Raw genomic sequence first — 72,089 nt, 5'->3', positions numbered from 1 at the left:
ACTGTCATGTCTTACACTGGACGGGCCTTGGTTGGCCTGCCCGAGTAAAATGGCGGTGTGGAGCCGATCACGGGCAGGAATCGGCTTCTTGACCGTCCCTGCCCGCTCCTGCTCAGCCCACATGCCGACTGTAAAATTCTGGCCCAAGTTTCATTGAAATCTGTCCACTAGTTTTACAGACAAACAGACTAATGGGTGAAAACATTACCTCCACCCACCTTCAGTGGCAGAGGTAATAATATATTAAAACTATTGCTGCAGCACCATCATTGCTGGAAGGATATAATTACAGCATGCCAAGCAATTTCTATTATAAAGGTGGATGTAGGAATTTATAAAATTTAAGGAAAGAGTGTGTGGCTTTAAAATGGAGACCGAGTTACCTTTGGCCCAATTATTCCTATGTCTTCCAACCCTGTTTTCTCTGAAGACTGTGCATGGCAGTGACTCCCTATGTCCAAAGCCAAAGAAGACCAAATATTACTATTTAAATATTGGCCTGTCCGCAAGAACAGACTGACCTAACAAATATTTACAATATCAATTCATGAGATATAGAATTCAAAGTCAACATCATTATAATCATCAAAAACAATCTACTTTTTATTTCTTCCTTTGAGTTGGGTGAGTGTTTATGGAGTGTCAAGGGTCAAATGAGGGTCAGACTCTTTCCCGGAGACCAATTCAATCATTGGCTCCATGATATTTGAGCTGAATTGGAGCCTGTATTTAATTGGTCGGCACAGTCACAATGGGCTAGAAGGGCCTCCAATTGTGTCATATCATTCTATATTCCTTGATTTATATCCATGGTACACATTAGGTGTCGTACTTTGCCACCTTGAAGATGGGGTGAGGGCAGGCAACCTCTTCTGAGGGTGCCACTGACAATGGTCTCAACTGGCAATTATCTGATCCCTGGGAGAGAACCAGGGTGACTCACCCAACAAATTTCACTTCCTGTGTCCGAGACTCTTCTTTCCCACTGCAACAGATCAGAAGCTCGTCGTGTGAGAAAATTCAGCCGCAAACCTACTCCTTACCAAGCCTTGCGTGCTAGAATTATGAAATTTCCTATTGACTAACAACTTTCTGTTGATGCTTTTTCCAATGATGCATTATTGCTTTTCAATGCACCGACATGCTTTTCCATCCTGACATCCCCATTGTCATTTTTATTTCACTGAATTTAATGGATGTACATTAGATGGGTCTTGTAAATGGTTCATAATCTGCCCTGCTTCATTACTGTCCAGGCAGTGAAGATTAAAATATATGGCACTGCCCTAAAGTCAGGTAGAATTCTATAGCAATCTTAAAGGATTTGGATCAGACCCCACAAAGTTCTTATGTTACCAACCTTACAGAATCTAACGAAATCCTCTACAAGAAATCAATGGCAAGAATACAAAACAACAATATATGAGAGTACAATAGTTTTCCATTAGAAGTCACCTATGGGACACCAAAATAATAACCCACCAATTAATTCAGCCACATTTTTACTATATACATTTCAATATACAGCAGAATTATGGGCTTGGGTGAGTTAGTGCACAAGATGGATAAGTTTAATTAGACCAAAAGGGCTTTTTGCCGCCTTTGACAAATGTCCAAAATAGAGAGTTGAACAAGGTGTGGGTTTAAATCATAAAATGTTCTCTGGATTCATATATTTCAGTAATTACTATACCCTGTTTTGCAAAAGCTGCCTTTTTGTGTATTAATATAACATTTGACAGCCATGTTAGAGTTTGTGAATGAAACAGGAGACAACATCAGACAAAAGCAATAGCAAACTCCGTTTCACTGACAGCTTCTGTATTGTCAGTAAGGGTTGCAGTAAATTCCTATCCTACATTACTTGCAGATGTTTTAAATTCCAGCAAGCAGTGGATGATTTACTGAATGCAATTCCCGCATCTCATCATTGTCAGATCTGCCTCCAAGAAGCTTGGTTTTGGCTTTCATGCTAAGCCTTGACTCTTTACACAGCCCATGTCAATTCCAGACTTGCGTGCAGCTCTCATACCCAGCGTGACCCTTCCAGCCTCTCTCTCACATTCCTTGACAGGACACAAGATAAACTTAGCATTGGACACTCATTCTCTCACTTCCAGCATTTAACCCTTTTTGTGTTGTAATCTATCTTGTCTTTCTCTATTTTAGCCACAATAAAATGGTTGCTGTCTTTTAAGCACACCAGTTCCGCCAGAGCTCTAAATATACCACCAGCATGTTCTTCCTCTTTTCTACATCTTCACTGTGTTGAAATAAAGACTCACCACACTGGCCCCTGTTCTAACTCATTCTTTCCCAGAACCATGAAACTCCCTTTCTCTCTCAATCTTTCCTTCATCTTACAACGATTGTCATTTAAAATTCAACGTTCATTTTGTCTAACCATTAATGCTTATTTGCACAGAATCATGGAAATTGCTATGCAGAAGGAGGCCATTCAACCCATCATCCCTGCTCCAATACCAGCTCTGCTCATTCTGATTCCAATCTCCAGTATTTAGCTCATCTTCTCTTCTAATATTTTCAATGGATCATGTCTCTCCAGCTGATTTTCAATCTGAATTTTTCAATAACAATGCGATTAATTTATTATCGTACTGTAGACATAGCTAATTAATATTGTGTTGTAAGAGGTGATGGTGCAAAAGTGTCACGAGGGAAAATTTTTTCTTGCAGTGAGTGCTTGGGGGTCTGGAATGCACTGCCTGAGAGTGTGGTGGAGGCAGGTTCAATCGAGGCATTAAAAAAGGAGTTTAGATTGTTATCTGAAAAGGAAGAATGAGCAGGGTTATGAGGAGAAGGCGGGAGAATGGCACGAGGTAAATTGCTCATTTGGAGAGCTGGTGCAGACATGATAGGCTGAATGGTCTCCTTCTGCACCATATCAGTTGTGTGATTCTGTGATTATGTGACATAGATTTGGCACAAAAATCCAAGTATAAGTACATTAGAAGACGTAAAGATGTGGACCAAATAGGATCAGCTGTTCTTTTCCAATTAGTTTCATAAAATTCTTTAAAAGCTGTGTCCTGACATTTTGCTCACAGGGTATGAAACTATGATTGTTTGCCAAGCATACAGCACTTTCTACAATTGCTGACTTTTCTTTGCATTTGAAATTTCTTCGCTCCTTTTTTTCTCTAAATGAGACGTCCTTAATAGAGTTTGTTGAAATGATCAAGCTGTGTGATTGGGTAAATGGGGATGGTTTTTCCATTTTGGAGGAATCTAATAGCACATGGATGAGGTGCTTGCACTTTATCCGTGCTGAATCGATATCAAGAGATTTCGGAAGCACAATTTTTGTTTCTTGGAGCTGCTGGTGATCGTTTGTCTCGGTGCTCCGCAAAAAAAAAAACTTGAGGTCATAGATATTAGATGGTCACTAATAAATCCAATAAGGAATTCAGAAGAAATTTATTGCCCAGACAGTGGTGAGAACGTGAAACTTGCTACTACATGGAGTAGTCAAGACGCATAGTATAGATGTATTTGATAAAGTGCCACACCAAAGTTCATTGCAGAAAATATAAGCTCATGGTGTTGGGGGTAACATATTGGCATGGATAGAAGGTTGGCTAGCTAACAGGAAGCAGAGAATTGGCATAAGTGGGTCTTTTTCTGGTTGGCAGGGTGTGATAAGTGGTCTGCCACAGGGATCGGTACTAGGGCCTCGGCTTTTTATAATTTATATAAATTACTTGGATGAAGGGACCGAAGGAATGGTTGCTAAATTTGCTGATGACACAAAGATAGGTAGGAAAGTAAATTGTGAAGAAGACATAAAGAGGCTACACAAAGATATAGATAGGTTAAGTGAGTAGGTAAAGACCTGGCAAATGGAGTATAATGTGGGATAATGTGAAATTGTCCATTTTGGCAGGAAGAATAAAAGAGAAGCATATTATCTAAATGGTGAGAGATTGCAGAGCTCTGAGGTTCAGAGGGATCTGGGTGTCCTAGTGCATGAATCACAAAAAGTTATTATGCAGGTATAGCAGGTAATTAGGAAAGCTAATAGAATGTTATCAGTTATTGTGAGGGGAATTGAGTACAAAAGTAGGGAGGTTATGTTTCAGTTGTACAGGGCATTGGTGAGACCACATCTGGATTATTGTGTACAGTATTGGTCCCTTATTTAAAGAAAGATGTAAATGTGTTAGAAGCAGTTCAGAGAGGTTTACTAGACTAATATCAGGAATGGGTGGGTTGTCTCATGAGGTAAGGCTGACAGGTTAGGCTTGTATCTAATGGACTTTAGAAGAGTAAGAGGTGACTTAATTGAAACCTTTAAGATCCTGAGGGGTCTTGGCAGAGTGGATGTGGAGAGGCTTTTTCCTTTTGTGGGAGAATCTAGAACTAGGGGTCACTGTTTAAAAATAACGGGTTATTCATTTAAGACAGAGATGAGGAGAAATTTTTTCTCTGAGGGTTGCGAGTCTTTGAAACTCTCTTCCTCAAAAGGCAATGGAAGCAGAGTCTTTGAATGTTTTAAAGGCAGAGCTAGATAGGTTCTTGATTAACAAGGGGGTGAAAGGTTATCGGGGGTAGGCAGGAATGGGGGGTTGGGGCTACATTCAGACCAACCATGATCTTATTGAATGGCGGAGCAAGCTGGAGGGGCTGAGTGGCCTACTCTTGCTCCTAATTCGTACATGAGGGAGAAAGGATTAGAATGATATGATGATACATTTAGATGAAGCAGGGTGGGAGGAGGCTCATATGTAGCCTAAGCATGACATAGGCCACTCCCTGTGTCGCCTGTTCCTATGTTCTAAATTCAGTAGCCGGAGTTTTCCAGCACCCTCGCAGTGGGTTCTGCCGGGAAGGGCCTATGAGCCATTGAAATCTCCATTCACGTCGACGGGACCGGGAGATCCTGCTGGCATGAGGGGCTGGAAAATCCTGGCCAGTGTAATTAAAAGTAACATACACAGCATCAATTCAGTGAATATAACATTTTATTGTTTGAAGGGTTTTCCCTCTGGTGTTCATGGCTTTGTGTATAATAAACTGAGGTCGGTGAACTATTGAAAACTGTTACCTATTCAAGGGAAGCTAACTGTAGTCAGACCACTATCCACTAGTCAATCCATTATCTTTCCCTGTGTCTTTTAGTTCTTCCACTAGGCAATGGCTAATGTCCCATTTTATGATAGGTCTCACTGCTACAGCACTGCTATTGCAAACCATTACTGTCCACCATTTCTTACTGTGCTTGTGGTCACCTTTGTCAGAGTCTCACTCACTTTTCTTTTATCACTTTTATATTTCCTGTGCCCCTTCCTTCTTTGAATCCATTTATCCAGGTTATAATTCTCTATTGATCACTAAAAAAAATGGATGTGAACGACTTTCATCTTATTAATTTTAGATAGCGTAGGTAAATTAGCACCCTAGAAGATATGAATAGATGTCGGGATCGGGGGTGAGGTGGGGAAGAAGAACAGTCATTTTGATTGATCTGCAGAGAAGTTTCATCCAGCATTCAGGTTAAAGTGTGAAGTATGCTCATTGGCCTTATGCATCTTAATTCCAACCATAAACAATTAAATTAGGATTGCCACCAACATTGTGACAGCGATCAAGAGGCTCAGTGATAGCCCTCTTGCCATGGGATCTGATGGTTATGGGTTCAAGGCCAATTCCAAAGACTTGAGTACATAATCTAATGCTCCCTCTTTGTTGCATACTGAGGAAATGCTGCATTATTGGAGATTCTGATGCAAGTCAACTCGGGGGGGGGAAAAAACTCTTAAACAAAAGCTTGGGGGGTATCTGTTCCCAGGTGCATTCTTCCATGGCAATGCCTCGGCCAATCAGGGTATACTTTTCAACCAATCATTGCCCTTTTCTCATGCGGTATAAATTTTTGTTCCCTTTGAAATTGGGTATTCTTGTGATTCTATCCTGATGATTGCCAGACAAAAAGCTTTGACAACATGTCTCCTTTTTTTAGTGGTTCTGCAGTTCTGTATTACCAAAGCGTTTATTTCATGACTCTTGATGTCCTAAAGCATTTTCAATATCCTGGGGGGGGCGGTTACCATTGACCAGAAACTGAACTGGACTAGCCATATAAATACTGTGGCTACAAGAGCAGGACAGAAGCTAGGAATCCTACGACAAGTAACTCACCTTCTGACTCCCCAAAGCCTGTCCACCATCTACAAGGCACAAGTCAGGAGTGTGATGGAATACTGCCCATTTGCCTGGATGAGTATAGTCCCAACAACACTCAAGAAGTTTGACACCATTCAGGACAAAGCACCCCATCCACAAACATTTTCTCCCTCTATCACTGATGCACAGTAGCAGCAGTGTGTACCGTCGACAAGATGCACTGCAGGAATTCACGAAGGCTCCTTGGACAGCACCTTCCAAACTCATGACCACTGCCATTTAGAAGGACAAGGGCAGCAGGTAGATGGGAACACCACCACCTGGAAGTTCTCCTCCAAGCCCCTCACCATCCTGACTTGGAAATATATCGCCGTTCCTTCACAGCCACTGGGTCAAAATCCTGGGACTCCCTCCAAAACAGCGCTGTGGGTATACCTACACCACATGGACTGCAGTGGTTCACGAAGGCAGCTCACCACCATCTTCTCAAATGCAACCAGGGACAGGCAATAAATGCTGGCCTAGCCAACAATGCCCACATCCCATGAGTGAATAAAAAATATTTCTCGCCAATGAAAAGTTGTGGATGGTTCTGAAAGGTTTTACAAAATGCAAGGACTTTCTTTCTTTTCAACAATTATATAGAATCATCCATTTATTCCTAAAAGAAGTAGCTAATAATTTTTGAAAATACATGAACATAACCATGAAAATATGGAGCCAAAAATGAACAACCGTTCCTTAAGGTGAGCATCCTCTAAAAGGGTCAGAAACCAAGTCAAGACTCAGATATTCTCAGTGCCAGCTCTATGCTCCAATAGCTGGAATATCCTTTTGGGGAACATGGTTCCATTTTCCCCAGGCATTGCCATCAATGTAAAGGGGGGCATGTGGATGTGCTATGTTGAGGGTTCTTGCATCCCACACCCTCAATGGGGCCTGAGCTATACTCGCTGACCAGAGATGGATAAAGAAAAAGCCTAGAGGTTCCAGGCTTTCATTCCTGCCTTGACCTTTGGGAGAGATTTTTTAAAAATGTGGCCCCTTTGCAAATGTGGTTTCTTTAATTCCCGCCTGCCGGTTATTTACAACATTTTTCTGTGTTTTTGCCAGACTTCTGCCAAAGTTATATATGGATTCCGGGAAAATGTTGTGGAATTTTAGGGCCAGAACTTACTATTTTTGTCATAGTAAAACAATTGAGGAATTTTTTAATTGAGCATGCATTTAATGGCCATTTGACTAATGTCATTTTATTTTGCAAATCTTTGAAATCTGTTGTATATTAAAAATGACTCTAAATAGATGGAAGGGTGCCAATTTAGAAAATAATATTGTATATCATGATCGGTGGCACCTCAAGCTTGCAATCTCCATGTCCATCACAAATTCCTTAGTTGTCCCTATTTTCACCAAATTACGATGATCAGTAGCAAAAACAGAAAGTGCTGGAAAAGCTCAGCAGGCCTGGCAGCATCTGTGGAGAGAGAAACAGACTTGACGTTTCGAGCCCAGGGAAGAGCTATGTAGCTTTGAAGAAGATTCGAAACGGACTCAAAACGTTAAATCTGTCACTCTCTCTCCACTGATGCTGTCAGACCTGCTGAGTTTTTCCAGCATTTTCTGTTTTTTGTTTTAGATTTCTAGCATCCGCAGTATTTTTCTTTTATACAATGATCAGTGCTCATCTGAAGCTCCTTCTCATACCCCTCCTAAGGTTAAACAGCCTCCCCTACATATACTCTTCCTCTCTTTATTCTTATTGTGTTGAAACATCCACTGCACTATCTTCCATCGAATCCATCCTTTTCACAAGCTTAGATATTGTAGAACTTCTTACGTCTCTCAGGAATCCTTTCCAGCTACACTCTGCAGTCCCACTTGCTATCTTCAAGCCATGGCTTCATGATTTATTTCATCTTGTCCTGTCATCTTAATCCCTATGCCAAAGACCTTAGTTGCTCACTTAAGTTTCTCAAAAAGAGAACTCTTAACATATAGCACGGTCCCAATGCAGTAATAGTACAACAGGAGAACCCTACAATACAGTGCCAATAATTAAAGAGGTTTATGAAAAAACCATGAACAGGAAGGAAAACTCCTAAACATCACTAGCAGGAAGTAATTACTGTCATGTGATGGCAGGAGATTACTTTTATTATATAGTGTCACAGTATTTCTAAGATAAGAAAGCAGTCATGTAAACCACTAACCCAAGTTGACTAGAAGTAGTTTCATTTGCATGTCAAAGGATGGACCTGCGCCAGAGATGCTGTAACAGATGAACTACTGAATATATTTATGCTGTCTCTATGTATCGGTTATATTCTGCAATCAATTGCCTATTATTTATAATTTATTCTTGGCAGAATTATAATTTTATTTTGCTGTGAGAACTTCTTGCACCCAACTGAGGAACAGAAATTCCTCCGGGTCTGAAATTCCGGGATCCTGATCAGCCTCCAGATTTCTGTTGGCCACTGAAGCTGACACCATTCAACTATTGGGGATAACGTTATTAAAGTGGTTGAGGTGGGTAGAGGCAAAATAGAGACACATGACTGCCCTGCCCATCCAGCTGAATGTTGGAGCAGCAGTCCAGTAGGGGAGTCAATGATTTTTATTGGCTGAAGTGGACAGCAAAACGTTCCAAACACCTGGGCCAGGACTTTCTCCTTGGCGATTTGGGGGCGGGGCCCGCTTGCTGAGGGGAAAATGACATGGGATGACATCGGGAGGAACCTCCGACATCATCCCGGTCCATTTAAATCTTCAGAAAGGCGGGTGGACAGCAGAATCAGCTGTCCGCCCGCTGACCTGTCAATGGCCAATTAAGGCCATTGACAGGCTCATTAACCTTGTTAAAGACACTGCCCGTCCAAGCTTAAGGCTGGCAGGCAGGCCAGGAGCCCCATGAGGGAGAAATGTTAATAATTTTAATATTTCTCTATTTTTTGACTTTTCTTACTTGTCAGTAAACTCCCTGAGACAGCACTTTGCCTCAGGGAGCAGTGTGCTCTTTCACGTGCATGTGCGAAAGGGCACACTTTGACAGATGGGGAATCCCTCCACCCCCGCTGGGCGGGCCTTAATTGGCCCGCCCACTCAAAATGGTGGCCGGCCCCATTTCAGCCGCGGAGTTCGGCTGCCTGCCCGCTGCCGAGCTGGTGGGTCCCGCCCGCCATCCAAGGGCAAAATTCTGCCCATGATCTCTACAACCTAGAAGGACAAGGTCAGCAGATGCATGAGAACATCACCACCTGCAAGTTCCCCTCCAAGTCACACACCATCCTGACTTGGAAATATATTGCCATTCCTCCATTGTCGCAGGGCCAAATTCCTGGAACTCTCTCCCTAACAGCACATGGACTGCAGCGGTTCAAGAAAATAGCTCACCACCGCCTTCTCAAGGACAATTAGGGATGGGCAATAAATACTGGCCTAGCCAGCGAAGCCCACATCCCATGAATGAACAAATGAAAATAAACCCCTTGCCCAAAAAGGAAACAAAGGCCTGCCACCTAATACAAATTAATTATCAGAATTCCACCCATTCCTCCTTCTTAGGCCTGAGGAAACCTGAGATCTGCGATCATCGTGTTTTGCTATTTTGGGGACCTTTTGCTGGCCCAGAATGCAACCCCTGACAGCTTATTGCTGGCATGGCTTTCACTGTGCCCAAGAAGGAATGTGTGGAATACCTTGGCTGTCCTGGACATGCCTTACTGACTGAACCGAAAGCTGTCTGTACACTTCAGTTGGGGGGTGGAAAGGTAAAAGACTGTCTGTGACACCCAAATGGAATTTGGGATGCAATTTTCATGTAGAAGACTCCCTGGTGGATCCAAGTCCAGGAGTTCGACCTTTATGATTTTACATCCACTGTCAGCATCAAGTGCTCCCAAGTCAGATGTGAATACTTTAGATGCAAAGCGGGCATATCTAAAGTGTGCCAGAGAGAGGAACTTTAAACCTAACAGGTTGACCTGACCTGGAAACAAGGTCCAAAGAAATTAGGTTAACTCTTACAGCCTCCACTTACACATTATTTGATATAATGGTGCGCAAATCAAAGGGCGCAATTCACTTCTCCATTACTAGATGAAACTATTAAGAGCTTTTCAATTTATCTGTAAAATGTTATTCTTCAAGAATTTAGGAAGTTTGTATTTATCAAACCAAGAACAGAGGAAGTTCCTTCAAGTTTACTACATGAAATTGGATCAGTATTGCCAGACAGGAACCTTTGCCTCATCACTTTCGCTGGTCAGTTATCTAATGCCTCCTTTATACACAGTGCTGAATGCTAAAGGGCTGAATTCTGGAAGACAGCTTGCATAAACTTTCTGTATACTGACTTTAGTTTAGAAGGTTGAAGGGTGATCTAACTAAGATCCTTAAAGTGGTTCAGTAGGGTAGATACAGAGAAACTATTCCTCTGGTGGGGGAAATCCAGAACAAGAGGGCTTAATCTTAAAATTTAGGAGTGAAATCAGGAAGCACTTTTTCACACAAAGGGTGCTGGAAATGTGGAACTCTCTCCCTTAAAATGCTCAGTCAATTGAAACGTAATCTCTTGTTAAGTGAGAGTATTAAGATATATGGAGCAAAAGTGTGTAAATGGAGTTAAGGCAGAGATAAGTTATGATCTAATTGAATGGTGCACATGCTCGAGGAGCTGGATGGCTCCTCTGTTCCTATGTTCTTATGATAGTTATAATGTCAGCAACTGTCAAATTGTGAAACTTACTCTTCTGTGGGCGATATTCATTGACAAATGCTTACATTGTTCAGATCATACTTCTTTTGAAGCATTCTTCCAAACTCGCAACCTCTGCTGCCTTAAAGGACAAGGGCAACAGATGCATGGGAACACCACCACTTGCAAGTTCCCCTCCAAGTCACATGCCATCATGACTTGGAACTATATTGTCGTCCCTTTTCTGTGACTGGGGCAAAATCTTGGAACTCCCTTCCTAACAGCACTGCAGGTATTCCTGCAACACATGGACTGCAGTGGTTCAAGAAGGCAGCACAACACTACCTTCTCCAGGGCAATTAGGGATGGCCAATAAATTCTGGCCTAGCCCGCAACACCCACATCCCATGAATGAATAAAAAAAATTGTTTGCTAACATTAACAGTAACAATTTCTATTCTATGGAAACCTAAGGGCTGCAAATAAAGCTACCCAGCCCTCTCTGACATCAATTAAGTTAGACTGGGAGCTTTCTTGGATCTTTCTAAGGGTCTCAGCTGGTGAGCTTTCTATAGCCTTATAAGGGACGATCTGGGTGGAATTTCTGGAAACTCCCGGACATGCCACCTGCATTTGGGTGGAGTGCAATTACTTCACCCCAACCAAAATTTGTAACAGCTTTCGGTATAAGGTGAAATGTTGGAAGAATTGTCTTCTGCCCCGATACCTGGACTCTGTCAGGTGACCTGCCCAGTCTTGTCCCCTGATAAGAATTTCAGAGTATCTGTTTCTCATACCAAGTTCCTGCTTCTTCTTAAATTGCTGACTATATTTTCTTTAATTTCCTTCAGTTAATGATCACAGTCAATAGCCTCGAATTTTCTCGAAATGATGGGCTTTTGAACCCTCTGTTTTAGTTAAACAATTGCATCCGCCAGTGGTTTCCGGAGCGAATTACAGACAAGCTTTACTCTGCACGTCTCTCACTGGCACCAGCTCAGATGCCTCCACCTTTTGGGATGAACACTTTAGCGGTGAGGATGTGGTGCTGGATGTTTCACAGATCATGAAGGAACTAGAAGAGTAGATTGTGGGTTTCCTTTACTTTTCTCTTTCTTTTTTGTGTTCACACACTTTGGCCCTTGCACTGAAACATGCCTCCAGGATCACATGCTAACCAAGAACAGACCATTTCAGAGTTTTGATACTTTGGACCTGTCAAGGACCCAGTGCCCTCCAGCCATTTTTCAGTAACAAGAGATTCCAAACCTGTAGCCTATCTTTCTTAGTCTTTCTTAACCCTATTTACTTGAAAAATAAAAAAAAACTAGCAAATCTAAATTTTTATTTCAGTGGGAAAATATGTCCCAGGGAGCTCCACCATTGTCTATATTGAAAAGCAAAACTTTGTTAAAAAAGTGTGCCTTAAGGTTATTCCACCAATGTTTCCCTTTGTACATACTTTCCTGGAATTGGGTAGCTCTGAATTGGCTTCCAGATCTGTCAATGGCTAAATTCCCATTAAAAAGAACAGAGTTGTTCCAGGACAAAGTTGGGCCCCGCTTCATTAGGGGTGACATGTTTCATGGATGAGTAGATAATGGTGGAATATCAGAAGATACGTTTCCCCTTTGTCCATTCTATTTGAGCCTTGGCTCAGTAGTTACATCAGTAGGAAAAAATTGTGAGGTTAACACTAGTGTATGATACAGGAACATGTGGGATTTGCACCAACCTCTTTTGCATTGTGGGTTTCAATTCTCCTTCAGTTCCATATCATTGGTTTTTGTCACTTTTTTTTAGCATTATGTTGTTGCTGGTTCTTCACATGCTTAGAGGTATCCCATTTAGGACTGAGATGAGAAGGAATTTCTTCTCTCAGGAGGTCACTAGCCTGTGGAATTCTCTTCAGAGAGCAGTGGAGGCTGGGTCATTGAATATATTCAAGTGAGTTAGACAGATTATTGATTGACAAGGGAGCCCAGGGTAATGGGGGATGGAGTTGAGGTCACAATCAGATCAGCCATGATCTTATCAAATGGTGGGACAGGTTAGAGGGACAGAATGGCCTACTCTTGCTCCTAATTCTTGTGTTCTTATTTTCAGTAAATTATCAGTTGTAAAGTTGAATGATTAAAGTTTAACAATTCAGACATATAACGGTATTTTAGGAATGAGAAGATAACCATGGGTTCAAGGTCCAAAAGCCCTCCATTTTTTTCTATTGAGAAATCTAGGTGCAGGACTAATAGGTCCACAGAACAGGACAAAGACAAACTGTAGTAATTTGGTGACATCAGCTTGGGCTTTAAACACCTGTAGCTTATAGGAAGCAAGAAAAATTGAGGGGATAAGGAATTCTAGTTTTGAGATCCCAGGCAGGAAATGGTGAAAAGATTTCAAGACAATGAGAAGGCAAAAAGGAGGAAAAGCACGAAGACAGGAATAAAACTCCATATAAAGAATCAGGACAGAACATCATGAGGTTTTCTTTTGGAGTAGGTTGAAGAGAGGGGCATATCTACATCCCATAATTTGGGGAGATCGTCCCTTCTTCCTTCTCCCCTTCAGTGGTTGCAGCTATGGATGGTTGTGAGCAATAAAACAACAATACTAAGAATTTTACTGTACCTTCCTCAGCAGGATTTTGCATACATTTCATTTGCATACCTTGCCCAAATTAGGTCAGACTGCACAGGTAGAAGTCTAGAAGAGGTTCACCAAATGCCTATCATGATGACAAACGATTAGCATCATTTTCCCAATGTAGGCAGCTGTCTAAGTGCAGCTGGTGGGATTGTATTACGTTTACTGCTGCTTCCTGATTTATCTCATGTTGCCTTTTTAATCGTGGCGCAATAGATCTTGACTTTTCTCAGATAATAAAACAAAAAGAATTCATGGGCTGATCATGAGAAATAGCTGAATGAACAGTAATTCATTGAAGACAACTGCTATGGGATCTCTTGACAGGTATGGTAAGGTGCTGTATAAGTAAAAGTACTTGCTGTCTTTCTTTCAGGTGGTGTACAATACAACATTTTACTTGATGTTTCCTTTCTGCAAATTACAAGTCCCCCATTTTGCTTTATTTGCATGAAACAGTGATTTGTTGCTATTATGTGACTGCTGAACCAAATCAATACCCCAACTGATACCAATGGCAGAAACTAGATAACCTCGTGTTTCAAAATGACACATAATTGGGGTGCTTTATCTTCAGTTTTTATTCTTGAAACATTTAAGGGAATTTTCCTAGTTTTCATTAAAAAAAATTTAAATGCAGGTGAAAATCACTTTTAAAAAACGATCACGTTTTTGGTAAGAATAGGAAATTCAATATTTAATAATTTCAGGGCATTTTTCACTCCATGTATTAATTTGATTAAAGCTGTAGATGTCAGCAATAAGCATTGCTCCCCAGTAATTATTCATGTCTATTTTAAAATATAGTCCTTACCCTGTTTTTCTGGTCATGTATCTGTGTCAGTGATCTTACACACAAACATACATAAGGAATCAGCAAAAGCAAACAGCTCAGTTGTGCTTACAGTATCCTTCAGAGTGTGAAACATTATAAACCATTGTTCACAATTACTAGTAATGCTGAAGGTTAAAAAACACAGAGTAAATCCTGATTGCAATTTTTGGAATAAGGAAATTCCTTCCCAACTTAGGTTTACAAGAATGGTTCCAGGGATGAGAAACTTCAGTTATGAAGATAGATTGGAGAGGCTGGGAGATAAGAAGGCTAAGAGGAGATTTGATCGAGATGTTAAAAATCATGAGGGGGTTGGACAGAGCAGCAGATAGGGAGAAGCTGTTCCTGTTCTTAAAAGGATCAAGAACAAGAGGGAACAGGTTTAAAGTGATTTGCAAAAGAAGCAAATGTGATGTGATAAAAACTTTTTCACACAATGAGTGGTTCGGGTCTGGAATGCACTGCCTGGAAGTGTGGTGGAGGCAGGTTCAATTGAGGCATTCGACAGGGAATTAGGTGATTATTTGAATAGAAACAATGTGCAGTGGTACAGGAAAAAGGCAGGGCAATGGCACTAGGTCATAATGCTCATTTGGCGAGCTGGTGTAGATATGATAGGCCGAATAGCCTCCTTCTGTGCCATTAAAATTCTGTGATTCTGTGAACTCCCTAAGGTAACCTCATAAACTTCAGGAGACCATGTGGGAGCTATCTATGATTCGTTATTAGAGAGACTAAATTAACTCTCATCCTTTAAAGCTCTGATATGGGCCAAAGTCCTTGGGAACATATGCCAGTCCTTTTGTTCAGGCTCCTCTCAATTGACTTTGGTGGAAGATGAGAAGAAACCCTAGACAGATGGGTACACAGAGACTACCAGCAATCTTCTTCCAATGTACATGATAATAAGAGACCACTAAAGACAACTTTTATCCATTGGACTCCAACTGATCTCAGCAGCAATAGCTTTGAATTAAACTGAACTAGTGCTTAAAATATCTTTGGGCACAGCAGCTATTGAATGCAGCTGAGACACAAGGACGTTGTAGGACAGAGGAGTTAGGGAGATATAAATCAGAGACCAGGACAAATGGAGAGAAACTGGGGAAAAGAGGGGTGGGAACAGTAAGAGTGGGAATTTTAAAATTGCCAATGGTACATCACACAGGAAACAGATATTTTGTAATAATGATGACTATTATATACAATTATTATGCATATAACTTACCTGTTGATATTTTATTGGAGAGAAGACAAAGTGGGAAAATCCACAAACCTGCTCTCTATGTAGTCCATGTGTAAGACAAATAATGAAATAATTCTATAGGTGTTTGGATGAAAGAAAAGAAAACGGATTTAAACTATCAAAGAAAGATTCAAATGAAATTATAAGGCTTTTAGCAACAATGAACTCTAGGCAGCTTCTTCCATAAATATTCTCTTGTTTGATAGACCCTATCAAAACATAATTGATTGTATCATCATATAACTCTTCTCTACAATCCTTAATTGCCAGCCACACAAAAAGTGGTGAGGAGCAGACAGCAGAGAGAATCAGTGTAGCGAATTCCACATTTTTCTATATTAACGTAGAATGAATTCTGCAATGTGCCTCAAGCATTAAAATATCTTGGGTAATAATTCTGGTTTAGTTTAGTGCCCAACTTTTTTGACCATCCATATTAATAATCTACTGCCTTCTCCACATCCAAAAATCTTTTGCCATTGTGATCTATTTATCTGTCTATTTTTTTTTCCATCTTTATATTTGTGTGGAGTGCTACCTGATGTTTGAACTACATGATCAGAGGATATGATAGTTGAGTTTCTTCACTATCCATGTAGGGAACGAGTTGGCATAATGGACTGGCACATTGCCCTTTAACCCTGTGAAGGTATTTCTAATCTCTGAGCGCCCATTACCAGGATACTGTAAGAATTTGGTCAGCTGTTCTGAATTGTTAGAGCACACAGTCCAAAACTACCACAAACATGACATTGATTAGCTCAAAATTGAAATTTTGATTTGCACTAAATTGACAATGGTTTGGGTAGAATTCTGAATATTACGTATTGTAGATGGGGAAAGAGCAGACTTGATGGGCCGGATTTTTTTTTTCTCTTGCCATGCTTTCATGTGGATATCAGTGAGAGGGTGCAGAACTTCTTGACAGGGGAGGAGGAACAGCCAAAACCCATGGTCCATGGGAATACCAATGACAGAGGAAGAAAAAGATTCTGCAGTCAGTGTTTCGGGAGTTGGGAAAAAAGTCAAAAAGCAAGGCCTCCAAAGTAGCAATCTTTGGATACTCCCAGTAACTCACAGGAATAGTAAGATAATACAGGTTATTACAAGGCTGGAGAAATGGTGCAGTAGGGAGGACTTCAGATCCCTGGGGCTTTGGGACTGATTTGGGACAAGAGGGAACTGGACAGTGACACCTCAGCAGAACTGGAACTAATACCTTTGCAGGGATGTTGCCTAGTGCTCTTGGGGGAGGTTTAAACTAATTTGGCAGGAAGGCGGGCACCAGAATGAAGCATTTGACCAGCCAAACAAGCTGCATGGAGCATTGGAAGAAATAAATTGCCACAAAGTAAAGAACAGCTCAGAAGAGGGATCAGACAGGGACTCAATGTGGGGCCGTCGAAGATGGTAATGGAGAATATATCGGTAAATTCATGGAGTGTGGTAAAAGAGGATGGTGATTTGCAGGCACAGGTTGTCACATGGGACTATCATATACTAGCAATAACAGAGACCTGGCTCAAAAAAGACTAGGATTAGAATTTAATACTCCTGGCTACAAGTGTTTGGAAAAGATAAGGACATAAAAAAGAGGACAGTGATGATGTTGGTCAAAGAAGCTATTGCTGGCAGCCTTCCATCTTATAAGATAATGGTTTTCACTGGTCAGCTCTGTGTTAAGCATTGCCTGATGCGGCTCAGGAGTCTCACTCTGGAAGACAGTGGGCTGAGAAAATGCATAATTTGCTGGCCTCTTGTTTTCACTGGGCCCTTCTTTCTGTTTTTTTTTTGTTTTATTTGTTTGCTTGATGCAACAGATTCCATCCAATTGTTGAGCAGAACCTCTAAGTTCCAAATACCCATTGAAGCTGATAGATCGTGGTGGGTCAGCAACTTATTAGTTAGGGGCTACCTGACTTGAGGTGGGTGGTGGCTGACCAGTGGGACATGATGATCCTTCCTACCATTGGAGACAGCCCATAGCACCCGTTCGCTACACCAGTCAAGTTGGGCTTATTACTCACAACTGATGTACCCTATGTTGTGTTAATGTTCTGCAGTGAAATCGGGGTGTCCTTTCCAAGGCACAATTTAGGGAGACCCTGGGTTGCCCTCCTGACCTCCCTGGTTAAGTCCTAAGGAATGCAAAGCACCATGTTTGGCATCAATTTGTTTGCAGGAGTTGCTGGGGAGAAGGCATATTTAGACATCAGTCTGCCTATGAGCTCTACTGCTGATTGTTTGTCAGGGTTCACTCCCTCAGCTTTCAACTCTCCTGAAGTATCCACAAGGCAGTGCAGCTATTGCCCATAGCTGGGAGTTTGGTTCATGAGTCCCAGGGTGTCTCCACATGCTGTTGGGCCTGCATATTGCATATCTGGCGGCCAAACCTCTTCTGACTTCCTCTGAAGCTTGAGACTGGGGTCAGAATCGAGGAACTCAGTTTCCGTGTGTCGCTGTGAGGAGGCACAGCTGAGGACTTGCTGATGGAGAGGCTGTGCACTGACAGGGAGAATCTCTCTCTTTCAAGTTGCTGCTGGCCCGCAATGTAGGCAGAAAATGAGAAGCAAACTCAGACACAAAAATGGAAAGCATGCTAACCCTCTTTACCCACACACTAGACACATCACTTCGACCTGTTGGACACACAAGAAGCTATTATAGTATTGGAAAGGGTAATGCACTTGAGGGGTCAAAGTACCCTATTTGGTTAGAATTAATGAGCATTAGAGTAGCTATTAGACTACTGAGTGTATACTGTGGATCACCAAATAGTGGGAAGGAGATGCAGGACCAAATCATCGGGGAAAGATGTAAGAGCTAAAGGGTAGTGAAAGTGGAGGACTTCAATCATTCCTAGTGTAGACTTTGGTAGTAACAGTGTGAAGGGAAAAGAGGGTGTCGAATTTCTTGAAATGCATGCAAATGAACTTTCTTGATCAATGTGTCCCTGCCGCCGCACCCCCCACCCCCCCGCCCCCCAACAAGGAAACAAGCAATGCTGGATCTAGTTGTGGGGAATGAAGTGGAGTAAATGGAGCCTGCTTCAGTGGGGAGCTGTTGGGGAACAGGAATCACAGTATTATGATGGTTAGAATAGTTATATTCAAGGACAAGGAAAAATTAAGCGTAAAAATATTTAACTGAAAGAGGGTTAACTTCAGTGAGGTAAATGCCAATCTGACCCGGTGGCGTTTAATCAAAAATTGGGAGGCAAAAGTGTAATTGAACAATGGGAGGCCTTCCAATAGGAAACACTTCAGGTACAGGGTAGGTACATTCCCATAGGGGGAAATGGAAGGCCATCCAAAGCTAGAGCTCTCTGGAGGACTAAATATATAGGGATACGATAAAATAGAAAAAAAATAAACTTATAACAAATGTAATGTTGATAATAAAGAAACAGAGATCTAAAAATAAGAGGAGCAAAGAGAGAGTATAAAAATAGATTAGAGGCTAACAGAAAAGGAAAGCTATAAGTCTTTTATAAACATATAAATAGTAAAGTGATAGTTAAAGGAAGGGCGGGGTCAATAGGGACCAAAAAGGCAATCGTCATGTGGAGACAGAGGGCATAGCTGAGGTACTAAATGAATACTTTTCAATTGTTTTCATTAGAGAGGAGGATGCTACCAATGTAGCAGTAATGGAGGAGATAGTAGTGATATTGGATAGGATAAAAATAGATAAAGAGTAGGTTGGCAGTACCCAAATTAGAAAAATCACCTGGTCTGCAAGGGATGCCTCCTATGTTACTAGGGGAGGTGAGAGTGGAAATTGCGGAGGATCTGGCCTCAATCTTCCAATCTTCCATGGATATGGGTGGTAGTGTAAGAGGACTGAAAAACTGAAAATTTTACACCCCTGATTAAAAAAGGGGAGCGGGATAAACTTGGCAATTATAGACTATTTGGCCAAATATCAGTTAGAAACATTGGGTAGTTGGGGGAGTGCGGGGTGTGGGGTGCGGGGGGCAGTGGTCGGGGGTTGGGGGAGTAGACAGGGGCTCGGGGTGGTAGTTGGGGGGGTGGGAGTGCAGTTGGGGTAGTGAGAGTGCAATTGAGGTGGTAGGTGTGTAATTGGGTTCCTGTGGGTGGTCAAGGGAGATCACTAGTATTGTTACCCAGGAGTTAGGAGCAGTTTTAATTCTTCTAACCTTTCCTGGGTAACTATTCTGGTAAGGCAGTCGGAACCATCCAAATTCTCTGATTTAAATTGGAGTATCGGATGGTTATCAGTACAAGGTAATTGCCCAACAGGAGTTTGAACTTCCCAAACCATACCCGCTAAGGTATTTGCATGGGGACGTCTGAGGTGAGGTGGGGTGGGGGTGTCTCTCTGCACATTGTCTGGGGTGCCTCCTGGCTGTGACCCCTGGAGATCAGAAGCTATTGGCTACAATTTCAAGAAAAAAAAATTCTCATTTGGAAAAATATTTGCTAATAAATGAAAGCCGGCATGGATTTGTTAAAAACAAACTGTTTCACTAATTTGATTGTATTCTTTAACAAGTTAATGGAGAGGTGGACAATGCAAGTACAGTTGATGTTGTGTATGTGACTTCCAATTGGTGTTTCATAAAGAACCACATAATATCCTTGTTAGCAAAATTGAAGCTTATTGGATGAAAGGATACAGAATTGACTAAGGGATAGAGAGAAGAGAGCACCTAAGTGAACAATTTTCTTTCAGACTGGACAATGAGTGGTGTCCCTCAACGGCCAGTATTAGGGCCACTGCTCTCTTTGATATATGTTAATGACGTGGACTTGGTTACATGGAATCTTGGATTACAGCACAAAGGAGACCAAGTGGCAGGTGGTATTTGTGCTGACTTACTGTAAGAGCTACTCAGCCAGTCCCACTCTCCTGCCTTTTCCCTGTAGCCCTGAATTTCTTTTCTCTTCAGATGCTTATCCAATTTCCTTTTGAAAGCCATGATTGAATCTGCCTCCACCACACTCTCAGGCAGTGCATTCCAGATCCTAACCACTCACTGCATTTGCAGGTTTCTCCTCACGTTGCCTCTGGTTCTTTTCCCAACCACCTTAAATCTCTGTCTTCTCATTCCTGGCCGTTTCGCCAATGGGAACAGTTTCCCTCTATCTACTTTGTCAAGGCTCCTCACGATTTTGAACACTTCTATTAAATCTCTGCTCAACCTTCTCTTCTCTAATAAGAACAGTCCCGTTTTACAAATGTATGAACATAAGAACAAGGAGCAGGATTAGGCCATTCAGCCACTTGAGCCTGCTCCACCATTCAATAAGATCACGGCTGATCTGATAGTAACCTCAAATCTGCAGCCTGTCTGCCCCGATATCCTATCACCCCCTTGCTTACCAAGAATCTATCCACATCTGCCTTAAAAATATCCAAAGATTCTGCTTCCATCGCCATTTCAGGAAGAGAGTTCCGAAGACTCACGACCCTCTGAGAGAAAAAGATTCACCTAATCTCCGTTCTAAATGGTCAACCCCTTATTTTTAAACAGTGGCCCCTAGTTCTAGATTCTCCCACAAGAGGAAACATCCTCTCCACATCCACCCTGTCAAGTCCCCTCAGGATCTTACATGTTTCAATCAAGCCACCTCTTAGTCTTCTAAACTCCAGCAGATACAAGCCCAGCCTGTCCAACCTTCCCTCATAAGCCAACCTGCCCATTCCAGATATTAGCCTGTTAAATTTTCTCTGAACTGCTTCCAACGTATTAGCATCCTTCCTTAAATAAGGTAACTAATACAGTACACAGTACTCCAGATGTGGTCTCACTAGTGCTCTGTATAACTGAAGCATAACCTCCCCAATTTTGTATTCAATTTTCCTCGCAATAAATGATAACATTCTATTAGCTTTCCTAATTACTTGCTGTACCTGCACACTAGCCTTTTGTGATTCATGCACTAAGATACCCAGATCCTTCTGCATCTCAGAGCTCTGCAATCTCTCACCATTTAGATAATATGCTTCTCTTTTATTCTTCCTGCCAAAATGGACAATTTCATATTTTCCCACACTATACTCCATTTTCCAGATCTTTGCCTACTCATTTAACCTATCTATATCTTGTTGTAAAACAAAAACAAAAATACCTGGAATAACTCAGCAGGTCTGGCAGCATCAGCAGAGAGGAACACAGTTAACGTTTCCAGTCTGTATGACTCTTCAACAGAACTAAGATTAAGCTTAGTTCTGTTGAAGAGTCATACGGACTCGAAATGTTAACTGTATTCCTCTCCGCAGATGCTGCCAGACCTGCTGAGTTTTTCCAGGTACTTTTGTTTTTGTTTTGGATTTCCAGCATCTGCAGTTTTTTGCTTTTATATCTTTTTGTAGCCCCTTTATGTCTTCTTCACAACTTACTTTCCTACCTATCTTTGTGTCATCAACAAATTTGGCAACCATCCCATCCAACCCTTCATCCAAGTCATTTATATAAATTATAAACAGTTAAGGTCCCAGCACCGATCCCTGTGGCACATCACTAGATACATCTTGCCAACCTGAGAAAAACCCATTTATGCCTACTCTCTGGCTGGCTAACAGGAAGCAATCTGCTATCCATGCCAATATGTTATCCCCTATACCATGAGCTTTTATTTTCCGCAATAACCTTTGATGTGCATTTTATCAAATGCCTTCTGGAAATCTAAGTACAGTACATCCATCCACCTTTATCCACCGCACATGTTACCTTCTCAAAGAACTCCAATAAGTTGGTTAAACAGGATTTTCCTTTCACAAGATCATGTTGACTCTGTCTGATTACCTTCAACTTATCAAGTGCCCTACTATAGCTTTTTTAATAATAGCTCCTAATGTTTTCACCAGCCTATCCACATAACTGAACTCTCCCGTCCCTGGAACCATTCTTGTAAACCTTTTCTGCACCATCTCTAAAGCCTTCTTGTCCTTCCTAAAGTGTGATTCCCAGAACTGGACACAATACTCTGGTTGATGCTGAACTGGTGTTTTGTAAAGGTTCACCATAACTTCCTTGCCTTTGTACTCTGTGCCTCTATTTATAAAGCCTATGATTCTGAATCCCTTATTAACCACTTTCTCAACCTATCTTGCCAGCTTCAACAATTTGTTCACATATAGCACCAGCTCCCTTTGCCCTCACACCCTCTTTAAGATTGTATCCTTTACTTCATAGAATTTCATGTAAAGCAACACTTTTTAAAATTTATTCATTCATGAGATGAGAGTGTCGCTGGCTAGGCCAGCATTTATTACCCATGCATAATTGCCCTTCAGAAGGTGGTGGTGAGCCATCTTCTTGAAACTTGGCAGTCTGTATGGTGTAGGTACACCCATATCTGTGTGGTGTAGATACATCTATATCTGTGTGGTGTAGATACACCCATAGTGCTGTTAGGGAGGGAGTTCCAGGATCTTTACCCAGTAGGAAGAATGAGGATAGGCAATGTAAACTAAATGATACAGTTATAAAAGGGGTTCAGGAACAGAGAGAGCTGGGAGTGTAGGTACATAAATCTTGGATGAGGCAGGATATTACTGCAGATATACAGCACGGATGCAGGCCATTTGAGCCAGCCACTCCATGTTGGCATTTATGCTCCACTTGAGCCTCTTCCCATCTTTCCTCATCTATCAGCGTACCCTCAATTCCCTTCTCCATCATTTGTTAATCTAGCTTCATCTTAAATCCATCTTTACTATTCATTTCAACCACTCCCTGTGATAGTGAGCTCCACATTCTCACCACTCTCTGGGTAAAAAGAAAAGCTGCTTGTGAATTCCCTATTCAATTTCTTTGTGCCTTATCTTTTGTTGGCAGCCTGTAGTTTTACTCTTCCCCACAAGTGGCAGGCTCAATATCATAACAGAGCATATGCATGCAAATTAGCAAAAAAAAACATATCAAGAAGAAAACTTCTTTGGAATGATAAAAAGTAAAATACTGCAGATGCTGGAAATCTGAAATAAAAACAGGAAATACTGGAAAAACTCATCAGGTCTGGCAGCATCTCTGGAGAGAGAAACAGCTAACATTTTGAGTCCATATGACTCTTCTTCAGAGCTCTTTGGAATGATCTATCTAAAAGGCAATAGAGACAAAAAAAAACTATATTTAATTTAATTTTATTTAAAGTACAAAATAGAAACAGAAAATGTTGGAAATATGTAGCATCAACGGAGAGAAAAACAGAGTTAATGCTTCAGGTCTGTGACATTTCATCAGAACTGAGAAAAATTAGAGATGTAATAGGCTTTGAGCAAGTGAAAGGGGGATGGGGTAGGGGTGAGGTGAAGAGGAGCAAAAGGGTAGGACTGTGATTGAGGAGAGGGCAGCTGAGATAAAATGACAAAAGGTTTCATGGTACAAAAGCCAAAGGGAGTGGTGATGGGTAAAATCAAGAAACAAAAGACATGTCTAGATGAGATGTGAATGGCTGGATGTATCCAAATGCGAAGTATAGGAATAAAGGAAGAAACAAGAGAAAAAAAATCAACCAATAAAAAAAAAACACACAAAAATTCTTATGGAACACTGTGGCAGGCCATGAACAGAAATGTCAGAGTGGGATCAAGGTGAAGAATTGAAATAACTAGCAACCAGAAACTCAGGATAATACTTGTGGACTGAACAGAAATGTTCCGCAAAGCAGTCACCCAGACTGTATTTGGTCTCCCCAGTGTAGAGGAGACCACAGCATGAGCAACAAATACAGTATACTACACTGATGGAAGAACAAGTAAATCATTATCTCACTTGGAAGGAGTGTTTGGGCAGGCTTTGATGATAAGGGAGGAGGTCAAAGTGCGGGTGTTACATCTCCTGCGTTGCATGGAAAAGTGCTGTAGAAATGGGAGGTGACATTGGGGCTGACTGAAGAGAGGACCAGGGTGTTGCAGAGGGAACCAGCCCCATTGGCGTGCTGCAAGTGGAGGACAGGGGAAGATGTGTTTGGTGTTGGAATCATACTGGAGGTGATGGAAATGCCAGAGGACAATCTATTGAATGCAGAGGCTTTGGGCGGAAGGTGAGGACCAGGGAAACCCTATCATTGTTTTGGGAGGGAGGGGAAGCAGTGAGGGATGGAGTGTGTGGAACAGAAGGCACATGGTGGAGGACTCTGTCAGCTATGGTTGCGGTGGGGAGGGGTAGAGGGGCAAGGGAATTATTAGTTGAGGAAGTAGGAAGACAAATTGGAAGCACTAGTACGAAAGGTTGCAACATCTGAACAGATGTGAAAGAGATGGAGAATCACAGAATTTTTAATAGCACAGAAGGAGGCCATTCGGCCCATTGTGGTTACACCGGTTCTCCAAATGAGCATTATGACCTAGTGCCATTGCCCTGCCTTTTCCCCGTACCCCTGCACATTGTTTTTATTCAAATAATCATCTAATGCACTCCTGAATGCATCAATTGAACCTGCCTCCACCACACTTCCAGGCAGTGCATTCCAGACCCCACCCACTCATTGTGTGGAAAAGATTTTTTTCTCATGTCACATTGGGATAAATTGAGAAATTGGGATAAGCAGGGTGTGAGGAAGTGTAGTGGTCACTGTGGGAGTCAGTAGGCTTGTGGGGAATATTCGTTGATAGCCTTTCCCCAGGAGTCAAGGAATGGAAGGGAAGAGTCACAGATGAAGGTGGGAGAACGGTCGAAATTGGGAATAATTATATGAATGGGATGTTATAGTACAGGGCAAAAGCAGGAAGCAGCACCTATAGCCATCAGTGTAACAGAGAGGTGAGGGAGAGGGCTTGAGAAAAGGTCTAGAGCAAAGTCCAATTGGATATTATGATGGTAATGGCACTTTCACCAAAGGACCGATCTTACTGTGTGGTGGTGCATTGACCACTGCTGAACACTTCAGAAAAAAGATCCCACCCTGGTGTGTGGGAACTATGCAGTGCTTTATATGAAAGCAAATACTGCACAATGTGGGGGGAACGGGACATTTTATTGGGTTTTCATGAAACATCTTGCCATGTGTCTGCAGGAATTGAGAAAGAAAAACTCTTGTCCTCCCCGATACTGTTACCACCATGGGACAGGAGGAGGCGTACGGGTCCCGGGAAATTCCCCAATTAAATAGCATGACATCTCAGTAAATCCCCCTTCACTCTAACGGGTTGTAACCATTTCATTTAAGAGTATAATGGACGAATACCAAGTCACAGAGAGTGCATTTGTTTCACGAGATTTATGGTCATCGAGTTTTAAACAGTATCCGGACACTTCAGAGAGCTGGAGAGGGCCATGTAAACGGCGACAGCCCGTCACTGGAGCTATTTCCAACCCATCTGATTTCTTGTAAAAGGGTTGCACTTGGAGGAAATCCCGCCCGCCTTCTCGTCCCATTGGTCCGGCGGGCCGAACCCCGCTGAGGGGTTTGGCCGGTTTCACTGTCAGTCACCGGAGGGACGCCAAGCACAGCCACACCTTCCTGCGAGTAAATAAACGCAGCGAGTTCGAGTCCAGCCCAGATAAAACGGTATTGGATTGCCAAGCATTTTGAAGTGGACGGACAATTAAAAGAATAGTAACAGGGGGAGATACGAAACCAGAAGAGAAAACGACGCCAATATTGCAGTTAGGCAGTTGTCCCCAGTTATTGATAACCTGGCACAGAGCTGCTGTGGAATGATGCAAGGGTGAGCAGTCTTGGAAGCAACTTTCACACAGATCGACAAGCATTTTCACATATATAATTTACTCGTTTTAAGATTATTATTTTTTTTGTTTCTAAATAATGTACAGGTGAACCTTTCCTGTTATCTAGGGCTGATTAAATAGTTTGCCCACTTTTGCTATCTTCCGATGTGACTGATGGGTTAAAATGTTGCGATTGCAGGATCGGTATGGTCGATAAAAACAGCACCGGCATGCGCCGTCTCAAGCAGTGGTTAATCGATCAGATTGACAGCAATCAATACCCAGGCTTGGTGTGGGATGATGAGCAGAAAATCACCTTTCGGATTCCCTGGAAACACGCCGGGAAACAGGACTACAACCAGGAGGTGGACGCATCGATCTTCAAAGTACGAGGAGTGTTTTGGCTCAGTTTGTAATGCTACAAGTTCATTGTGCCTGCTGACCTCCCCCACCTTTCCTTTCCTCCTTTTTAATAAATGTAGCAGCCCTACTTTCAAGTATAGGGTCTCAGTACTTGGGTACATTGTAGCGAAGAGTAAAGCACCTTGGTTAGACTTGGAGACACTCTGGAGCTTTGCAGCGCCGATTCCAAGTTGTGTTCGCTGAGTTGGTCAAATTTCATAAGCAGAGTTGACCCCCCTGTATGCCTCTCGGTGAAAGCCGCCTTGCTTCATTAACTTTGAAGCCGGTTTGCACCAAAGGACATGGAGTTCACAGTGAAGCTGCTGTCAGATGTTTTTCGATGAATGAAAGGTGAACTGAGGTATAGATTCGAAGGAAAGTAATTTGCACAATGAACTTGTAAAATGCAAATTACGAGGTATTTTTACTCTGAAAGCCGAGAGAGTTAACTTTTTTTTAGATGTATTAACGAGGGAGACTCATCATTATTAATTAAACTTAACTTCTAAGTCGCATAGAAAATAAAGGTAATTTTTGCTCCACCTACTCTGCTCTGACCAACACACTCCGACGCAAGGTGTATTGTCATTTAGGTGGTTTGCTGGTTAAATTGCTAAAATATATAGTAGATTCTGAAGTTGCAGTCAGTCTAGATATTTAGTTGTTGCAATGAAAGAGCAATTTTTGGGGGAAAAAAGGAGTAAGAAGCTGTGTTTAATATATATTCATCACTGAAGATCTACATTCAGCCTTTAATGAAATCATTTCTGAAAATATAAGATATGTATAAAGTATGTATTTGGTTTGTAGGAAGGAATTATTTGTACAAGTCAAGCATGTTCCTGATGACAGTATCATTATGCCTGAGGGGCCGACCTGCTTTAGACCTGTTCCTCGGCATCTTGAAACAGAACTGTAGGGGGGGTGGGGGGGGGGGGGTGGTGTTGGGAAATTTCTCCCAGCGACTACAGCAGATAACCTGACACACTCCAGTACAATGCTGAACTTTGCCTTAAATGCTATTTAATAAAGTAGCTGAACAAAGGTTTATGACTAAAGTTCAGGTGTCAATCTAAGTTCATCGAGGCAGTATCTCTAGAGCAAGGGTACCACAACCCTTTAAACACTGAATTTCTATATGATTACATATTTATTTTGCTTCTGTTTGTTTTTACTTTACAAAATGTTTCGACTCGGTGTAGTTGTTAAGTCAAATATTTAAAGTTGTGAAACATATATTTAAAAAGTGGATACAGTGTGCTGAGAGTATATCCTGCTTGTATTGAAAAATTTCAGTTGGAATGTTTATGTAACAAGATCCAACGTCCCTTTTGCCTTTGACTGCCAGGCTGTCACTTGGACCATAGTGCAACTAAAGAACACTTGGACAAAATTGTTGATTGCTATTCAAACTCACTAATAATAAAGGCAATAAATTTAGATGATTGTTGTCTTCCAAATGCAGGTGCAGATGGGAAGGCACCTTATCATTTTAACAGACTAGATTAGAACAGCTTAAGCCAAGCATGCATCATCAGCTGCGAGCTGAAAAGAGAATCACATGTGTATCACGTGGAGATCAATTGTTGGCTCCAGCAAAGGCATAAAACAGAGATGTCAGAGATCACAACTTTAAGAAAAGATCATACTATACCAGTTAGCTTATTGAGTCCATCGACTAACTCATGGTTTATATGCTGCATGGCATTTATAGGCTTGGGCTGTCTTCAAAGGAAAATACAAAGAAGGTGAGAAGGCAGAGCCTGCCACATGGAAGACAAGGTTGCGCTGTGCACTCAACAAAAGTCCAGATTTTGAAGAAGTGACCGATCGTTCTCAGCTCGATATCTCAGAACCATATAAGGTTTATCGAATTGTTCCTGAAGGACAGCAAAAATGTAAGCGTAAGTTATACAGCAAGTTGGGCACATCATATAAGATGAAGGTTTGCTGTGTCCCCTAGTCTGATTCATACATGTCCTCTTGTAAACTTAGATTAAAAGATAACATGACTGAAACTATTCAGCATCTGAAAGAGAAAGCGGATGGAGTACTCCATCCTTGAGTTTTCCTCTCTTTCAGATACTGGTTGACCTACTAACCTGCAGGGCATTTCTAGCATTGTCTGTTTTTTCTTTATTTTAGTCCCGTGTTTTAAGATTTAATTAACAGAACATTGGGGGCTGGGTCCAGGATGTAAAAGTAAAGTTGTTTAGAAGTCATTCTGTCCAATATGATATGAAATTTATGAGAAAGATAAATTTATAAATTTCATCACCTGGAACTAACTTGGTGCCTTTCTTGAGTAAAAGGGGATTGATCTCTATCAATTCCTATCTATCCACTGGGGATAAAGCCGTATATAAACATTTTTGCCCTAAATAGCAGTTTGGATATGGTGTGAAAATAATTTGCTTTTGGTTTCATTTAGGTTTATTTTATTTTTAGTATGTTCATTATATGAATATTTGCCACAAGTATAAAATTTCTCTTATTGGAAGCATTTCAGTAGAGAATTTTGATATGAGTTCATTATGCAAACATATGAAAGTACAAGTAAGATATTACTTGTGGAAATTGTGCAGCTTTTTAGGAATTATGGTAATGACTTCAGGCAGGAGGACAGTATTGGTCTATCCAGCCTCCCCATTCAACTTTACACAATCTTAAGCTGATAAAATTAAGCAGCTTTGATTGAGCAGATTTGAAGGAAGCATTTAACCTTTGGTTCAAAAAATTCTGATCTTCTGAATAATGGAGAAAAAAAAAGAAAATTTGGATTAACCATCCTTGTATAAAGGCGTATGCAATAAAAAAATCTCTTCATAAAACAGAAGCAAATTTGGTATAATATTTGGTCTTCTCTTCCTACCGTGTTTGTTTTGTTGCAGGGGAGAGTGGAGATAATGTTTTGTTACAAGGGGGAGGTTGAGGATAATTAGATCCTCTTTAGGATCTCTTTGGCCCCATGGTAACATCTGAGCCAATTATCTGAAGCAGGTTCTGTGATCTGATATCTAAACCAATGAGATCTACAGTTTTCCAGGGTACAGTTGATGATTGAGCAGCCAGCCAATGATGAAACCTGGAAGGTACCAATATTACTGGTGGCTGGGATTCATTCCAGGCAGCTTTGCAAGCCAAAAGTTTGCAGTTCTAAAAGGCTTGGACAGATAGGCAAGAAGGAGATGATTTGTATCCCATTAAACTTGTCCTGTAAGCCCTGGATATGAAATAAGAAAACTTTTTCTTTACAATCCCTTTTTGGTATTTGTACTGATACTACTACTTTCACTAAATATTTCCATTGATTAACATATTTTTACTGCAGTGACTGAATCCTGTGTCCTATTCATTCCTCTGACTTAATGGATTTTAACCATTCTGGAACAGGTAAATTTGGCAGCCACCCCAATGACCAAGGCGATGTCACTGACATGGATTGCAGTCCACCTGGCTCAAATGAACTTATGAAGGAGGTAAGTGACGGCATTCCTTTTACCCCTTTCTACAGTTTAAGGCTTCAGTCAGAATGAAGGGCACTTGATGAACTGGATAACATTACTTGGCTCCTTGGCTGTGGGTCTGATTAAATTGCAAGCCAAATATGTACAGTCAAATGAACAGTTCAATTCCTTCCTTTAGTGGATCATTCTGTGTATTAAGAGAAAACTTGAACTTATGTTGGGCCTTATCATGGCTCTCAGGATGTCCCAAGTCACTTCGCTCGCCAATGAATAACTTTTCAAACTGCAGTCACAAATGCTATGTGAGTAAATTTAACAATCAGTTTGCAAATGATGAGCTCATGTGAACAGCAGAGGAGATGAATAATTAATTAGCCTGTTTTTACTAGTATTGACTGAGGAAGAATGTTAGCCAACATCCTGGGAGACCTCACTGTTCTTCAAATGTGCTTACCTAAACCAACAGGCAGATAACCTAACATTGCGCTTGAAGGATAGATAGGTACTCAATTCATACACCAGTATTGGAAAGTATCATCTGGTATAAAATAAATGTTGAATGGTGAATGACAACATAGCACCATTTATATAAAACATTTTAGTTTTCTGATCAAAGGTCTTTATTACCCAGTCCAATTTTCTCTCCTCATCCCTTGAAGGTAGCAATTCATGCTTGGGTATCACCGCCACAAACTATGGCCAATCTGTGGTCCTTTGTCTATGTAGCTATCCTTCATGTGCGAACCCATACAGTGATTGTGGGAGAGCATCACAACCCAGTCCAATCCTGATCCTACCCTGATGACTTTCCAAAAAGAATCACATGTTCAGGAAAGTTGGCTCAAATTTTCTTTTCTTCTTCTAAACCAGGACCAATTGTGGCATCCTGACTGAAATCCCAGCTAAGAACAGCTAACACAGCATAGATCTAGAAGCCAGCCCTGGCCCTCCTCATTGTTCTGGCTTGGTTCTTGACTAAACAATCAGCAATGAGCCACTGGAGCAACCTCTGGTATGACTTGTATGTAAATAATGGAGCCAGTTAAAACTGAATTTACGTTTGTGCTGCATCATTATGTAGAGCAATGCAAGTTTGCATTAGGAGTAGTCAGCATTTGAAACTGAAACTCAGTAAATATAGACCATTCATAAAGCCCTTTTGCTAGTGCTTCTTGTTGAACTGTGCAAAGTCATAATTTCCACCAACATTCACTGTGGCAGCAAATCTTAAGCACATTACTTCTGTGAAAAAGGACTTGGAAAATTGTTTGTAGAAGGACAATGGCCTGCTACTATTAAGGAATGACACAACCATTGATTCCAACGCTGAGAGAAAGGCTTGACAGGACATTTTTCATAAAGGTGAACCCTGCTCCTTTAACTTGACTGCTGTCACCCTTCCCAAATCCTGCTTCTATCCATCAATAACAGTCAAACAGGTTTAATTAACTTTTCTTTCCCTTTTTTTGGTATATTTCAAATAAGCAACGAAGAAAAATCTCATGTACCAGCATGAAACTTCTGTATTTTTGTCCTTTTAATCTTGCCCTTTGTTACGCCCCCTACTCAAGATGTGGCAAAGTGTAGGTGCCATTGAAAGGCAGATAGAACAGAAGTGAATAGGTAGGATGCTGGCAGGCATGCAGCAAGGACTATTATTTTGATAAAGTCAGTGTGTGTTTTTCCTCTCTTGGCGACATGGCACTTAAATATAAAATAGAGAAACTCTAAGAGTCTTTTTCCACTGTTACTCTGCATTATAAATAGGGAAGAAGGCTTCAGCCTCAAAATTGCAGTGTCAGTGTCCTTGAGTTGTTGTTCATTTGATTTTTCTGGTTATTTACTTACACTTCCAGTTTTCTGATCATCATGTTCATTCAAGCAGTATTGTACATTCAGAGTAAAGTCCCAGTTTTGGACCTTGCGTCTAATTTGAAGCATTTTAATAATTATTGCTCACAATGTATATTGTAGTCTAAAGGGGTGGTGGTGGTGATGTAGTGGTATTGTCACTGGACTAATACTCCAGAGTCTCTGGGGATCTGCATTCAAATCACACTATGGCAGATGGTGAAATTTGAATTAAATAAAACCTGGAGTTAAAAGTCTAATGATGACCATGAAACGATTGTTGTAAAAACCCATCTGGTTCACTAAGGAAATCTGTTGTCCATACCTGGACTGGCCTACATGTGAATTCAGACCCACAGCAATGTGATTCACTCTTAAATGACCTCTGAAAAGGCTTAGCAAGCCACTCAGTTCTCAAGGGCAGTTAGGGATGGGCAATAAATGCTTGCCCAACCAGCAACGCCCACATTCCATGAACGAATAAAATATACAGCTGTGATATCAAGCTCAGATTATTCATGTGCAGCGCAAGATTAATGTTTTAAAATCAGACTTCACTCTGAGGTTTTCTGATTATAAGGTAAAAATACACTGTGGCCAGGATTTTATGGCCCCTCCCACCTGGGGGCATATTATGGTCCTGCTGAACTGATTGGAGGTTTAAATGGCTCACCGCATCCACTGGGGGGAGACACACCGCGGTTGGGCCTTGGATCCCTGGCCTATGTAAAATAAAGCGTTATGGAAGCACGTTTGCAGGGAATGTTGGATTAGGATTCCAGATATGTATTAGTTTGACTCAGGCTGTAGTACTCTCAGTCATGCGTTTTGAGGATTCCAGGTCGAGTTTAAGGATTTGAGTATATAATCTAGCCTGATGCTGAGGGAATGCACCATTGTTAGAATTGTTGTCCTTTGGATGTCATGTTAAACTGAGGTACTGTCTACCTGTTGAGGTGGACACTAAAGATTCCATGATAATAATCGAAGAAGAGCAAGTAGTTCCCCAATCTCCTTCTTCCAACATTATTCCCTGAATCAAAGGTTCCGAAAAAGTCAATGACGATTTTATTGCACAGATTGCTTTAGCAGCCCTTAAAGTCGTTAATTGCATATTTAATATTTGAAACTGGGATAGATAAGTTTTTAAATCTTTCGTCGGATGTGGTCCTCATTGGCAAGACCAGCATTTGTTGCCCATCCTAAATTGCCCGTGGGAAGGTGCTGGTGAGCCACTTTCTTGAACCGCTGCAGTCCATGTTATGTAGTGATGTTAGGAAGAGAGGTGTAGGATTGTGATCCAGTGATAATGAAAGAACAGTGATTTGTTGTGTGCGGCTTGGAGGGAAACTTGCAGATGGTAGTGTTCACATGCGCCTGCTGCCCTTGTCCTTCTAGGTGGTTAAGGCCACGGGTTTGGAGGATGCTGTTGAAGGAGCCTTGGTGAATTGCTGCAGTGCATCTTGTATACAGTACTCACCACTGCCACTGTGCATCAGTGGTGAAGGGACTGAATGTTGAAAGTGGCGGATGGGGTAACGATCAACCAGGCTGCTTTGTCCTGGATGGTGTCAAGCTTCTTGAGTGTTGTTGTTGGAGCTGGAATCATCCAGGCAAATGGAGAGTAATCCATCACACTCCTGAATTGCGCCTTGTAGATCGTGGACAGCCTTTGGGGAGTCAGGAGATGGGTTACTCGCCTCAGGATTCCCAGCCTTTGACCTGCTTTTGCATCCATGTTATTTAAATGGCTTGCCCAGTTCAGTTTCAGTTTCTGGTCAATGGTAATCCTTAGGATGTTGACAATAGAGGATTCAGTGATGTTAGAGCCATGAATGTCAAACGGAGATGGTTAGATTCTTTCTTGCTGGCGATGGCCATTGCCTGGCACTTGTGTCATGCAAATGTTACTTGTCACTTATCAGCCTAAGTCTGAATATTATCCAGATCTTGCTACATACACAAACTACTTCAGTATCTGAGGAATGCGAATGGTACTGAAGATTGTGCAATCATCAGCGAACATCCCCACTTCAGACCTTATGATGGAGGGAAGGTCATTGATTAAGTAACTGATGATGGTTGGGCTGAGGACACTACCCTGAGGAACTCCTGTAGTGATGTCCTGGGAGTGAGATGATTGGTTCCAACCATCTTCTTTTGTGCTTGATATGAATTCCAATCAGTGGAGAGTTTCCCCCCTGATTCCCATTCAGTCAAATGCTGCCTTGATATCAAGGGCAGTCACCCTCACCTCATCTCTGGAATTCGACTTTTTTCTTTATGTTTGGATCAAGGCTGTAATGAGGTCAGGAGCTGAGTGGCCCTGACGGAACCCAAACTGAGCATCAGTGAACAGGTTATTGCTGTGTAAGTGCCGCTTGCCAGCACTATCAGTGACCCCTCCCATCAATTTGTTGATGATTGAGAAGAGGCTGATGGGCCGGTAATTGGCCAGGTTGGGTTAGTCTTGCCTTTTTGTGGGTGGGATATACCTGGGAAATTTTCCACATCGTCAGTTGTTGTAGCTGAACTGGAACAGTCCTGGAGCACAACTTTATAAATGCTAGTCATTACTTTTGCTTTTCTGGAGTTAATCTACCATGGCACTACACATGGGGCAGGACTTTTACTCTGTCAGGTGGACAGGCCCGGGAGCGGTCACAAAGCCGACCACTGCCTGCAATCGGGCCCTGACATTGATTTCACACCGACTGGCCAATTAACGGCCAGCCAGCGTGAAACACGCGCTGCGATGCTGAGCGCTGTCGGGGTGGGGATGGGAGGAGGGCGAGCACACGGGTGCGCGCACTGAAAGCTCCCTGAAGCATAGAGCTGCCTCAGGGAGCTGAAGATTTTCAATATCAAAAATAAAGGGCAGAATTTTGCCCTCGGTGGACGTGTGGACCCCACAGGCTTGGCCTTTTCGCCTGCCCGCCAAGCACAAGATTGGACGGGCAGCGAAAAATTGCATTTAATTAATCTTTTAATGGCCTTAATAGACCTGTTAATTGTCGGTGGGCGTGCTGCCGATTCCCCATGTGCGTACTGCTGACTCCCACGCACGCCGACCGAAATATCGCGTGTCATTTTATGCTCGAGCGGGTTGGTGTTATGTGTCTATTGATGACATCACTATTTTAAAAAAAGCTCTCGGTAATAAATCATTCAATACATAGAAATTCATTTAACTAATTTCTTATGCAAACAAACATTTCACTTAAGGACTTAATCTCTTATAAAAATTAACATTTATATTCTATAACCATTTCAAGCTCTCAAGCTATCAGTCAAACTGTTCACTTTACAGGCACCCCACTGTGATAATGTTAGGTTGTAAAATCAGCCATTGCAGCACAAACCCTACAATGATAGCCCACAGTCTTATGTCAAGAGACAGAATGAAATATCTAGCACAGATTTTTTAAACTCTATACTTCTTTAAAAATTTAAAGCCCAGCAGCGTTAAATCCCTTGACAACTTTGATAGTTCCAATGAGTTTTGACAATCCTTTGACAGCTTTGGCAGTTCTTTGACAGCTTTGGCAGTTCTTTGATAGCTTTGACAGTTCTTTTTTCTATTCATTCAAAGGATGTGGGCTTCATTAGCTAGCCCAGTATTTGTTGCCCATCCCTAATTGCCTTTGTAAAGGTGGTGGTGAACTGCCTTCTTGAACTGCTGCAGTCCATGTAGTGTAGGTACACCCATAGTGTTGTTAGCGAGGGAGTTCCAGGATTTTGACCCAGCAACAATGAAGCAATATATTTCCAAGTCAGGATGGTGAGTGACTTGGAGGGAACCTCCGGTGGTGGTGTTCCCATCTATCTGCTGCCCTTGTCCTTCTAGATGATAGTAGTGGTGGGTTTGGAAGGTGATATCTAAGGAGCCTTGGCGTGTTTCTGCAGTGCATCTCGTAGGTGGTACACATTGCTGCTTTTGTGTGTCGGTGACGGAGGGAATGAATGGTTTGTGTATGGGATGCCAATCAAATGGGTTGCTTTGTTGGAGTTGCACTCATCCAGACAAGTAGAGACTATTCCATCACACTCCTGACTTGTGCTTTGTAGATGGTGGACATGCTTTGGTCAGTGAGGAGGTGAGTTACTCGCCACAGGATTTCTAGGCTCTGACCTGCTCTTGGAGCCACAGTATTTATATGGCTAGTTCAGGTCAGTTTCTGGTCAATGCTAACCCCCAGAATGTTGATAGTGGGGAATTCAGCAATGGTAATGCCATTGAATGTTAAGGGGCGATGGTTAGATTCTCTCTTGTTGGAGATGGTCATTGCCTGGCACTTGTGTGGCACAAATGTTGCTTGCTAGTTGTCAGCCCAAGCCTGGATGTTGTCCAGGTCTTGCTGCATTTAGACATGGACTGCTTCAGCATCTGAGGAGTTGCTAATGGTGCTGAACATTGTGCAATCATCAACAAACATCCCCACTTCTGACCTTATGATGGAAGGATGGTAATTGGTGAAGCAGCTGAAGATGGTTGAGTTTAGGACATTGTCCTGAGGAACTCCTGCAGTGATGTCCTGGAGCTGAGATGACTGACTTCGAACAACCACCTTCCTTTGTGATCAGTATGACTCCAACCAGTGGAGAGTTTACCCCCTGATTCCCATTGACTCCAGTTTTGCTAAGGCTCTTTGATGCCACACTCGGTCAAATGCAGCCTTGATTTCAAGGGCAGCCATTCTCACCACCTTTGGTAGCTTTGTCAGTTCCGATGAGCAAATGCACTTCTTACCAGCAATCATATCTCCCTTTAACAACCCCAAAGGAGTACTTTACCTCTCCAAAGGGACACTCTGGCTATCCAAATGAATCCACCAAATTCAGACCAGCTGTTACCTGGTCTAATCTGCACCCTCTGGGTTTCACATTCCTGGCCTACCAAAACCTTTCTTCATTGGAGGCAGCTGATGAGTTAAATGGCCTGCTGCCTCTTAAAACGAGCATGCGCAAACTCTGGCCAGTTTCCACTCCCTGGTGTGAAATTAGGAAGTGATGTGTTTGGGACAGGACTTATGATTTTTCAACCATTTCCACTATTTTTGCCTTGATGGAGAGCCTCACTGTCTTGGCAAAAATCTGAGCCTAAGTCTAGTCTTCAGGAGAAGCAATATTAGAGGGAAGGCCAGAGTGTGTGAACATAATATATTCCCCATTACAGACTTACATATTTTATCCTTACGTAATGCTTTGAATTTGTATCATTTATTATAAAATAACAAAACTGGACATCAGTTTGGGAATTGGAAGTGGAGTTGGAGCATAACACAGGTCATTGTCTTTACAGAATGATCAACTAGTAACCCACTGGGCTGATTTTCCCCCCATCAGGGGGCACTGTGAAGGGTCGGGCGGGAGCGAGCGCGAATCCGATCGGGCCCGCGCCGCCATTTTACATGGGCGGGCCAATTAAGGCCCATCCAGCGTGACGCAAAGCCTGGAAGCGTTGAGCGCTCCCCATGCCTCAGGGAGATTGGTTTGATATTTGGAAATTTAAAGGGAGAAAAAAAACTTTTAAAACATGTCCCCTCGTGTGATAGTGTCATGTGAGCTGGAACATGTCAGTAAATTTTTAAAATAATTTTTATTGAATTTTAAAATGCTTCTTGAAACCTCATCCCGCCCGTGGATGAGGTTGCGTGAAAAATGCGAAGGCCGCCTGGGCTCTTTGCCTTCATTTAGCTGTTTTAATTAGTTTATAACAGGCCTGAATAGGGGCTGCACGCCTGCTGAACTGTATATCTAAATGACGCGCAGTGACATGGGGACACCCCCTCTCGTCGACCGGAAAGTTCTTCCCATTAAGAAGTTCGGTGTGATAACTATGTTTTTTTCTACATTTTGCAGGTTATTGTGGATTATAATGCCATAATAAAGAGAAGTCATTCTCCACCACAGGAGGACTGTACAAGTCAACCACAGCATGATTGGTGGGGGCGACAAACCATTGAGGGTAAAACAAGTTCTCTTTTCATTGGGCTAGCCAACTGTAATCAGATTTAATTTTTTCTCTATTTGCTTTGTCCCTTGAAAAGGAATATCACAGGGTATGACCTATTAGTGGGATTCTGACAGACTGGCTAGTGGATTAAAACCTCCATTTTGGGGAATAATATTGGCTAGAAGAACAAAAATTCATACATTTTAAGCAATCATTATAAAGGAGCAGGAAAATAACAAGCACTCTTCCAAGAAAAGTAAAATAAAAATCATTGTGATTCTCATTGGAATCTCCGGTCCTATCCCTGCACCTTTTTAAGCTTGTTATGGAAAATTTCTGAAAGTACCTGAAAATAACTTGCACTGAACCTTCTTCCGCTGACGGCTTATCTAGAAGATTCTAGACAAACCGAAGGAGACCCAGAGTTGACAACCCTGAGACCGTCAAGAGTTGAGGCAGAATTAGGGGAAGGGAGAAGTCAAAGGCAGTGGTTATAAAATGGAAAGTTTGTCTTGTGGCAACCTGTGATCTTAAATTGCACTTAAAGGGGCCATGAATGCTTACTGTGTTTGTCTAAAATTCCTTTCTCTGCTGTTTTAGAGGAGGCTTTCTAACCAAGTTAATACCTGCATCAATGTAATGTGGAGGAATTTCAGATTCACCACCAGGGCTTACCACCACCTTCTCAAGGGCAATTAGGCTTGGGAAATAAAGGCTGGCTTGCCAGTCACGTCTGCATTCCATGACTGAATAAATAAGAAAAATAGATGGATGTGTCAATGTTGCACATTCAGACCGCGCCATGTAATTTCAGGGCTGTAGATTGTACGAGCTAAAGAATAGAATGAAGCTCCAGCTGCTCTCATTTATTTGTATGATACTTATGGATGAGAAAGGCCATTTAGCTCAATTTAGTTAACTTGTCCAGAAATAACCGCCATCACTGCAGCCAAACATTCCTTATATTCTAGATTTTTTTGCCTCTCGTGTTCTATCCAGCATTCATTACATGCTCTATAATACAAAAGCCATTAAACTGTAGTGATTTGATAAAGCATTTAGCTCTCCATGGGATAGATCTCGACTTTGTGTGTTATGCAAAATGGCGATAGAGAGCCAGCAGCCTGTCTTATATCTCTCTCGATTTTCATTCCCAATGGAAGCCACTGGAACTGAGAAACGTTAAGACAAGCTTCCAACCCGTCATCCCCCATTTTACATTGTTGCACAAAGTCAAAATCTACCTCAGCCTGTTTTGTTCTGTTTTATTTTGTTGTGTATCTCGTTATAAAAGCTTCTGAATTGCAAAATACTGCCTTACTGAGAACCCCCAACACGGCCACAACGGATTAGCTGAGCGTTTATCTTATTGTTGCGTCTGGGACCAAGGTTGTATGCAAATTGGCCCCCGCATGTGCTAAGAAGCCGTGACTGTACTTCAAAAGTTATTAGTGGGCTTTGAAGCGTTTGGGACATCTCAGGGAGGAGAAAGGGGCTATAGAAGCCTGGCGTTCTTTCTGTGTTCTTTAGCCTGCAGCATGTTAGAAGACTACTTATAATCTTTTCCTTTCCTCAGTTACAGATTCCTCGATGCTGTATTACGCCAATAGCTTTGGACCCATGCAACCCAATTCAGGTACAGAAAGCACAATCATTACTGTTTGTAACACCACTGACTTACTTAAGCTCCCGTTGTGGATGCAGATTATTGTTATGCTCCAGAATTATACAGCAGGGCCTTAGAACTCAGGCATTTTGAATCTGTAGTCCATCTTTCTGAAAGTGTTGTCTTTTTCTAGGGTTTTGCCAAATGATTATCACCTTTTACTATGGAGGAGTTCCAATGTCCCGGATTCCCATACGACGATTAGATGGCTGCAGAATCACCGTACGCCATGCTCCCATCACCAACGAGGCCATATTCGGGCCAGAAAGCATGGAACAGGTTCTGTTCCCCCCCACAAAAAATATCATGAACCCTCGGCAACAACAAGTTACAAATAAACTCTTGACTCACCTTGAGCGTGGGGTGTTGCTACTCAGCAACAACGAGGGCATCTATATCAAAAGGCTCTGCCAAGGCAGGGTTTTCTGGAGCGGCCCCTGTGCGCCTTTTGCTGACAGGCCGAACAAGCTGGAGAGAGATGCGATTGTGAAGCTTTTTGACACAAAGCAGTTTTTGCAAGGTTTGTACTACATCTGTTAACGTAACAATGACCAGTTGCATTCATCTAGTGCTTAATAGAACATCCTGCAGTGTTTCACAAGACTGTTACGAACCGCAGTTTGTTATTGAACCACATGAGGTATTAAGAAAAGTGACCAAGGGCTCCGTCAAAGACACAGGTTTTAAGCAGTGTCTTGAAGGAGGTGAGGGCAGTGAGGTTAATGATCCTGCAGCGAGTAACTCACCTCCTGACTCCCCAAAGCCTGTCTACCATCTACAAGGCACAAGTCAGAAGTGTGATGGAATTCTCCCCACTTGCCTGGATGAGTGCAGCTCCAACACTCAAGAAGCTTGACACCATGCAGGCCAAGCAACCCACTTAATTGGAACCCCATCCACAAACATTCGCTTCCTACACCACCGATGCACAGTAGCAGCAGTGTGTACCATTTACAAGATGCACTGCAGGAACTCACCAAGGCTCTTTAGACAGCACCTGCCAAACCCATGACCAGTACCACCTAGAAGGACAAGGGCAGCAGAAATATGGGAACACCACCACCTGGAAGTTCCCCTCCAAGTCACTTGCCATCCTGGCTTGGAAATATATCGCCATTTCTCACTGTCGCTAGGCAAAAATCCTGGAACCCCCTCCTAACAGTGTTGTGGGTATACCTACACCACAAGGACTATGGCGGTTCAAGGAGGCAGCTCACCACCATCTTCTCAAGGGCAATAAATGCTGGCCTAGTCAGCGATGCCCACATCCCATTAATGAATTTTAAAAAGTGACAGGTTTAAGGAGGAAATTCCAGAGCTTTGGGCCTCAGCAGTTGAAGGCACAGCCACCAGGAGTGGAATGATGAAAATCAGAGATGCACAATGGACTAGAATTGAAAAGGTGCAGATATCTTGGACTGTTATTGGGGGTGGAGATTAAAGAGATTGGGAGAGGTGAGACTATTGAAAGGATTTAAAAACAAGAATGAGAATTACAAAACTGACACATTGCCAGACTGGGAGCTTATGTAGATCAGGGAGTACAGGGGTGATGAATGAATAGGATTTCACCTTTGGGGAGTGGATAACTGAGAGTATTATGCTGGTCGGACACTGTTATTGGCACAGAAATGCGTATTTAAAAGTACACAATCCTGATTAGATCATCTTCAGCACAAACAGCAAATTATGTGTGAAGTTTTTAGTCTTGCACTCATCAGGACAAACACAAGAATGCCAAATTTCAAACGATCACAACAACTTATAGCACAGGTCGACTGACAGGGTGAGGCATTGCCATGGAGAAAGCAATGGGGAACCATAGGTTACCCAAAGTTACTAGGCTTGAACATGTTCCTTTTATTTGCAGAGAATGGGTCGCTGCTTATGAATGTGTGTTACTTATAGCAAGCATAAATGAACATGTTATGAACTTGACTGATTACCTTAAAATGGCTGTTGGTTTAGCTATTGGAGCGCTCATAATTCTTCAACCAAAGAATCATGTTCATTAATGGCAGAGTACAGACCATTAAAAAAATCCCCCAAAAAATCTGCTATTGGATGTGATTCTGTGAGTGTGGAGTACTTGCTGAGCAATCCTGAATGTGCTAATAGTTCTTTCAAAGTATCAGAGGAATTTAAGTAAAGGTATGCTACTACTGCACAGTATGTTCACCCCATAGCTACTTTATTTAGCTTCTCACTTAGTGAGGAAACTGTAACCCATGTAGAATCTGTGTGAGTTAATGAATCTGAGGAATATAATGAAGCTGCTACAGTATTACAGAATGGTAATCGTTTAGTTTTTGTGACATTGATTGTCACACTTATAGTCAATACCTCTATACCAGGTTTATTAACGCTTTAAAATTAAGAAGAATAAGTGATCGTTAGCTGATCAGTGCTGTCATTCATGCAGCAGTGTTTCTGCTTGGGAGTTGGTGGGCAAGGGCTAGGGCTAGGATGGGGGTTAAAAACATTTCAGCAATAAAGCAAATGGTGTGAGCATTTGGGTAGTTTTTTTATTCTTTCATGGGGTGTGGACATCGCTGGCAAGACCAGCATTTGTTGCCCATCCCTAATTACCCTTGAGTGGCTTGCTAGGCCATTTCAGAGGGCAGTTAAGAGTTAACCACATTGCTGTGGGTCTGAAGTTACATTGAGGCCAAGCAGGGTAAAGATGGCAGATTTCTTTCCCTAAAGGACGTTCATGATCCAGATAGGTTTTTATTGACAATCAGTGATAGCTTCATTGTCACCAATACTGAGACCAGCTTTCAATTCCAGATTATATTGTAAATAAAAAGCTGAGATTTTCCGCTTGGTTGTTACACGAGGCTGGGAATTCTGCCACCATGGGGGTGCACCATTGACCTGATGGGATTTCTGGGGTCAGAGTAACTCAGATTCTTTTGTAGGGCTGTCCATCATCCTGTAAGCTTCTGGGGGTGACCAGGGAATGGCCATTGGGTACCTGTTGCCTGCAACTGAGTGCAAAGGCAAACTGCTTTGTCACCTTTTTTTTAAAAGTACCTCAGCCTCCAATTGATTTATCCAGGTCATTTAAACATTTGGCTCTCCAAAAATTTAAATGAGGCTCCTCTGTCAGTCAGAGATGTGCTAGTTGCCAGCTCTTTATGCTGAGTGTTGCTAAGATGCAACTGTTGGGGAAATGTGTTCTGTGATGTACTCCTAGTAGTTATGTGGAATTATAATATGCTGTTTCCAGCATAAAAAGGGATGGTTGTGCACAATGTCACTTAAGTTGGAAAATACTGGGAGTGGCAGGGAACAGTGAGGGTCCAACGTCAAGAACTCTCAAAGATTTTGTCTTATCCTGCTGCAGCAGTCTAGCCTAGTCCGGTACTCAAAAAAACTATAACCTTAAGGTGCAAGTCTAACAATAACTTGTATTTTTCTGCTCCTCCATGTCAGAAATGAATTGTTTCGCTTTTTGTGAACAGGCAACTTGCTTGACTCATTCTGTTATTTTGTCTGCCATTTAAAGACAGGGAAAATAGACAGCTGTCATCTGCATATTGCACAGATTTGGAGTTGGGGTTCAGTACTGGGGACCTTGACTATTTAAGGTCTTATATTAATGACTTGGATGATGGGACCAACTGTATTGTAGCCACGTTTGCTGATGATACAGTGATGGGTTGGAAAGCAAGTTGTGAAGAGGTTACAGCCAGTCAATGAGGGGATATAGGTAGGATAAGTGAGTGGGCATAAAATTGGCAAATGTATGATAATGTGGGGGTATTGTGAGGTTCTCCAGTTTGGCAGAAAGAATAGCAAAGCAGAATATTACTTCAATAGAGAGAGAATGCAGCATGATGCAGCACAGAAAGATCTGGGTGGCCTTGTACATGAATCGCAACAAGTCAGCATGCAGATACAGCAAGTAATTAGGAAGTCAGATGGAATGTTGGCCTTTATTGCAAGAGGGATGGAAAATAATAGCAGCAAGGTCTTGCCACAACTGTACAGGATGTTGGTCAGGCCGCACCTGAAGTACTGTGTACAGTTTTGGTCTCCTTATTTTAAGAGGGATATGCTTGTATTGGGAGCCATTTAGAGAAGGCTCATGAGGCTGATTCCTGGGATGAGGGGGTTGTCTCATGAGGAAAGGTTGAGCAGGTTGGGCCTATACCTGATTGGAGTTTAGACGAATGAAAGGTGATCTCACTGAAACGTGTAAGATTCTGAGGGGGCTTGGCAGGGTAGATGCTGTCAGGATATTTCCTCTTGTGGAGGAATCGAGGGGCACAGTTTAAAAATAATGGGTCTCCTATTTTAAGACAGAAATGAGGAGGAATTTCTTCTCCCAGAGGGCCATTAGTCTTTGGAATTTTCTGTCGTAGAATAAGATCACCTCTCATCCTTCTAAACTCCTCTGGGTGTAGGCCCAAGCTGCTCAACCTTCCCTCATAGGATAACCCCTTGCAGATTCTCCTGACTGTGAAATCTAACTTTTAGGAACATTAATAAGTATTAGTGTCACAGAGATGAAGGAGACATATAAAGAAGCTTCTAGCTGTAGCCAGTTCAAAAAGTGCTCATAAAATAGCTGAAAACAAATACTGATAGTTTTGGGTGCCCAATGTATTAAGGATAGAAAAGAAGTGGTAAAGTTACAGTTGTACTCACTAAGATAACTAGTTACAGTTGGGAAGAAAGTCCAAAAATTTAGGGTTTTTCAGTAGAGCGGAGAAGGTTGAATGGTAAACTTCCAGAGGTCTTCAGGATCATGCTGAAGGGATTAGGCATATGGGCCTGAATTTTTAGCTCGGTGGGCAGGCAAGGTTGGCTGGGAAACAGACTGCCGACTGCGCTCGGACCCCCAACTGCAATTTCATGCTGGCCTGCCAATTGATGACGGGCGATGATGGCAACGCGGATGTGGGCGGGGGCTGAGAGAAAGCTCCCCGAAGGCAGAGAGCTGCCTCAGGGAGCTGTAGACCTGAAAATGTTCCAATAAAGTTTTGAAAAGCAGAAAAAATTGTCCGAGCATCACGTATAGATGACAAAACTGCTGCCCACAGATTTTTATTTTAATTTTATTTCATAACGGAAGCCTCATTCCCACCCTTGGATGAGGTTGATGAAAAATGTAAAGGCCGCCTGGCCGATTGATTGGCAACGAAAAATAGCAGACAATTACGCCATTAACGGGCTTAATTGCCCTCTTAATTGTCGGCGGGCACACTTCCGACTTTTGCGCGCGCGCCGAGTGAAATATCTCGCAGAATTTCACACCCGATCAGGTCGGGCATACGCCTGCCCAATCCACGTTAATTCAGCCCATGTAGAAAAACACTGACAAAGTCTTGATGGACTGAATGGTGTTTGCTGGGATATTCTATGATTGTGCATTTAGGAAGAATTTCACTGCTCATTATTTCTAGGACCTTAATCCTTTGTGCGCTGTTTTCTAGCACCATATATGCCTTTGATTGCTTATTACCAACTGAATAGTGTCTCATTAGTTACTGTTGATATATATATTACCCCAGCTCCTGTAGATTTTAATCTTTCCGCTTTATTTAGTTATCTCCAGTCTATGTATCTGGGCTGAAGAGGGTGAACAGTTGTGTTCACTGGTCTCTGCCAGTTTTATTGTTAAGGCTGCCATGAGAATCCGTGAACACACTGTCTGATTCCCTCTCCCTTCACCTGGAAGTGCCTGACTGCACTTTGTAATTCCCATGGGACATGAGCCATGCTCCAGCATTTCATGGCAGAGTGTTGGAACACCATGACATTGTCCAACTGGATCGGAAGAAACTAGATGAAAACGTAGGCCGGAATTTTCCAGTCCGACCCACGGCATCCCCCACCATGGGCGGGGTGGAAAATCTGGCAAAGCAGCCAAAAGTACATTGACTTTTGGCAGGGATTTTGGAAAAACCCTGGCCATGCATTTCAGATCTAGTTGCCCAGAAGGTAAAAAACAGTTTGGACCAGTGCTCTTTTTCCCTAGTGTTTGCTGGTGTTCCATTTTAAGGTATACAAGACCAGTTCAGACCAGTATTTTTATTTCCCAGTTTTTAATTGTTTTATTTCGTTCTGGGAGTGTATTGGATTGCTAAAGATTGTCATGATTATGATTCAAGTTGGAATTCAATTCTCCTCACTTACTAAATTAATTTCAGGAGCCAAATGCCTTCCTTAAAGCAACATAACTTCACAATCCACACCTTCTTTATGGGTGGCCATCTCATGAAGTCCAATCAGCCTGAGCCTTAGCTGGGATAAGCCAAATGATTCACATCAAATAAAATGACCAGGGAAACAATCAGTACAAAAGTCTATAGAAGACTAAACAAACAACCGGCACTAGAAATTACTGAAGTGCTATTCTATAAAGCCTGAAAACACAACCGGACTGAAGTCAACCACATCCAGTTGGGCAGTTAGACAATGCCAAATATTTGTCACTTGAGGACTGTTCTTGTTTGGTGACCTTCGGAATACACTTGAATTGTGCATTTAGAGAGGATAAAAATGCTTTTGGGTGTTACTGGATATAATTTCAACACAAATAAGTCACAAGAAAAAAAACAATTAGGCTTGTAATATGGTAGTGACAAGGGTATACAGTCTTAAAATATTCTACTTCTCTTACAGATTTGCAACTTTACACAGAGAACCCCCAGTGTGTCCTTCCGAATAACAAAGTGATTATTTGCTTTGGAGAAGAGTTTCCTGACATGAAACCCATCAACAAAAAATTAATTATAGTGGAGGTAAAGAAATTAACAGCATTGGTGGAGTAGTGGTGGGGAAGGAGCAGATGAGATTCCCGAACTATGTGATGTAAAGCTCACCTTAAAGCTCGTTTAACAATGTGTGATTGTTTTGATGGCTTGTGCAAAATAAAAATGGAATTTTTTCCCACTATTCTGCAGATTGAACAGGTGAAAACAAAGCAGATTTTGCAGGCTGTGCTTCAGTCCAGGAATTACGATAACAATATCCACCTTCAAATTTCCAATGAAACAGCAGAGGACAAATTGTCAGGGATTCTTCATGAACTTTGCATGAATAGTTACGGTTACCCAAGACCTGCCTTCAGCGAAAACCAGCAAATAAGCTGAAAATAATAAATTCAACTCTCTGCTTCTGTGACCTAAGGACGTTTGTGTAAGTTGGTGGCATTAAATAAAAATGCTCTTTGCTGGTTGTCAGTAGTGTTGCTAAGGGACTCCGAGTCTCTAATCATTCTTGTTGGCTGAATGCCGCTTTGCACTGCAATTAATATTTTTTGTAACAATATTACATTTTGTAAAATAATCATATATTTTATACAAGTTTATTTTTCACTGTGAAAACCAATTTAATATCCATAGGAGTTTATAGCAAAGGGACTGAACACGCATCTACTTGCAACACTGTTCATTACTGTCATGACACTTACTATGTAAGAAATATTTATTATCTACAGAATAATGGATGTCTAAGAGGGAGTTGCATAAATTCATTTTAATGGTTAAAAAAAAGACCATAAATCTAGTTTATAAATTCTACCTGTGTATAAGGTGCTCCACAATTTTGTTATTATTTTGGCTTTTAAAGAAAACAGGATGTATGGTTGTGTAATCTGCAAATTTATATTTTATGTTGTACAGTAACTTGCAGTTATTTTGTAATTTTCTACAGTAGCTACTGATGTTAGTTGTGATAGCAGAAGTACAGCCTGAGTTGAGCATAATCAGGCCTGGTTCCATAAATTGACTTAAAAAAAACAGGCATGTGCTTATTTAATGACCTTGCATGATCTGAGGACGTTTCAAAGTGCTTTACATCCAATGAAGTGCTTTTTTTCTTTAGCTATTGTCGCTGTTGAAATGCAGGAAACACAGCAGTGAACATGTGCACAGCAAGCTCCTTCCATTTAAGTTTTATAAATACGATAATGACCAGATAATATGTTAGTGATTGAGGATAACGGATAAACTGTAACCTGAACACCAGGGAGAACGCCCCTTCCCTTCTTTGACATAGTGCCATGGGATCTTTTACATGCACCTAAGGTCTCAGTTTAATGGCACCTCTGATATTAGAGGACTTACTCAGTACTCCACTGAAGTATCAGCCTAAATCTTTTAGCTCATGTCCCTAAAGTGGGACTTGAGCCTGTAACCCTCTGCTTCAGAGGAGAGAGTGCCACCAAATGAGCCACAGCTATCAGCTGAGTTAGGAGGCCAGCTACTACAGGTATTGAAATTAGTAACTTCTTAGAACTGGACAGGTTTCTGTAATCTGTTCTATCTTATCTGCTAAAGCCATCACAAATATACTTTAGACTTAATTTATTCTGCTAGTCAGCCTAAAGGCCAAGGTAAAATAGTAAGAAAATATATTGGTTGATTGAAACCAAGGAGCAAATAACTTTTTCCTCAGGGAGTTGTTGGCAGTTCAGACAGTCGCTGCTAGGAATAACAGACCTAGTTCTGGAAAGGTGTCTTTTTCTACCCTCCCCATCCCAACCCCGCCCCCACCCCCACCCCCCCACACCCCACTGTCCCCTCCTCCAATTCATGTGCTAGACCCCCATTGTACATCATCTCACAGTAAATCTTCTATTTAAATTTTATAAGGCCTTTCCCTCAGTCCCTCAATTGACTGATACCAGCTACTCTGAAACTCTACAATTATTAAAATATACATATTAATTGGAGATAAGTTCATCAATTTTGGGTATTGTTGATGGATTGTGATTGTTAATTTTTACTCCAATTTTATAGATTCAAAGAATTAAATTGAAGATTCCATGAAAATAACTAGATTTTCTGACCAGTCTGCGCACACACTTGGACTATATTGTTTTGATAATATTTTAGCATGCATGTTAATACTTCAGCTGAAATATTAAAAAAATCAGACACAGGTGTTTAGTATGGACACATTAAGCAAAAATATTACATAGAATTTACAGCACAGAAAAAGGCCATTCATACCCATACTGGTGTTTATGTTCCACATATGCCTGTTCTTACCTTCGTTTCATGGTATCAGCCTACCATTCTATTTCTTTTTCCCTCATGTACTTACCTAACTGCTCCTTAAATGTATCTATGCTATTTGCCTTAACTCCTCCCTGTGGCACGGAGTTCCTCATTCTCACCACTCTCTGAATAAATAAGTTTCTCCTGAGTTCCTTATTGGATTTGTTAATGGCTCCCGTATATTTGTGGCCCCTAAACTCTACCGCAACATTGCCAGTCAGAGAGTATACCCCAAACTTTAAACCATCAGATAAAAGCACCAAATAACCAGATCCGTGACTCAGTTAATTGCCTTTAAGATCAAAAGTAAAAACCATGTTAACTTCTGGTGCAAAAGAATTAACAAAAAGGTATAGTCACCTCTCTGTGGTTCAGTGAGCAATCTAATTTGGCAAACCTGTGTCTAAACATTGCTACATGTTCATGCTAATGCTTGTACTAGTACAAGGATTCTGTGTCTAAATGCCTTGATAATCAGATCAGTAATGCTGATGCATTGGACATATTTTAGGAATCATTGCTTAGAATATTATTTGCAATTAAAGGGTCCAATATGCAGCCACAAAGAGATTAGAATTATTCTGCATGTGTGTGGGAGAGAAAAAAGTTTTTTCTTCTCTGTGTTGCCCCTGTCTCCTGCTCTCAATGCATGATCCTTGAAGAATCGATGTTAAATGGCCTTATCTTCAGTGAAGCAACTTGGAACACCCCTTGTTACTGAGTTTTCTGATCACCCAAATGCCAATAAATGCACTACTCTGGCGGCAACAGTGCACACGATTCAGTTGCCATGACATTTAACTGCTTTACACGGGTTGAACTGTCATAGCCGGCCATAGTATGGATTCGTGAGATCCACAATTCGGCTAGTTTGCAGGAAGGATGACTGTGCTAGCAATACAGAAAGTTTGAGCAGCTCCATTTAAGCTACTCTCCTGAAACCTATGCTGCAATATTAAAGCAGCTGCAATGCGATTGGATCACCTGATGTGTTCTCAGTTAAGTTATGTGCACAAATTGTTTCTAAAGTTAACTGTACTATCTGTAGTTTTTGCTGTTGGGTGTGCTGAAATGTGGCTTTGGTCCAGCACTGTTGTTACCGTGCTGATATCATAAGGTTGCCATTCATATCTTTTTAGAAAGTACCTAGACTTCAACAATATTTACTTGGTAATAATTGTTACTTCATATTGGCATTGTAAAGGTGTCCTTATTCTGCTCTTCACTGCTAAAAAGTACCTAGATTTCATCACCATTAATCATTAGGAATAACTGGTATTCTGAGAAGATGTTATTGCTCCTCTCCTATTTTATTCAAAACTAGCTAAGATCTTTCAGCACTTATTCCCCCAGATGATTTTGTATTTTACACTCATTTCTTTAAGCTGTTCCCCTTTCTCTCTTCACCTCCAAGATTTCCAATCTCAAAGTAAGAAACCTAATCTCTGATTTGGATTGGTGACTAAAGCATGTAACTCAAATCTCTCCCCCCAGTGGATGAGGAAGTGAACAATGAACCATATAGAAAGCCCCAGTCTTGATCCACAGTTTGTGCTGAGCTAATTGATCTTGGTGGCAACAGCAGCACTAAACCTGGCCTTTCCGCCCTTGATTTAAGGGGAAATTGGCCAGAGTCCATGTTCCTGATCATTATCCAGTGACCCCTGCTGCTGGAATTGCATGTGCACTGGGTGAAGGAAGGATCCAGCTTGGCTGTGATGACCTCTCAAGTCAAATAGTCTGCTAACACTTTTCTATCAAGATTCAAATTTTTGAATATCAAACACTTTTACAAGGTACAAAGTCCCAGTGGAAGCACAGCTTTGTCAGGCTCCACCAATAAAAAAGAGAGGACCATGAGAGTGTAGAAACAAGCAAAAACACAAGTAGCAAAATACCCTTTTACGAAGCAATCAGCATTCGGCATCAGAGGCAAACATTTAAACAATAATTATATGTGACTTTTAACTCCTTCCTAGCTATTGATTATGTTTCATAATATGCACAGATGGTTTTTTTTTGTAAAACAAACTTTGGCCTGATTTTTCAGAAATAATAAAACGACCCTGTTCTTTGCAAAGTGCAAGTGTGTGTGTGATTTACGTTCCAACCGCACTCTGTCCGTCTCCAAGAAGGTGCGCAAAATTTTATTCAATTATAGTGGAGGGAACATTGTTTACCTTGGCAACCATTTCTCAGCTGTAAATTCCTCTGATCATTCAGAAGTTCTTGAAAAGTGCTTCTCTCATTGACTCTTGCTCTGACAGGGTAGAATTTGTTTAGTAAATATGTATTAAAATAAATTTCATGCAGATAGTCTTTTTTATTGGTGTCAGGGGTTTTACGGTATTTTATATTTGTAACAGTCTGTTCAGCAGGAATTGGTTCCAATTGCCTTATGCCTGCTCGTCCCTTTGTTTCAGTGATATAATGTTGTTCACCAGTGAGTTGAGTAAGGATTGTAGGGCCAAACCTCCCATTAACTGCTTCATCATGGCATTAAGTTACTTTGAACAGGTCCAAGTTAGACTGGGGTTAGTGTGGGCTGGGGTGAGTGGGGAGTGGAATTTGGCACCGGTAACTTCCTGGCTTCAGACAGGTTGTACTTCATTGACAGTAGAGGATGCTTGTCTTAAATATTTGTGAGTCAAATTCATCATCGCGCACCATACAATTGATACTGTGATATTCTAAGTCCCTCCCCCCCCACCCGCCTGTGCTATATGAGATAAGGAAATGGCTACTACTCTGTTTATTGGAACTTTCTAATGAGCAAAACAAAGATATTTTTATTTTTTCTGTAAATAGAATGCTGTAAATAAAGGTTATCATCATCAAACTATACTTCCATTCCTTGAGTTCTTTTAATTTGCGAATTATATGTCTATAATTCACTGGTTTAAAGTAGTGAAAGATAAAAAGCTTTGACAACTTGTCTCTATTTTTCAGCAATACTCAATTCTATTTGTATTAAGGTATATTTATTATTTGAACATTGCATTCTTTGAGCGTGTAATTTTAGTTGTCTACCCACAGTAATAAGTAAGAGCTTACCAGAATCCCTGAGAAAGGAGGTATTCAAATTGTATCTTAAAACATCCTATTCAGCCAGATTCTCAATGCACATGATGGCTGAACACATTTATATCCAGTTCCATGAAGGAAAGGCTATTGGATGACAATACATTCATAACGCTAGCCTCCTAGAGTTACTGCCACTCAGAGTACTTTCTGTTCATAGTACTTCCAGTGGTACTCTCCCTTTTGAATAATCACTATGCATGGCATTTGCTCTTCAAGGTAATTATTCCAAAATTCCTTGCCCTTTGAGTTCATGCATTTAGTTACCCATTTACTGTTCATACTATTAACTGCCAGAATTATCAGCCCTCTGTATGATTACTATTCATCGTATTTACCTGTAGAATTAGCTCTTTCCTTTTCCAACCCCCTCAAGTAATTATTGGGGTATTCATATTCACCTCTCTTCAAAGATCCAATATATCCTGACACACAGTACATGATGATACAATTGATTGTGAGTGGATTACCTCCTCCAGCAGTAAGATGGAGCCATGCAAAGTGGACATTTGTATTGTGAATTATGTTTTGGGAAAGCAGTGGTGTAGTGGTATTGTCACTAGACTAGTAATCCAGAGACCCAGGGTAATGCTCTGGGGAGGGATAAAAGCAAAATACTGCTGAAAATCTGAAACAAAAACAGAAAATGCCTGGAAAACTCAGCAGGTCTAGCAGTGTCTGTGGAGAGAGAAACAGAGTTAACGTTTTGAGTCTGTATGACCCTTCTTCAGAGCTGAAGAGAAGTGAAAATGTGATGAAATTTATACTGTTGAAGGGGGGTGGGGCAGGTGGAGCTGGATAGAAGGCCAGTGATAGGTGGGGACAAAGGAGGGATTGACAAAGATGTCATGAACTAAAGGACAAAGTGAGTGTTAATGGTAGTGGTTAGTGCTAAAAAAGAGGTGCTGATATTGGCATAAAGATAAGAAAGCAGAATGTGATCATATCAGAACAAGGATAGCACTGTGTGAAAGAACAACATGGCACAAATAACATTTGGCCTTGTAGGGATGGGGTTGGGGGAGAGTGTGGTGGTGGGGAAAAAGAGAATAGAAAATGGGATAGAAGGGTAGAATGGGATAAAAAGGGGGTAAAACCACAGATAAATAAATAAAAATAAAAATAAGTGGATAAAAAATAAAAATGAATGTAGAAAAAAGAGGATTAGAAAAAGGGGGTGAGGATGGAGGAGACAGTTCATGGTCTGAAGTTGTTGAACTCAATGTTAAGTCTGGAAGGCTGTAAAGTGCTTAATTGGAAGATGAGGTGTTGTTCCTCCAGTTTGCGTTGGGCTTCACTGGAACATTGCAGCAGGCCAAGGATGGACATGTGGGCATGAGAGCAGGGTGGTGTGTTGAAATGGCAAGCGACAGGGAGGTCTAGGTCATGCTTGTGGACAGACCAAAGGTGTTCTGCAAAGAGGTCACCCAGTCTGCGTTTGGTCTCCCTGATGTAGAGGAGACCACACTGGGAGCAGCAGATGCAGTAGATCAAATTGAAGGAGATGCAAGTGAAGCACTGCTTCATCTGAAAGGAGTTCTTGGGCCCTTGGACGGTGAGGAGGGAGGAGGTAAAGGGGCAGGTGTTGCACCTTCTGCGATTGCATGGGAAGGGGATGAGGTGCTGGGGGTGATGGAGGAGTGGACCAGGGTGTCCTGGAGGGAATGGTCCCTATGGAATGCTGATTGGAGGGGAGGGGGATGAGAGGAAGATGTGTTTGGTGGTGGCATCATGCTGGAGTTGGTGGACATGGCGGAGGGTGATCCTTTGAATGTGGAGCCTAGTGGGGTGAAAAGTAGGACAAGGAGGACCCGATCATGGTTCTGGGAAGGAAAGGAAGGTGTGAGGGCAGAGGTGTGTTAGCTGGGTCAGACACGACTAAGGGCCCTGTCAACCACAGTGGGGGCGGGAGGGGGGAAACCTCAGTTAAGGAAGAAGGAAGACATGTCAGACGTGTTGTTTTGGAAAGTGGCATCATTGGAACAGATGCAACGGAGGTGAAGGAACTGAGAGAATGGGATGGAGTCCTTACAGGAAGCAGGGTGTGAGGAGCTGTAATCAAGGTAGCTGTGGGAGTCGGTGGGCTTGTAATGAATATTGGTGGACAGTCTATCACCAGAAATAGAGACAGAGAGGTCATGGAAGGGGAGGGAAGTGATGGCGATGGACCATGTGAAGGTGATAGAAGGGTGGAAATTGGAAGCAAGATTGATAAATTTTTCCAGGTCCAGACGAGAACACGAAATGACAGCGAAACAGTCATCGATATACAAAGAAAATGAGTTGTGGGAGGGGCCCTGAGTAAAACTGGAACAAGCAATGTTCCACATATACCATAAAGAGACAGGCATAACTGGGACCCATGCGGGTACCCATAACCACACATTTTATTTGGAGGAAGTGAGACAAGTTTAAGGATAAATTATTCAGTGAGAGAACAAGATTAGCCAGGTGGGGAGAGCAGTCATGGATGATGATTGTTCGGGCCTCTGTTTGAGGAAGAAGCGGAGAGCCTCAGACCATCCTATTGGGGGATGGAGGTGTAGAGGGATTGGACGTCCATGGTGAAGAGGAGGTGGCTAGGGCCCAGGGTACTGGAAATTGTTGATATGATGTCGGGCATCAGAGGAATCGTGGATGTAGATGGGAAGAGACTGGACAAGGCGAGTCAAGATAGGAAGAAATGAGTTCCGTGGGACAGGAACAGGCTGATACGATCGGTCTACTGTGACAGTCCTGTTTGTGGATTTTGGGAAGGAGGTAGAAGTGGGCTGTCTGGGGTTGGGAGACAATGAGATTGGAAGCTGTGGAGGGAAGATCTCCAGAGGAGATGAGGTCAGTGACAGTCCTGGTAACAATGGCTTGACGTTCGGTGATGGGGTCATGGTCCGGGGGAGGTAGGAAGAAGTGTTTGAGAGTTGGCGCTCAGCCTTTGCGAGGTAGAGGTGAGTACAACAGGCAACAACAGCACCACCTTTGTCAGCAGGTTTGATAACAAAGTCAGGGTTGGACCTAAGGGAACGAAGTGTAGCAAATTTAGAAGGAGACAAGTTAGAGTGGGCAAGAGGGACAGAGAAATTGAGATGACCGATGTCATGCCAACAGTTTGCAATGAAAAGATCAAGAACAGGTAAGAGGCCAGAGGGAGGCGTCCAGGTTGAGGGAGAATCCTGGAGGTGGGTGAAAGGATCCATGGAACAGGGGGAGGACTCCTGCCCAAAGAAGTGAGCACGGAGATGAAGGCAATGGAAGAAGAGTTCAGCATGGGGCCGAGCCTGAAATTCAGTGAGATGACGGTGTAAAGGTACGAAACTGAGTCCTTTGCTGAGTACAGAATGTTCAACATCAGAGAGGGGAAAGACAGAGGGTACGGTAAATACATGGCAAGGGCTGGGATTAGAAAATAGGATGGGTTCAGAGGGATGGGAAAGGGTGGAGGGTATCAATAAATTGTTGGAGCTTGCGTTCCTTAGCACTTGAAAGGAAGAGGAAAAGTAATGCTCTGGGGACCCAGGTTTGAATCCCACCATAGCAGATGGTGAAATTTGAATTCAATTAAAAAAAAAACAGAATTAAAACTCTAGTGATGACCATGAAATCATTGCCAATTGTCATAAAAACCCATCTGGTTCACCAATGGGCTTTAGGGAAGGAAATCTGCCGTCCTTACCAGGTCTGGCCTACACGTGACTCCAGACCCACAGCAATGTGGTTGACACTTAAGTGGCCTCTGAAATGACCTAGTAAGCCACTCAGTTCACAGGGGCAATTCGGGATGGTCAATAAATGCTGACCAAGCCGGTGATGCCCCCATCCCATGAAGAAACAAATAAAAAAAAGCTGTATTAAACTGATGGTTTTTTAAAAAAAGACTTTTAAATTAAGAAACAGAAGTAGATTGCATGTGCTGCTGCATCCATTAAAAAACATGAAGATTAATTTGAAAGGTGCTGATGTCGATGATATTTTATTCATGTAGGATTTTTGAGAAATTGCCAACTTTCAGGTAAGTTTCTAAAGAATGCTGACAACATAGAAGGCTCATTTATGGACAAAATAGTAAAGTCTGGAAGTTGCTATTGACCTACTTTAGATTTTATATATATATCAAGCTGAACACTGTAGCGCACCCAAAATCACCCACATCAACCTGTCTGAGCTAACATATAACATGCTCATTTTGCCTGTGCCGTGGTTAACCAGTGTAATGTTCTAGCAGTTGATGACTCTGAATATTATCGTTGTGGAAGTGCCCTCGTCCTGAACAATGTATTGTTTTACTGTTTTTCGTAATTGTGGCCTTTAAGGTGTGGATTCATGCCTGTGACACCTTAAGCAAGTTAAAGTCAGTTGCCTTGTTTATGAACTTGGATTTCTGTTTTGTATGCCAAGAGTGTGCCCAATTGTAGCTTCTTGTTTAATTTATTATGAAGGGTTAGACCTTTGGATTAGTGGCAGATCCAGAGAAATGACTGTCATTACCTCTGGCTTTGATACATTTCCTGAAATTATGGTGCTATAGGTACCTAAATTTCTTCTTTTCTTTTGTGTTTCAATTTTATTTTTCCAATTATATTTTTCCCCACTGTTGCCATTTTTCCTAAACTCAATTTTTCTGAAGGCCCTATGTCAAAATTCTTTTCCTATCTTATTCCTGTCTTCCTGAATCCAAATTTCCAAACTGAAGGAGGAGCAAATTCCTCTGCACGCTCTATGTGCAGCCTGTACGAAGACTGTGAACTGGCCTTTAAAAATGGCACCTTCTTTGGACCTGCTGGATTCCCCCCCCACACACATACACACTTGTTGTTGGGTGGCTCTCCCACCTGCTGGGCGTTAATTGGATACAGATGGAAAAATTGTTGAGTCGGTCCCACCATCCACCCGTGCTGCCAAGCAACCTGCGTATGACCCTGGCATCTGGACCTCCATTCATTGTCAAAATCCAGCCCGTTGACTCTGTTTTTCTCTCTCCACAGATGGTACTAGACCTGTTGAATATTGTCAGAATTCTCCTTTTTTATACCAAATTTAGATTCTTGCTTGATATGTTTTTAAGTGTTACAAACAGGAGAGTGCTGCAGGTGGGCAAATGGACCTCACTGTAAGCACATATAGACAGGGTAATGGAGTAAATGTGAGAGAGAGGGAGAGAATAAAAGGAAGTGTGAGAATGAGAGAATAAGAGAGTGCGAGAATGAGGAAGAGCGAGAGAGTATGAGAGGAGCATATAGCTGAATAAACTTGTCCATGGTATAATAAGTGTTATGTCATGGCACAGCTGATGGTAAATGCTGAGCTGCTCAAGTCCCAAAGGGAAACTTGAAACAACTGCAGCAACTTGTTTTGCGATATGTATTTATTTTGAGATGCATGCCTTGAATTCAGTTGTAATAAGATCACCGAGTCTTATAGGTTTCTTACAAAACTAAAGTAAACCTTCATTAATAGAAGAAATAATTTTAAGCACACACACAGATCTACAAATTACTACTACGATAATTTCTAAATCCCCTAGTTAATCTAACTCCCAGTTACAGTTTCGTTAAGGCAACAGTAAGACACATAGGGCAGAATCCTTCTGTTTGGTGTGTTGGGGCGGGCCCTGCACGCTAATGCGTGAAGTGACGCGCAGTGACGGGCGTGCATCCCGACGTCACCACACGTCATTCTGATCTTCAGTTCGGTGGGCATGCACCAGAGTCGGCTGCATGAGCGCTAACCTGTCAAATGCCTGTTAAGGCCATTAGTTACCTAATTGAAGTAGTTGTCAGGGCTACTTGTTCAACCTTAGGGTTGGCGGGTAGGCGAAGAGCCCAGGCGGCCTTTGCATTTTTCATGGAACCACATCCGCGGGCGGCATGAGGTTTCACGAAGGGTTTATAACTTAAATAGCATTTTTTTATTAAAATTCATAGACATGTCCCGGCTCATGTGACACTGTCACATGAGGGGACATGTCTGAATAATTTTTTTTTCTTTTTTTCAGTTTTTCATTATCAAATTAATCGCCCTGAGGCAACTCCATGCCTCAGGAAGATTTCTGTACTCTTTTGCGCACGTGCACGAAATGGCGCAAGCCCCGACTCTCCCTCCTCCCCACCCCCCCCCTACCTGTACAGGTAGCACGAGCGCTTCCAGGTGCGCATCATGCTGGGCGGGCCTTAGTTGGCCTGCCCACATAAAATGGCGGCATGCAGCTGATCGCGGGCAGCGATCAGCTCTGCACCCAACTGTGTCCGCTCCTGATAGAATTTAAAAGACCCAGGCAAAGAAACATGATACCCTCAGCAATCCAATTCAAAGTGAGTTGTCTTAACTTCAGACCATTGTAAATGGCAGTTTGAGGCTTAGATGCTGGAGGTTTTCACACTTGCTAGATCTTAGAAGGCCTGCTCTTAAACACAACCTTTGCACCTTTAAACACATTTGCCCCTTTGAATGCAAATTCCCATTGTTTCACTAGGCCTTTGGACTTTACCTCTCTGATAATAAAAATCTCTCATGATACCGATTTTACCAGTAACCTTTGGCAAAAATACTGGGCAGGATTTTACTTTCATTGGGCGGGCATGGTGGGTGGACCTAGGAGCGGCTGGCAAAAGGTCCGCCACCCGCGATCGGCCCCCCGACCACGAATTCACGCCGGCTGGCCAATTAACGGCCAGCCAGCATGAAGCGCACGCTGCAATGCTCATTGCTGCCCGGGTTGGGGGAGGGAGGAGGGCGAGCACAGAAGCCTGCGCTTCTGCACTGAAAGCTCTCTGAGGGCACAGAGCTGCCTCAGGGAGCTGAAGAATTGGGGAAACAAAAATAAAGGTTTAAAAGATGATATGAACATGTTCCTACATGTGACTAAGTCACATAAATAGGGGCATATTGTAAATGAATTTGAAAATATTTTTCTGCTTTTTTATTTGCCGTTGGAAACGTCATCCCACCCGTGGCTGAGGTTTCGTAAAAAATGCAAAGGCCGCCTGGCCTATTAGCCTGCCCACCAACTGAACGGTTGAGTGGGCAGCAAAAAATACAAATTAATTACCTGCTTAAGGACCTTAATAGGTTTCTTAACTGTCGGTGGGGGCGCTGTTGACTCTTGTGCGCACCCGCCGACTGAGAAGTTGCAAGAGTGCACGATGATGTCAGGACGCTCGCCTGATTTTGCGCCCGATTGTGTCGGGTGCGCACCCGCCAGATGAAAGTAAAATCCTGCTCACCGTATCTGAACTTCTCCTGGCTAGGCGACACATTTCACCCCTTGTGTGAAATCAATTTAATCTGGTTTATTTAAAGATGAAAATATTCCCTTTACACCTATGACTACTCACTTAACATTTCAAACCTAACTTATCTTCTAATACATCAAAGCCTTCAGACCAGCTGTCTTTAATTCAATTAAGTCACACACACAAACATACACACACACACATGCACACACAGACACAGACCCCACTATTACTCTATTTTACAATAAATTCCAATAATATTATGAGAATTATTATATCTTCCTGACAGTTATTTGTTTTTCTCTTTAGAAAAAGATATTTTATGACTGATTTTTTTTGTCTTATATGAGAATGTAGGGGAGCACTGTTGCATGTTCGTTAGGAATGCATGAACAGACCTTGCCTGTTTGAACACGATACACACCAAATAAAGAGTCTTTCCTTGTGCCTCCCTGAGCTGGCTGCTGAACAGTTTGAGGCCAGCGCTATAACATATGAGTTGAGCATGTCCAAAAGTGTAAGGCCTGTTGTGAAATGGGTTACTCTTGCTTCCTGGGATAAACACCCAGTCTCTGCTTGGTGAACACCTGCCACTCCCTACAGTACAATCAGTCCTCAGTGGCTGGGGCTGGTGGCAGTCATCCCACAAATATGCTGTCCCTCATGCTACCTCTCTCACAGTGGGAATAAAGGTCTTCAGTATTAAAAGACTTCTTGATGTTGCTTAGATTAAACATGTTGGGGGTGAATTTCTGACGGCTGCTCCCACTCTGATGTAATTTCAATGGGACCCCCCCCCCCCTTTGCCCATGTAAATGGAGTTTCTGCTGAACGAAAACCAAAGTTACCTTGGTGAAATGGGGGAAGCTCTGAGGAAATTCATAGCCCTAGGTTTTTTTTGATAACCTCTTTTATATTATTCCAACCAGATGCAGAGTTCTTTCACTTTCTTTTAGTCTTATTCATATGGAAGGCTTTGTTTAACAAGTTAGACTGGTACTTCAGGAAACTTAAATGCCGTGTTGAGGAATAAATAGATACACTAAAGGGTTAGGAAGACAAACCAGGTACATTTAACTTTACTCTTTAAGACTTCTGCCACCTTTGCACAAATGATGCCCTGATCGGCACTTCAAATTTCATTTTTATTTGCAAGAAACAAGGCAAATTAGAAATTGAGAGAAAACACAAAATGCTAGAAATATTCAGCGGGACTATTAGCATCAGGAAGTGAAAAAGATATTCACCTAAAATTTCCATAGGAGTGTTGCTGTGACCTTGCTGGATGACCAATGTAAACTCCAGAGAAATGGTGTCAACATGAATTTCTGCAGGATTTCCACTGACCTTCTGCTAAAAGCAAATTTCGCAAAGCCATGAGGAATGATCAGGGGATTGGATCTAATTGGACATCCGTTTCAAAGCGTTAACACAGGCATAACGGGCCAAATGGCCTCCTTCTATGTGGCAGGATTCTAAGTTGCAGCCGGGAATTGGGAGAACTCCGAGGAAGTTCACACCCATGTTATTGTTTCAGAATGAGGATCTTCATCAGGAGACTGTTATGTTCAGGAGAGGAGAGTGTCTTTGTAGAACTGACCAAAGAGTGTGGGAGAGAGCAATGGGTTGTTGTTGACACGGAAACGCTCACTACTATTACAGAGTGGCGGCTAGAGTGTGTGACAGATCCACAAACTGATTTTAAAACTCAGCAAGGAGGTAACATTTTTATTTGGATGCTTATTCCTGTCCTTGTTGTCGGCAGTCCTTGGCACAACATTCATGTAAACAGGGGATGGGTGGCCAAGTTAGCAAATAGTAGATGTGAAGCACAGTCAGAGTAAGAAACCTGATGTTGTCTGGAGTTGCAGTAAACTGGTTGTTCAGGTCCTGTGATCTGCAGCTGTGTTCTTATAGCTCTCGCTACACATTCTCCTTCCTGTACTGCTCAACAAAGCTCAAAGGTGAACTTGGTCATGGATGTCGGTGCGTGCTCTGCTTGACATTGTATTAAATCTGTACTTAAACAGGGAGTCTTGTGGTCTGGCAGTGACACATTTGTGCATGTGCTGGCTAACATGGACCTAAACCATCCAGGACAGAGGTATTCCCCCCTCTGATCCTTGGCCTGTGCTGAATCTCAACTAAGGTAATACTGGGTGTTGCTACAGCTGTCCAGACACACTCATACTGAACCAAAGGAAATATTCAGCAAGGATTTGCACTCTAGCTCACTATCCATTGATCCCTACTGGAATATATTGCCTGTGTAGGCAATGGTTAAGAACAGGATCAAATTCGCTGCGAGGCCCGTCAATCTTTTTAAAAATAAATTGGTGAATAACTTGACTGATAGCCGGTTAATCTGTTTCTGTTGATCTGACAGCATCTGTGGAAAGTCAGAGTTAATGTTTCGAGTCTGTTTGGCTCTTCTTCAGAGCTCTGAAGAAGAGTCAAACGGACTCGAAATGTTAACTCAGTCTTTCTCTCCAGAGATGCTGTTAGACCTGCTGACTTTTTCCAGCATTTTATGTTTTTGTTTCAGATTTCCAGCAGCTGCAGAATTTTGCCTTTATCTTAGTGTTTCTGTTGATGTTGGATAAGGAGCCCCTCATTCTCTTCAATGGATCTTTCATCTTTCAAAAAACCTGGATTATCAGCCTAGTTTGGAACAGAGCTACTGGATAGTCCTACCAAGGAGTCAGTACAGGCATAATGGATCAAATGACCTTCTATGATTCTACTCCTCAGTACTACTACATTTGGCTATCCTGCTATGTATGCTGTACTACTTTTGCTGCAAAGCTCCTCCTTGCCAATGTAATGTGCCTCAGCAATCTATGTAGAGCTGTACATATTACAAACTTTAAATCATTTGCAATCATTTTTTTTTAATATACGTGCATGGCAAGACCAGCATTTGTTGCCCACCCCTAATTGCCCTTGAATTGGTTTGCTGGGCAATTTTTCAGAAGGCAGTTAAGAGTCAACCACATTACTACGGGTCTGGAATCACACTTTGGCCAGACCAGGTAACGACAGCAGATTTCCTTCTCTAAATGGCATTAGTGAACCAGATGAGTTTTGGTTACCATTACTGAAGACTAGCTTTATATTCCAGATTTTATTAATTGAATTTAAATTCCACCAGCTGCCATGGTGGGATTTGAACCAATGGATGACTAGTCCAGAGACATTACCACTACACCACCGTCTCTCTCATCAGCCACGCTCACTCACCTGGCTATTCATTAAGGGATGTCAGGCAGGACTATGAAAGGAGCACTTGGAAGGACTCATTTTCACACCTGCCAACTCACAAATCTCTGGAATAAAAGAAAAAGACAATAAATAAATATTTAATAAATCTCATTTGTGCCTGAAAATAAAAGAACTGTAACACAAACGCAGGCTGGGTGGCCACTTTGCAGAACACCTCTGGTCTGTCCGCAAGCATGACCCAGACCTACCTGTCGCTTGCCATTTCAACACCCCACCCTGCTCTCATGCCCACATGTCCGTCCTTGGCCTGCTGCAATGTTCCAGTGAAGCTCAACGCAAACTGGAGGAATGGTACCTCATCATATGAATAGGCACCTTCCTGCCTCCTGGACTTAACTCCAATAACTTCAGGCCATGAACTCTGTCCTCCATCCTCACCCCCTTTTTCTTCTCTTTTTTCTACTTCATTTTTATTTTTTATCCACTTATTTTTATTTTTATTAATTTATCCATGGTTTTATCCCCCCCTTTTTTATCCCATTTTCTATTTTTTTTCTCCCCACCACTGCCCCCTCCCCCACCCCCATCCCCTACCAGGGCCATCTGTCACTTGTTCCATGTTGTTCTTTCACACAGTGCTACCCTTGTTCTGCTATTATCACATTCTGCTTTCTTACCTTTATGCCACTATCAGCACTAACCACTACCATTAACACTCCCTTTGTCCTTTAGTTCATGACATCCTTGTCAATCCCTCCTTTGTCCCCACCTATCGCTGGCCTTCTATACAGCTCCACCTGCCCCACCCCCCTTCAACAGTGTAAATTTCATCACGTTTCCACCTCTCCTCAGCTCTGAAGAAGGGTCATACAGAGTCGAGATGTTAACTCTGTTTCTCTCTCCACAGATGCTGCTGGACCTGCTGAGTTTTTCCGGAATTTTCTGTTTTTGTTTCAGATTTCCAGAATCCACAGTATTTTTCTTTGATCTTGGTGACACAATATAGTTTATTTTCAATGTGTAGTGAGACATGATGTGACCTCTTTCTGACCTCAGCTCACTTGCGCAGTTTTTGAGGGGGTGTGGAAGAATTGGAAAGGTTACTCACAGTGTCTGCTTTAACTGTAATACCATGGTAATCCTCCATTTAAAATCCATGCTTTATGATTGAAAGTCCTAATTGCCTCTTTTGATTTTGGGTATACAGTGGAAATCCTGTTTACTCAAAACCTTTCTGCGCCTCTGTTTTTACTTTAACAATTTGAGCCTTTTATGTTCCTGCTTCTTATGTTATTTTTCCTCAATTTATTTTATTCTTTTGCCTCCTATGTTTGACTTTTCCCAGTCTCTTGTTTCTCCATCTATTCTGCCTCCTTTATTCATGTATGCTTTTCATATTTGAATTCCTGAGGCCTCTGGTCAGTGGCTATGCTGCTAAATGTGAAGGTTTCTCCGACCCAACACTACTGCCCATTTCTTCTGGATCTTCTGATTTCGGCTGCAGCAGGAATGGGCAGCATAGCATCTCCCAGGGAATTCCATTGGATCGCAGGGGAAGAGATGGCATGCCCACCTTTTTGCAGCACTAGCTGCCATTTACAGGTAAGTTTAAAGGTCCATTCTTTGAGTGTGGGTTAATGAATGGGTGAGTGAATGGGTGTGTGGATAAATGATTGAATGAGTGAGGTGGGTAGATGGGTGGGTGACTGAGTAGGTGGGTAAGTGGGTAGGTGGGTGATGTGGGTAGGTGGGTGAGTCGGTGAGGTACGTGGGTGAGGTGGGTAAGCAGGTGAGGTGGGTAGGTGGGTGAGTCGGTGAGGTAGGTGGGTGAGGTGGGTAGATGGGTGAGGTGGGTAGGTGGGTGAGTTGGTAAGGTATGTAGGTTGATGAGGTGGGTATGTGGGTGAGTGGATAGGTTGCTAGGTGGGTGAGTGGGCGAGGTGAGTATGTTTGTGATATGGGTAGCTGGGTGAGTGAGGTGGATAGGTGGGTGATGTGGGTAGGTGGGTGATGTGGGTAGGTGGGTGAGTGGGTGAGATAGGTAGGTGGGTGAGGTAGGTATGTGGGTGAATGGATAGCTTGTTAGGTGGGTAGCTGGCTGAGTGGGCGAGGTGGGTAGCTGGGTAAATGGATATGTTGCTAGCTGAGTAGGTGGGTGAGTGAGTAGGTGGTTAGGAAGGTGATTTATTTTTATTCATTCATGGGATGTGGGCATCGCTGGCTAGGCCAGCATTTATTGCCCATCCTTAATTGTTCTTGAGAAGGTGCTGGTGAGCCGTCTTCTTGAACCGCTGCACCATGTGGTGTAGGTACACCCACAGTGCTGTTAGGGAGGGAGTTCCAGGATTTTAACCCAGCAACAGTGAAGGAATGGCAATATATTTCCAAGTCGGAATGGTTTGGAGCGAAACTTACAGGTGGCGGTGTTCCCATGTGTCTGCTGCGCTTGTCGTTCTGGACGTTAGGGGTCATGGGTTTGGAAGTTGCTGTCTTAGAAGGCTTGGTGAATTCCTGCAATACATTTTGTAGATGGTACACACTGCTGCCACTGTGCGTTGGTGGTGGAGGGATTGAATGTTTGTGGATGGGGTGCCAATCAAGTGGGCTGCTTTATCCTGGATGGTGTCAAGCTTCTTGAGTGTTGTTGGAGCTGCATTCATCCAGGCAAGTGGAGAGTATTCCATCACACTCCTGACTTGTGCCTTGTAGATGTTGGTCAGGCTTTGGGGAGCGACGAGGTGAGTTACTCACCATAGGATCCCTAGCCTCCGACCTGCTATTGTAGCCACAGTATTTATATGGCTAGTCCAGTTCAGGCTCTGGTCAGTGGTAACCCCCCAGATGTTGCTATTAAACATTGGATTCTCTCTTGTTGGAGATGGTCATTGCTTGACACTGTTTGGCGTGAATGTTACTTGCCACTTGTCAGCCCAAGCTTGGATATTGTCCAGGTCTTGCTGCATTTCGACTGGGTAGGGAAGATGCATTCACTGACCAGAACCACGTATGTAAGGTCATTAAATTTCTTGCAGCACCACAACCAGATCCTTGAGGTGAGACTGTGGGCATTGACCACAGTGCCCTTCTGCTCCCACTGCCTTCTTAGTATCTGAGGACTCCAGAATGATGCTGAACATTGTGCAATCAACAGTGAACATCCCCACTTCTGAATTTATGATGGAGGGAAGGTCATTGATGAAGCAGCTGAAGATAGTTGCGCCGAGGACACTACCCTGAGGAACTCCTGCAGTGATGTCCTGGGACTAAGATGATTGACTCCAACAAGCACAACATCTTCCTTTGTGTTAGCTATAACTCTAACCAATGGTGAGTTTTCCCCCTGTTTTCCATTGACTTTAGTTTTTGCTAGGGCAACTTGACATCACATGCGGTCAAATGCTGCCTTGATGTCAAGGGCAGCCACGCTTACCTCACCTTTTGGGTGAGTGGGTGGAGTAGGTAGCTGGGTGAGGTGGATAGTGTGGGTAGTCAGGTTGGGTTTTTTTTTGGGTGGTCAGGGGTAGTTCAGTTCAGCTGGGGGGAATAGTTTGGTGGTTGGGATGCTTCTCTTGTCTCATTGTGGGGTAGTTTGGAGGTTGGGGGTAGTCGTATCTGGTCGGGTGGGCAGTCTGGACTGGCTGGGGGGGTAGGCGGGCAGTTGGGGGCAGATAGTCGGGTGGTTGGGTGATCGTGGGTGGGGGGTGATTGGGAGTTTTCGGTTGTGGAGTTAACCAGGTGTTAGACTAGATTTTAATCTAAGATTTCCTGGTAACTATTCTGGCAAGTCACACTGATCTGTCCCAAGTCTCCAACTCTAGCTCAGGGTCGGAGATATTCCTGCAGGGTCCCAGGCAGCAGGGAATCAGCCCATCGGAAGTTTAAACTTCTGGGGAAATCCCACGCAGATCCGCACATCAGGACTTCCGCAGGATCCTGATGCGCATCTTCTGTCATACATCTGGTCTCTGACGATCCGGAGACTGGGAGGTTTGGGCCATTGTTTTCTCTTTCCTGCCAAGTTCCCTGCTGTACCCACCATCCACTTTTTGAATTTTCTTCTGCTCCTTTTCCTCTTTCTTGCTAATTTATATATTTTGGGGGCAAATTTTGAATGCTGCCAAAAATGATCATGTGACGGCAAGACACAAATAACCCACGCTCTTTGCAAGTAATGCAGGCAGCACACAGATTTTGTGCTACTTGATAATTATAATGATAGTGGCAGGCAGCCCAGTGCTGAATGAGCTGTTGAGCGCCTGTACGCTTCAGCAGTGGTGGGGGGGGTGGGGGGGGGGGGGCCGCCCAAGCGCATGCAAGACTAGCACCATTTAAGGTTAGCTTGTGCCATTCGGCTATAACAGGATCTGGTTAATGAGCAGGAAGGACTGAAAAAATGGCGCGACAGGCCAGGGAAGGGGGCCCCAAGCTTTCGCATGCAGTACTGGAGGCTTTGTTGCAGGAGGGTGCACAGGAGAACAGAGGTCCTAGTCCCTCAGAGGGAGCTTCCAGGCAGATACTAAGAAGGCAGTGGGAGCAGATGGGCACTGTGATCAATGCCAGCAGTCGCACCTCGACTGGTTGTAGTGCTGCAAGAAATGTAATGACCTTACATACGTGGTCAAGGTCAGTGAATGCATCTTCCCCAGCCAGTGCCTTACAAAAAAAACCCACCAGCTTCACGCACTGGTCCATTCACCACATCTCCATCCCCTCCCATCAATCACTAACAACCAAGACTCATGCCTCACAGTCATTGCCTCACTCATTTAGCACAGCTGCTAGCCGCACACTCACAAATCACAGCTTGCACAGGCAGCCAGTTGTTCATCCATACGCATTGCACCACACTCACTGACACGCCTCCCTCTCTCTTGCAGGACAACATGACCTATAATTGACATCGTCAAGAGCAGCTAACTGGAAGGGGACAAGCAGGACTGCATTTCCTCACCTCCATGGAGGGGATGGTGCTGACAGCCATTGCTATGGCCATGATTGAAGTCGTGGCCTGTGGTAGAATTGAAACCATTGAGGATAATGATATCTTTCTGCCTAATCCACCTTCTCACATCCCACTTACCCCTCAGGCAGGAATCTGTTATGATTTACAGGCTGCTGATGGTGTAACCATTCACCTTTTGCTTTCCACAGGTCACCTTACCTAAACCCTACCCTTGTTCCTTTCTGCTTTCAGACACCCAAGATCTGCCCCCTGGCCAGCCAGTGGGGCTGAAGGGCTGGAGGGAGGAGGATGAGGAAGAAATGCTGTCACTCAATCTCACACTCACAGCTACCAACTCAGATGCTGGCAGTGCGTGAAATTTAGAGGGTTGCATAGACATGGGATCTGCACCTGGTGAGTCACAGTGCATGTGTAGACTGTAGCCAGGAGAAAGGGGAAAAGGATAGTGGGGATGCCAATTCCCCAGAGGGTGAGGTTGCAGGTGAGTTCAGCTGCAGGGGGCTCAGGTGGGGTGGCATACAGAAAAAGGCTGATAGATGCTTGGTGCATTGGCAGCCCTGCCACAGAGCCCGTAGTCACTGTTTCACCTGGAACCCTTCATTTCCAGCATGGAAGTGGAGGCCAACTTCGTCAGAGCACTTGTGGACAAAAACGTGAAGGTTGACATCTCAGCTTCCACTGCCTCTCAAGCCGAATCCACCTGATGTCGGAAATGTCCGCTTGTTGTCATGAAGGCTCCGACTGTTGCCATCATGGCTGTGGATACCAGTGCTCAAAGTGGCTTTCATGCTCTCACAGCAGTCCAGCAGTCTGTACTCCAGTGCATTACTTGGATTGCTGAGGTGCAGCCTCAGGGAAGTGGCTGGAGCACCAACATACTGTACTCTCTGAGGATGACAGAATTCACGTTCCCAGCACAATTCCTCTGCCAGTAACCTCAATGTCGCCTCTCAGCCCGGCGGCCCAGGATTCTGTGCTCATGTGGCAATGGCGTAGTCTGAAGTTGGAGCTTCTCGGCTGCACACCTGCTGCTCAAGGTAATCCTGCAAGGCCAGGTACCATCTCCTTCACTGAAAGTCAGCGACTTTCCACTAGCCATGTTGCAGGCACTGGGGTAGCACTGTGCCACCAATGTACAACCACACACACGTGCGCAGCATTTACTCAAGGAAAACCACAATGTCACAGGAAACGTGATCCTGAAAAAGCGTTGCCCCTACCTGGACTGCTTTGGAGGAGGCCTGCAGTACTCGGCAGAGCAAGTATCGAGATTCACAGTGGTCTGCTTCATGAGGCGCAACCTCACCATCATGAAGGGGAAGATCTTGCCATCAGTCACATGGCGAGCAGTTGGGGAACAGAAATGTGAGGAGAAGGGGAGAGAATAGGAAGAAGAAGAGAGGAGACAACTTACACATCCCCTTTCTTCCCTGACTGTCCATGAAAAATTCATTCCAGTGCGATACAATAACCAAAAACCCAATTCCCCATTCACCAACAGTCCCACACCTTCCCTCTGTCACTGACCATTTCACCATTTGCTTGACCACAACGCAAAAATAAAATCCGCCATAAAATGTACATTCTAAAGCAAATTTATAAATGAAATCATTGCATATTGCATTTGAAAGTCAACTGATCACTCTAATGGATTCCCTTAGAGACTGTCTTCGTTGTGCCTTTGCCTGTCCTTGTGCTCAGAATGCAGCACAACCCAGTGGCTGCAGTGAGCCTGGTGGAAGGCAGCTGACTTTCACTGGAGGAGACTGTAGCTGGAGGGTGATCTTGGGCAGCTGTGGGCCTGGAAGGCCTGGCTTTGGACTGAGCCATCTTGCTATGGACGGCAGCAGTCTGGGTTGGCTGGCTGAGAGGCAGCAACAAGGGTGGAGTGGCAGTGGTGGGAGAATGAATACTGTCATCCTGAGAGAAGACAGCAGGTTTGTGCTCCATGACGTCACTACCGTTTCCGCCCAGAGTGATGGCTCAGCAATCCTAGCAATCTGTTGGAGGACATATTTGCCGGATTGCTGCAAGATGCTTTGAATACGGTAATGCACAGCCAAGATGGCAGCAGCCTGAGTTTGCCCAGCAGGAAGTTAATCTTACATGACAGGAGTCTGAACATCAACCACAATAGTCAGGCTGCTGAATAGCTGCTGCTTGTGTTGCAATGGAAGCTGGCACATTGGCCATCAGATGCTGCATCGTGTTTGGGTCCTGTGGTAGAGTTGGCCACCACTTCCTTTCTGGAAAGGATGTGTTCCAAACTCTGTGCAAAGCTCTGTGCCAAGTTAGCACTGAGCTCTTCCACAGGCTTTGGCATTGATTGCAGACTTTCTAACAGGCTACCCAGTGCACCAAGCATTTTGTTGTGCATTCCCATCATTTTTTTTCTTGGCAGCTGCTCCACCAAAGTACTCATTCGAGTCCTCTGCCACAGAACTCATGTACGACCTTGTCCTTTGGCTGACTGATGTTGTGAAGGAATCCGTGTAATGGAGTCTAGTGTAAGAGGATAAACCCGAGCCAGGCAGTCAGCAGCACCTAGAGGAAAGTGCGAGAGGAGGACCCTCAGACAGGCAGTCAGTAGCACCTAGAGGAGACTGCAAGAGGAGGAGCTGTTTCTACTTGACCGAACCGAAGTGTGACAAAGAACAAAGAACAAAGAAAAGTACAGCACAGGAACAGGCCCTTCAGCCCTCCAAGCCTGCGCCGATCATATTGCCCATCAACTAAAACATTTTGCACTTCTGAGGTCCGTATCCCTCTATTCCCATCCTATTCATGTATTTGTCTAGCTGCCTCTTAAAAACCACTATCGTACCTGCTTCCACTACCTCCTCTGGCAGCGAATTCCAGACACTCACTAACCTCTGCATAAAAAACTTGCCCCGCACATCTCCTCTATAGTTTTTTCCTCTCACCTTAAATCTATATCTCCTAGTAATTGACTCTTCCACCCCGGGATAAAGCTTCTGACTATCTACTCTGTCCATGCCACTCATAATTTTGTAAACTTCTGTCAAGTCGCCCCTCAATCTCCGTTGCTCTAGTGAGAACAATCCAAGTTTCTCCAACCTCTCCTCATAGCTAATAACCTCCAGAACAGGCAGCATCCTGGTAAACCTCCTCTTCACCCTCTCCAATGCCTCCATATCCTTCTGGTAATGTGACGACCAGAATTGCATGCAATATTCCAAGTGTGGCCTAATAAATGTTCTATACAGCTGCAGCATGACTTCCCAGCTTTTATATTCAATACCCCCACCAATGAAGGCAAGCATGCCATATGCCTTTCTGACTACCTTATCCACTTGCGTTGCCACTTTCAGTGACCTGTAGACCTGTACACCCAGATTCCTCTGCCCATCAATGCACTTAAGGGTTCTGCCATTTACTGTGTAATTCCTGCCTGTATTAGACCTTCCTAAATGCATTACCTCGCATTTGTCTGGATTAAACTCCATTTGCCATTTCTCCGTCCAAGTCTCCAACCAATCTATATCCCGTTGTATCCTTTGACAATCCTCTTCACTATCTGCAACTCCTCCAACCTTAGTGTCATCTGCAAACTTACTAATTAGCCCAGTTACATTTTCCTCCAAATCATTTACGTATACTACAAACAGCAAAGGTCCCAGCACTGATCCCTGCGGAACTCCACTAGTCACAGTTCTGCATTCAGAAAAGCACCCTTCCACTGCTACCCTCTGTCTTCTATGACCAAGCCAATTCTGTATCTATCTTGCCAGCTCACCTCTGATCCCGTGCGACTTTACCTTCTGTAACAGTCTGCCATGAGGGACCTTGTCAAAGGTCTTACTGAAATCCATGTATATAACATCCACTGCCCTTCCATCGTCGATCATCTTTGTCACTTCCTCAAAAAACTCGATCAAGTTAGTGAGACACAACCTCCCCTTCACAAAACCATGCTGCCTCTCACTAATATTCCCATTTGCTTCCAAATGGTAGTAAATCCTGTCATGAAGAATCTTCTCCAATAATTTTCCTACCACTGACGTAAGGCACACCGGCCTGTAATTTCCTGGATTATCCCTGCTACCCTTCTTAAACAATGGAACAACATTGGCCATTTTCCAGTCCTCTGGAACCTCACCCATAGGCAGTGAGGATACAAAGATTTCTGTCAAGGCCCCAGCAATCTCCTCCCTTGCCTCCCTCAGCACCCTGGGGTAGATCCCATCTGGCCCTGGGGACTTATCCACCTTAGTATTCTTCAAGACGCCTAACACCTCCTCATTTTTGAACTCAACATGATCCAGGCTATCTACACACTCTTCCCTAGGCAAATTGACCGCTAAGTCCTTCTCTTTGGTGAATACTGATAAGAAGTATTCATTTAGTATCTCTCCCATTTCTTCTGGCTCCACACACAGATTCCAACCTCTGTCCCTGAGTGGGCCTACCCTTTCCCTGGCTACTCTCTTGCTTTTTACATTTGTATAAAAGGCCTTGGGATTTTCCTTAATCCTGGTTGCCAGTGACTTTTCATGACCCCTTTTAGCCCTCCTGATTCCTTGCTTAAGTTTCTACCTACTTTCTTTATATTCTCCACAGGTTTCGTCAGTTCCCAGCCTTCTAGCCCTTAAGAATGCTTCCCTTTTCTTTTTGACCAATCTCACAATATCCTTCGTTATCCAAGGTTCCTGAAACTTGCCATGCTTATCCTTCATCTTAGCAGGAACATGCCGGTCCTGAATTCTTATCAACTGACGTTTGAAAGCCCTTCACACGTCAGTTGTTGATTTGCCCTCAAACATCCGCCTCCAGTCTAGATTCCTCAGTTCCTGCCTAATATTGTTATAATTAGCCTTCCCCCAATTAAGCACCTTAACCCGAGGACTCCTGTTATCCTTATCCACCAGTAACTTGAAATTTACTGAATTATGGTCACTTTTCCTGAAATGGTCCCCTACTGAAACTTCGACCACCTGGCTGGGTTCATTCCCTAATACCAGGTCCAGTATTGCCCCTTCCCTAGTTGGACTATCTACATATTGTC

General features: G+C 42.8%; 1 protein-coding gene and 1 pseudogene across 1 annotated transcript; both read left to right on the top strand.

Moving 5' to 3' along the window:
- Nucleotides 1-3,216: 3,216 nt before the first annotated feature.
- Nucleotides 3,217-3,367, top strand: LOC121280608 (annotated as a pseudogene).
- A 22,595-nt stretch (nucleotides 3,368-25,962) lies between these two features.
- irf8 (interferon regulatory factor 8) lies at nucleotides 25,963-51,413 on the top strand. The gene is made up of 9 exons (XM_041191190.1): nucleotides 25,963-26,211; nucleotides 26,412-26,598; nucleotides 28,329-28,512; nucleotides 30,008-30,093; nucleotides 37,795-37,900; nucleotides 39,465-39,524; nucleotides 39,688-40,074; nucleotides 46,191-46,309; nucleotides 46,472-51,413. The coding sequence occupies exons 1-9, from the start codon at nucleotides 26,201-26,203 to the stop codon at nucleotides 46,658-46,660; spliced, it is 1,329 nt and encodes a 442-aa protein (XP_041047124.1). The 5' UTR covers nucleotides 25,963-26,200; the 3' UTR covers nucleotides 46,661-51,413.
- Nucleotides 51,414-72,089: the final 20,676 nt, after the last annotated feature.

This window comes from Carcharodon carcharias, chromosome 7 (assembly GCF_017639515.1).
Source record: "Carcharodon carcharias isolate sCarCar2 chromosome 7, sCarCar2.pri, whole genome shotgun sequence".
In the NCBI taxonomy this organism is placed as follows: Eukaryota; Metazoa; Chordata; class Chondrichthyes; order Lamniformes; family Lamnidae; genus Carcharodon; species Carcharodon carcharias.
Note: the sequence above shows the minus strand (reverse complement) of the source record. Positions and strands in the feature narration are given on the sequence as shown.

What these genes read in the sequence shown, in the direction of transcription:
- irf8 (XM_041191190.1), top strand. An exon ending in TGGACGCATCGATCTTCAAA is followed by an intron (nt 26,599 to 28,328) that starts GTACGAGGAGTG and finishes TGGCATTTATAG; the next exon opens with GCTTGGGCTGTCTTCAAAGG. An exon ending in AAAAATTAATTATAGTGGAG is followed by an intron (nt 46,310 to 46,471) that starts GTAAAGAAATTA and finishes ACTATTCTGCAG; the next exon opens with ATTGAACAGGTGAAAACAAA.